The following is a 72,089-nucleotide window of genomic DNA, read 5'->3' on the forward strand; positions in this document are numbered from 1 at the left end:
ATTAAATCCCTGGATTAATTAACTAAGCATAAGATGTAATTTTATTGTTCTCAATAAAGGCGTCCAGGCCTCTTTTGAACTCTTTAAGTGAGTTGGACATCACCACTTCCTCTCCCAGAGAGTTCCAGAGTCTCACGGCTCTGACCGTAAAGAATCCCCTTCTATGCTGGTGCAGGAACCTCCTTTCCTCCAGACGCATAGTGTGCCCCCTCGTCTTTGTCACCATCCTTGGTATAAACAGGTCATGGGAGAGATCTCTGTACTGCCCCCTGATGTATTTATACATGTTTATGAGGTCTCCCCTAAGCCTTCTCTTTTCCAACGTAAATAGGCCTAATTTTGACAACCTCTCTGGGTATTCTAGTCCCTCCATTCCCTTTATTACCTTAGTCGCCCTCCTTTGTACCCTCTCTAGCTCCAATATGTCTTTCCTGAGCATCGGAGCCCAGAACTGTGCACAATATTCTAAGTGCGGCCTTACCAGCGCTTTATACAGAGGAAGAACAATGTTCTCATCATATGCCCCTATTCCTCTTCTGATGCATGCCATGACTCTATTTGCCTTCGCAGCTGCTGCCTGACACTGGGCACTCCAATTTAATTTGCTATTAACCAAGACGCCCAGGTCCTTCTCCATGTCAGATTTCCCAATGGTTTCCCATTTAATATGTATGCGTGACTGCTGTTTTTCTTTCCCATGTGCATGACCTTACATTTATCGGCATTGAACCCCATTTGCCATTTTTTGGCCCAACTCCCCAATTTATCTAAATCCTCCTGTAGCTGTGCCCTATCCTCATCTGTATTAACTACTTTACAAAGTTTAGTATCATCTGCAAATATAGCTATTTTACTATGCAACCCTTCCACTAGATCATTAATAAATATATTAAATAATATAGGGCCCAAGACAGACCCTTGAGGCACCCCGCTAGAAACCCTGACACACCCTGAGCTTACTCCATTGATAACCACCCTCTGCTTTCTATCACTCAGCCAGCTATTTACCCACTTGCACACATTATCCCCCAGACCAAGCATTCTCATTTTATATACCAAACTTTTGTGTGGCACGGTGTCAAACGCTTTGGAGAAGTCAAGGTATACAACATCCACTGACTCTCCCCGGTCCAGCTGTGAGCTGACCTCCTCGTAGAAGACGATCAGGTTTGTTGGGCAGGAGCGATCCCTCATGAATCCATGTTGATATGGAGTTAGACAGTTATTATCATTAAGATATTCTACAATAGCATCTCTAAGAAATTCTTCAAACAATTTACCCACAACAGACGTTAAGCTGACTGGTCTATAGTTCCCAGGGTCACTTTTAGACCCCTTTTTGAATATTGGTACCACATTTGCTTGGCGCCAGTCTAGTGGGACAGTCCCTGTCCATAAAGAGTGCTTGAATATAAGATACAGCGGCCTGTCTATCACATTACTTAATTCATTTAGTACCCGGGGGTGTATGTCATCTGGGCCGGGTGACTTGTCTATTTTGAAATTATTTAGGCGTTTCAGAACTTCCTCCTGGGTTAGAAGGGTGATATTTAGCGGAGGGTTTACTTTATCATTCTGCATTTCCTCCGATAAATTGTTTTCTTTTGTGAAAACAGTGGAGAAGAAGCTATTGAGTAGGTTTGCTTTACCCTCATCGCCCTCTATGATTTTACCCAGGTTATTTTTCAATGGGCCAACTTCATCAGTTTTAATCCTTTTACTGTTTGTATAGTTAAAGAACAGTTTGGGATTCGTTTTACTTTCCTTGGCAATTAGTCTCTCTGTCTCCTCTTTTGCTATTCTTATTTGTTTCTTACAGATTTTGTTTTTTTCCCTATAAGATATTAGCGCTTCCTCGCTGCCTTCTTGTTTAAGTTTACCGAAAGCCCTTTTTTTGTTTTTCATTGCCCTCTTGACTTCCTTATTTAGCCACTTTGTCTTCCTCCTATTCCTAGCCCTTTTATTCCCATAAGGTATGTACCTTCTACAGTGACTATGTAGGACTGTTTTGAAAATTTCCCATTTTCTATCCGTGCTCCTATTACTAAAGATACTATCCCAGTCTATAAGGTGAAGGGTATCTCTTAGCTGATCAAACTTTGCCCTCCTGAAGTTCAGTGTTTTTGTGGCTCCCTTGCTGGGCACCCTACTGAAGCACATGTGGAACTGTATAATGTTGTGGTCACTATTTCCCAGGTGCCCCCCGACCTACACCTCAGTTATTCTGTCTGGCCTGTTAGTTAATATTAAGTCTAAAAGGGCCGTCCCTCTAGTTGGTTCCTGCACAAGTTGTGACAAATAATTGTCTTTGATAATTGACAGAAACCTGTTTCCTTTCTGAGATCTACAGCTTTCGGTTTCCCAGTCTATATCGGGGTAGTTGAAGTCCCCCATAATAATCACCTCGTTATTTTTTGCTACTTCGTCTATTTGTCTCATTAATAGACTTTCCGTGGCTTCTGCTATATTTGGTGGTTTATAACAGACTCCTATGATAATTTTATTATTGTTTTTTGCCCCATGTATCTCCACCCATAAGGACTCGACCTCCTCATTTCCCTCCCATACATCCTCCCGTATTGTAGGCTTTAGACACGTCTTTACATATAGACAGACTCCACCCCCTTTCCGACTTCTTCGATCCCATCTAAACAGACTATAACCCTGTAAGTTAACTGCCCAGTCATAGCTTTCATCTAACCATGTCTCGGTTATTCCCACTATGTCATAGTTACCTGTAGATATTTCTGCTTCCAGTTCATCCATCTTGTTTGTCAGGCTCCTGGCATTTGCTAGCATGCAGTTTACATGATTTTGTTTTGTTCCAATCTTCTCCCTGTGGATTGTATTAGAAATTTTCTTACCTCCATTCCAAGTATCTTGTCTTGGACCTTCTTTGTCGCACTTCATATCTTTCATTAGTATGTTCTCTGGTTGCATGTTCGTGTCCTGCGTTTTTCTTCCCATCCCCTCTTCTTCTAGTTTAACGCCCTCCTGATGAGTGTTGCGAGTCTCCTGGCGAATGTGTGTTTCCCGGGTTTGTTGAGGTGTAGTCCGTCTCTGGCAAGGAGTCCGTCATAGAGGTAATTCACACCGTGGTCCAGGAATCCAAATCCTTGTTGTCTGCACCATCGTCTCAGCCAGTTGCTCACATCAAGGATCCTGTTCCATCTCCTGACGCCATGCCCGTCTACTGGAAGGATAGAAGAAAAAACTACCTGCGCATCCAGTTCTTTTACTTTCTTCCCCAATGCTTCAAAGTCCTTGCAGATTGTCGGTAGGTCCTTCTTTGCCGTGTCATTGGTGCCAACATGTATCAGAAGAAATGGGTGGACATCCTTGGAACTGATGAGCTTCGGTATCCTATCGGTAACATCCTTGATCTTCGCCCCTGGGAGGCAGCATACTTCTCTTGCGGTTATGTCCGGTCTGCAGATAGCTGCTTCTGTTCCTCTCAGTAGTGAGTCTCCCACCACCACCACTCTTCTTCCCTTCTTGGCTGTCCTTTTTCTTGCCGCTACTGGGTGTTTCAGGGTGCTCTTTTCTTTTTTGCTTGCTGGTAGTTCCTCATCCTTAGGTGTGCCATCTTCGTCCTCCACAAGTCCTTGGAATCTGTTTCTCAGTTGGTGTCTCCATGGTCTTCTTGCTTCTTTTGGTCACTTGCCTCCACTTGTCTGCCTCTGGAGGTTCTCTGACACTTCCTTCACTTTCCGTGACCAGTAGTGACGCTTCTGTTCTGTCCAGGAAGTCTTCATTTTCCTTGATGAGTTTTAATGTCGCAATTCTTTCTTCCAGTCCCCGCACCTTTTCTTCTAAAAGAGCCAGTAGTCTAAACTTCTGGCAGGTGAAGTTGGTTTCAGCTTCTGGTCGATCTGTGAACATGTAGCACATGTTGCAGCTCACCATGTAGGTTGTCACATCTGCCATGCTGCTCCTTGTCCCTGCTGACTAGATGTCTGTCTTCTTTCTTGTTATACCCTAGGATAAACAAATGAAGCGCGCTACAGTAAAATTTAAAATCTGGGGCTAAAACAAAATTTTTGTGGTAAAAATCAGGGGCGTTCCTAGACTCCATGGGGCCCCATAGCAAAAGTCTGAATTGGGACCCCCCTTCCCTCTCAGTGGAGTAGGGTGGGTAACAGTGTATAGGAACAGTCACAAAATGGAATACCTCAACTTTTAAAGATAGGGAGAGAGACATGTATTGCAGCACATACACAGTAATTTTGCGCTTTCTTAAGCCCCTTACTGTTTTCACCCACTGCAATACACTTTTTGTGGCCCCAAACAGTATAATGTCTCTAAAAATGCATCTAACACGGCATGACACCCACACCCAACAGTGAATTCCCCTGCACAGTATGAACCCAATGTCTCCAAAACAGTATGATGTCCCCACATTACATACCCCCACACAGTATGATCCCCCCACCACACAAGGAGACCCCCATATCACCGTATACAGAATAATGGGCCCACCAGTACAATTCTCCCAAACACAGTGTGAACACTCCCACAATGGTCCTCATCACCACAGAGTATTATGGCCCTATAAGTACGGACTGAGAAAATAAAGCAAAAATACCCATCACCTGGCCACATTCCACTGTTGTGCTGCTCCACTCTGTGCAGTGTGTAGACTGAGGCTCTGTGCAGCAGGCTTGATCTTGTAACGTAATTGCGCCTGCTGTGCTGAGACTTAGAGGTGCAAGCTGAATGTTGGAGAAAGGATTAGATCATTCCACCAGTGACTGATTGTCAGAGCCCACCATAGACCTACACGATAACATTGACCTGGAAGTGCAGAGCAAAGTACACATCACTTTAAAGAGGTTGTCCACTACTTTTACATTAATGGCCTACCCTTAGGAATGTCTGATCTGCCAGCGTCCGACACCCGACACCCCCGCCGATCAGTTGTTACCAGTGCCGGCTGGAAGTACTTACTTGCCGAGCTTGGCTGTATACCTGAAGTAGCTGCCGCGGGGTACTGCAAATCCGCCTCCTATTCAAATCAATAGGAGATGGATGTGCAGTACCCGCGGCAACCACTACAAGTAGACTGCCAAGCTTGACAAGTAGGTACTTCCGGCCAGCGATGGCCGTTGCCAGCACCAGTAACATCTGGGAGCAGTGCCAGACCACTGCCAATCAGACATTGATGATCTTTCCTAAGGATAAGCCATCAATGTAAAAGTAGTGGACAACTTCTTTAAGCTTCCACTTCTGATCATACAGATTGTTGTGGGTCAGGAAGTAGAAGAGACATTTGCAGCTATGAGCTCCCTCCATGATGAGAAGCTAGATAAGTTGTACATATGGTGTTCAGCTTCTGCTGCCGTATATGCTGTATACAGATCATACAGATTAGAACAAGGTAGAAGAGATTTGTGTAAATATAATCATTTCAAGAGTACTCTAGGCAGAACGCTTAGTTGGGTCTCTGCCCAATCATTAAAGAGGTGGTCCACTACAATATATATTTCACCCATTGATTTAAACCTTGTAAAGAAGTATTTTTGTAAACACCTCTTGCTGCCATATGTGCCTGTGAACGGTGCTGTTGCTGCAGCCACCGCTGACATCCATTGAGGTAAAGTCAACTTCCAGATTTCCTTGATTCACCAAAACGTGACCCAGTCACACCCCCCCCCCCCAATTGACTGGGCTGTGGGCAGGATTTCACAGCATGTCACAGCCCAGTATCCAGCTCGCACTTTCCATCTATCCTCTGCTTTCATTAGCCTCAAGTGTGTGCTGGATACTGGCTTGTGACATGCAGTGAAACACCACCCACAGCCCAGTCAACCAGGAGGGTGCGTGCGACTGGGATATGTCTGGGTGAATTAAGGAAGTCCGGAAGTTGACGTGATATCAACGGATGTCAGCGATTGCGTCGCTCACAGGCACTTATGGCAACAAGAGGTGTTTACGAGTCACAGCATGTTAATATATGTTTTGGAGGCGCCCCATAGCCAGTCATTAGATGTGATAAATTTGCATAGTTCCCTAAATACATGTGGATTTAAGTGTGTGATTAGAACGCTACATTTTGGACACAGCGAAATTACGCTGCGTCCAAAACGCTGCTATTCCTGATCGCGGGCACGTACCCTTAGGCGCACACTTTTAAACAAGATTTTTTTTCTTGATAAAAATTGTGTCTTCTAGCCCTAAAAGTACATTGTATACAAAAAAAACTATAATGGGGTTGTCCGAAATAATGAAAATGATGCACACAGGCAGTGATATATACTCACCCTTATAGTTTGCAGATCTCCAGTGCTATGTCTCCGATGCTTCTATTTACATGGGCTGCAGGTGGCACAGGCTGGATAACCTAAGTATATTCTGCAGCTTGTCAGTGGTTTACGGCTCAAAACCATGAGGCCAGTGATTGGCTGGAGACGTCATATGGAGCATCTGGGCTGTGACATCTGCTGCAGCCATTGTAAACAGTAGCATCAGGGAATGTGACACTAAAGTTGCCAGGAATTAGGAAGATGAGAATCTAAACGTTTATTAAGCGGATTGTCCAGGCGAAAGGTGCTCACTACCTGGAGGCCAGATTCTATAAAAATATCAAAATAAATCATACTCACCCCCAGTCACCCTCCTGCCCTATGGTCTGCGCCAACATTATGTCACCATTCTACCAGATTCCAGACACACGATTACTGCAGTTCAAGTTACCTGCCCACTGCATCCTATCTCAAGCTGCAGTGGTTCTGTGTCTGGTAGAACGGTGACATTATTGCTGCTGGTGCAGATCACAGATCAGTCTGCACCAGATCCAGGAGGGTGACTGCAGGTGAGTATGATTAATTGTATTTTTATTTTTTCAAAATTTAACCCCCCATGAGAAACTTTTACCAGATAATCGCTTTAATGTACATGTACTACTGGCGGTGAGCAGCACTTTCATTATTTTGGAAAATTCCTTTAAAGAGAACCTGACAGCTGATATCCATCATCCACGGACAGCAAGTATCAGGCATGGGCTGTGTGATGTCAGCCAGGTAAGAACATACATTAAAAGCCACTAGGGACCGGGCCGCACAGTAGATAAATCGGATAGACGTGACCCGTGGCTTTTCCCCACTCGCTGTCAGTGACTGACAAGTCTACAGTATTACTGCATGCGTGATAAGAGAGACCTGTCAGTCACTAGCAGCGGGTGGGAGAAGCCAACGGATCACGCCTGTCCAACTAGTTCACTGTGCGGCTCATTCCATAGCAGCTTTTAAAGTATGTTTTCATCTGAAACTCTGCCATGTTTCAGAGTAAAACATTCCTGGCTGAGATCATCCAGCTGGTGCCTATGGATCGAGCAGCCGGTGTCTGTGGATGGAGCAGCATGTATCATGTCAGGTTCACTTTAGGCAGCGCTCTATATCACAGGTGGGTACAGAACAGGAACAGATTCTCCAGAGGAAATACCACGGCCATCATTAACAACACAGACATCATTAAAGGGGTTCTCCACTTCTTGGACAATTCATTCATGAACTAATTGTTTGTCCCTGATAAAATAATAAAGCTTCTACTCACCTCCTGTGCTGGCTCTGTTAACGCAGTGTTGGCTCTCGCTCTTCACGGGGCTCCCGTGTGGTTGTTGTGAAACGTGACGATGGCACCCAATCAGCACTGGCGTCACTGTTCCTGCCTTCATAAGAATTGAACATGAAGAGGAAGTCAGAGATCAGCTGCACCCCAGGCCTCCTCTTCATGTTCGAGTTGTCCGAAGGCGGGGACAGTGGCGCCAGTGTTGATTGGGCGTCGCGGTCAAGTGTCATAATAACCGCACAGGAACCCAGCGATCGCGAGTGCTGACACCACTGGAACAATGCCAGCATGGGAGGTGAGTATAGACTTTTTTATTAATCCATTTAAATCAAGAAGGGGTTGTCCAAGTAGAGGACACAGGGGTGGATTAAGGATAGCCAGGGCCCCGGGCAGTTGAGACTGCGTGGCCCCCCCACCCCCTCATGACGGGTCGGGGGTCACCATATACCTGAAACATTATTATTGAAAAAAATAGCTGACGAGTGAAACTAACCTAAAAAACAGCCATTAATCTCAGGCATCAGAGCAAAAAGATCAGTAGAAAGGTCTTTGTACTGTCCCCTCATATACTTGTACATAGTAATTAGATCACCCCTATGCCTTCGTTTTTCCAAACTAAATAACCCCGAGTGAAATTGATAGGAATGTGTGTGTGTCGTATGCGAGTGTACTTGAGAAACACTTACTAAAAAGTGAAGTCACTGGGTCTCCGTTTTGTCTTTCTCCAACAGCTTCTTGGTCCTGACACGTGTTCCATTGATCAAAGCATGAGAGAAGTTCCTGTAGACAAACCCTGAAAAACATAGTGCGAGTCAGTTCTGACCAGATTGTCGTTACTTTTCTCAGAACGTCTACTTCTCTTAACGTGAGAAAATGGCTGTGGATTTTTAACATTTCTTTTACTTTGTTAGTCCCCTTAGGAAACTTGAAACTGAATGTTCGATCACTTGTCTATATTCAACAGTACTTTTGCATTGCTACATATAGGAAAAATCACTATTGCCTGTGAAGCCCAACCACCGAATGACAGTGGCATGTGAAGAGAACCTATTATGTCCATGTCCCCAAACACTATTAACCTGCAGTGCAGGTTAATAGTATAAAAAGGTGCCTGACCGCTGTACTGAAAGTGCAGCTCATGGGAAAAAAAATGGAATTTAAATCATTCCAAGAACCTTTACCGGGATTCAGTCATACAGGTGTGTACAAAGCGTCTACAATTGCAGCCCATAGCACTGCGAGTAGCTGCTGCAAGCACGCCCTGGCACTTTGACTGATAGCCGGCTCTACTGTGATGCACTGCATCGCGAGAGGTCAAAGTGCTATTGTGTGCTTACAGCAGCCACTCACATATTCACATGTATGACTGAAAACCGGCGGTTCTTGTGATGAAGTCTATTCCCCCGCCCCCATGAGCTGCACTTTCAGTACAGCGGTTGGGCACTTTTCTACACTTAGATTAACCCTATATCTGCATGACAAGTCCCTTTAAAGGGGTTGTTCACTACTCAGACGACCCCATCTCAATCCCTAGGTTTCCCCCTTGTAAAAAAAAAACACTTATACTCACTGCCGCAGCTGTACTAGTGGCAGCATTGGTACACAACTGGCGGGTAGTTTGAGTAGTGGAAAACCCCTTTAAAAAGGAGTTAACCGCAGCCGGCGAAGCTCAGCTCCACCCACAGCTGCAAGAGACAGATCCAGCCGACTTTAAGTTAGTGCTGGGCCCCAGTTACAGCTGCCACTCACTATGCACTGAGCAGTTACTGAAGCCTCCCAGCAGCACCTCTATGACTGAAAGCCTGAGGCTGCCGGGAGGATTATAGTCTATTTGCTCCTAGCAACTGGGCTCTAAGTGCAGTGGCTGCACGGCTTCAGAACACTATTAATTTGCAGATTAACCCCATATCTTCAGGTCAAGAGTGTTTATTTTACTAGGGCTTGTCTGGTTCCTAACAATAATCTGCAATCACTATGTGACTGCAGACCGTGAAATAGGGACAGTTGTATCAGGTTGCGTGCCCATAATCAGGAATAGCAGCATTCTGGATGAAGCTCACCTGCGCTATGTCCAAAACGCTGTGTTCCACATTACAAGCACAGTGAATAGGATATATAGAAATCCCATGCCCACTGTGCTTCTGTATAAGGGTTCTTTCACACGTCAGTATCTCCAGTATGAGTGGTGACAGTTTCCACACATACCGGAGACACTGACACACACACACATGAATGGGTGTGTGCACATGTCAGTGTGTTTTCATGGACCGTCTGTCCACACGGAGACATGTTCGTTTTTTTGCGGATGCACGGTCCGCAAAACTGTCTCACACATGGATAACATCCGTGTGTCATCAGTGTGACACGTACCGGCGCCTGGGAATCAGCGTTACTGTTAGCTCTGTTCCCAAGCCCCGGGGGCTGAACGCTGCCCTCATCATAGATCCCTGCTGGCGCTGCGATCAGGACGAGCAGGGACAATAACGAGAGTAGTAGTTTCTGTCTGCTTCCGCATGATCCACCTGCAAAATTAAGATTAAAATAATAAAATTCTTATACTCACCTCTCCTAGGTGTCCCATGCTGTAATCCATGCGACCGCTGCTGCAGAGGAGCTGGGAAGAATGAGCCGCTCCGTAGCTGTGCTCAGTGAGTGACAGGACATCACTCCTGAGCGCAGCTGTGGAGCGGCTCATTTTCCCCGGCTGCATCATTGGATTACAGCATCGGACACTTAGGAAAGGTGAGTATATGGATTTTATTATTTTAATCTTATTTTTACATAGGGACAGACACTTCTACCCTCATCATTGTCCCTGCTCTTGCTGATCACAGAGCCGGCAGGTAACCGTAATGAGGGCAGCGTTCCGCACCCGGCGCTTGGGAAAAGTGCTAACTGTACACTGATTCCCAGGCGCCGGTCTGTGTGATCCTGATGCAGCACATGGGCAGCACATCAAGTGTGACACACTCGGACACGGATATCTCCAGTACCGCAAATAGTCAGATGTGTGAAACCAGCCTAATGACATGTAATCTCACCCGTGGTGCAGGTTTACAAGATTCAGCATGGCTGCATGTGAATTTCTGTAGCAAAGACCAGTGTCTTCAGTGTATGACCAATAGCATGTCATTAGATGAGGTAACTCTGCATGTAACTAAACACAAGTGCTGTAATTACAATGCAGCAAAAATACGCTGCATCCAAAACGCTACCATTTCTGAATCCTGATCATGGGCATGTACAAGCAGAATTTGCAGTGGCGCTCTGTATCTAAGGACAAGGATCCTTTCATTGTGTAAAAAATGTGGGGGATGGGAGTGGACTGAAACTACATGGGGCAAACACCCCAGCACACTATGTACCCCTCCACCTTGGAAATTTTGCTTGTATATTTATACAAATAATGAAATACATGATGCAAGCAAAATTTCTAAGATGATGGGGGAGGTAGTACACAGTGTGAAGGGGCATTTGTCTTTATGTAGTTTCAGTCCACTCCTCTCCCATCCCCAACATTATGTACAAATTTTAAAAATGACAATGATCCTCTGCCCTTTCATACAAAGTGCTGCTGGCTGCCAGGCTGCCCACCCCGTTCGACTGCCACAGTCCACAGACACTGTCTGAGACAGACGATGATATAAGCTAATGTTTGTCTGTGGCAAGTGGCAGGAACACTAGAAGGCAGCCAGCAAGCACTCTATAAAACTGCAGGGGACCATCCATTATTCATTGATATACAAAAAACATACCTTTAAGACAGAATACACACTTTGAGACTGAAGCAGCAGGGCTCAGCAGGAGACCAGGCAGGCTGCAGACAAACTGTGGGTCACTGTGAGTGGGTGGCAGCTCCTCTTCAGCAGATGCTGCAGGGCAGAATGACACTGGTCATGTTGTCAGCAATTTAATGAACTTTTAAATAGACCCGCGCCCCTGTGTATGCTGGGCCCTGCCTGACTTCATGTGGCAGGGCGGTCCAAGCATCATTCAAACTGCCCGCCCCGGAGGATCTGCAGCTGGCCGGATGGGAGCGGCTGCGTGATGCAGCGTGTCTGTGAATGGCTGCTTTGAACTTTGGTACCGCCCTGCTTGACGTCATGTGGCAGGGCGGTCCCAAAGTTCAAAGCAGCCACTCGCAGACACACTGGCTGCATCGCGCAGCCCTGTATGTGCACTAGCCCCGGTGGGAAATATAAATGACGTTGGGACAGCCCTGCCACATGACGTCAGGCAGGGCGGTCCGAACACCAGCCAACCACTCACAGACACACTGGCTGCATCAGGCAGCTCTGTATTTGCACTAACAGCCGGCGGGAAATTTGAATGATGTTGGGACCGCCTTGCCACATGACGTCAGGCAGGGCGGTCCCAACAGCAGCCAGCCACTCACAGACACGCTGGCTGCATCAGGCAGCTCTGTAATTGCAGTCGCACTGGCGGGAAATTTAAATGATGTTGGGACCGCCCTGCCACAAGACGTCAGGCAGGGTGGTCCCAACAGCAGCCAGCCTCTCGCAGACACGCTGGCTGCCTCAGGAAGCTCTGTATTTGCACTAGTGCCGGTGGGAAATTTAAATTATGTTGTGACCTCCCTGCCTCGTGACTTCAGGCAGGGCGGTCCCAACAGCAGCCAGCCCCTCACAGACACACTGGCTGCATCAGGCAGCTCTGTATTTGCACTAGCGCTGGCGGGAAATTTAAATAATATTGGGACCGCCCTGCCACATGACGTCAGGCAGGGCGGTCCAAACAGCAGCCTGCCACTCACAGACACGCTGGCTGCATCAGACAGCTCTGTAATTGCAGTCGCACCGGCGGGAAATTTAAGTAATGTTGGGACCGCCCTGCCACATGACGTCAGGCCGGGTGGTCTCAACAGCAGCCAGCCTCTCACAGACACGCTGGCCGCCTGCATCACGCAGCCGCTCCCATGTAGCCGCAGCGGCAGTATAATCACTATCACGGGCGGACAATTTAAATGATGTTTGGACCGCCCTGCCACTTGACGTCAGGCAGGGCGGTCCCAACAGCATTTAAACTGCACGCTTGTGCTAGTGAATAGATAGCTGCGGCGGCCAGATGGGAGCATCATGTGGCATTGGCAGGGCGGAGCGACACAGCATGATTGAAATCGCCTACAGCTGCGGGCCCGCAGCGGTGATGATCATCTAACCTTTGGCCAGCGTGGCTGTGCCTGTGACCAAAAAAAATGTGCATTATAATGGGAGCAATTCATGGGGTCCCTGGGGCCTCGGGCCCCGGGCGGTAGCCCGGATTGCCCTCATTATAATCCGCCTATGAGAGGACAACCCCTTTAAATGTATTTATTCACCTATATGTGTCACTTCAGCCCCATCAAACTTGTAATGGAGTTGAAATGCCACATATGAACCCATGAGAATACATGGATGCACCCACAGATAAATACACATACATTACATGCACATATGTACACAGATACATACACATGACATATTACAAACCTCTATACAAACATATTAGACATGTATACATATACCCACACATTACACATGGACTTACCCTCCTTGCAGATGATTTCACATGATGCATTCAGCAGGTACTTCTCTCTGTAGCCTGTAATTCTTTCTTCTCTGTTGTGTAGCCTCCCCTCCTCATGGGGCTCGACTGCTGAGCTCTCTTGATGTAATTGCAGGAGGGGGAGAACAGAGCTCTAATACAGAGAGCAGAGAGGCAGGAAGAGCAGTGACCATATTATAAAGCAGCCACTCTGCTCTGCTGAAGGCCGCAGCTGGTGGGAAGAGCCTCCTGTCCTGCTCTAACAGAGCAGACAGTGAGTAATCCTCTACATGCCGGACACACAACTTTTGCATAAGTGGATCCTTCTGCCTCCTGTCTCCCAGATCCCCCTGTCTCAGGGGCCCCATAGCAGCAGCGTGGTGTGCCACTATGGACTGTACGCCCCTGGTAAAAATGTAATTCATTTTTCTTCACTGCGCAATGGTATGAAATTCTGTGACACATTTGCCTTGTCAATATGATCATTGCTCCCTTAGATGAATACATTGACAGATGTAGTTTATAAAATGAGGTCACATATGGGGAATTCTGCTGTTTTGGGACCTCAGAGGCTCTGCCAATGTGACATGGCACCCACACACCATTCCAGCAAAATTTAAACTCTTCTAAGCTTTGCACTGTGCATCAAAAGTAGTTTTTGACAGTTGAATGGTGCTCCTTCCCTTCCAAGCCCTGCTGTGTGCCCATACAGTAGTTTTGCACCACGTATGGGTTATCGGTGTACTCAGGACAATTGCACAGCAAATTGTTTGGTAGATTTTTTATCCTGTTGCTCTTTTGAAAATACAAAATTGGGGTTAAAGCAATATTTTTATGGGAAAAAAGTATGCAAATTGCTCTTCAGAGAGGAAGAGGACTTGAACTCTAAAGTGTCACTTGTTGGAAGCAGCAATCCTACAAGTTACAATTGACCCTTTAATGAGTCTTGCAAAATGACTTGGGAATAAAGCCAAATCAGAATAAAGTAAAATGTTCATTTTTTCCTTCGATATTGCTGTAATTCCAGTGAAGCCCCTGAGGGGTTAATAAACTTATTGAAAGCACAATAAGGCATATTGTTGTTAAAATTGTGTCACTTTTAGGTATTTTCTGTCACATAGGCCCCTGAAAATCACTTGATAAACTTTTAACCCTTCTAACTTCCTAACCAAAAAAATGTTTCAAAAATTATGCTGATGTGCAGTAGACATGTGGTAAATGTTATTTATTAACTATTTTGTGTGATATAACTGTCTGGTTAAATCATTTCAATCAAAATTTACCACTATCATGAAGTACAACATGTCACGAAAAAGCATTCTCAGGGTATGTGCACACGATGCAGAAATGAAGCAGAAAATTTCTGCATCATTTCTGCAGCTCCCTGGCAGAAAAAACGCATGCAGATTGTGCATGCGTTTTTCCTGCGGAATACATGCGGATTCACATGCGTTTCCGCATGTGGATTGACAAGCGCTTTCCAGGCGATTTTAGCATCACCTGGAAAGTGCTTGACAACTAGGTCACACTATATAAATCCATGCAAACAGCCATCTAATGGCCAAAACACCAATAACATCTCTTGTGTTTATACATGTAATACGTGTCTACTAAAACAGCTTTAGAGGGGAGTGGAGTGGTAATCTTCAACCATCCCCTCACAAGAGGACAGGGCACCAGGGCAAGCAGGAAGAGGCAAGGCTAAGCACCAGAATTGGCGCATCTAATGTATGCCCATTTCTGGGGTGGCAGAGGGCTGGTGTTTGTAGTCTGGGAGGGGGCTAATATCCATGGCCCCTTCCCAGCCTATTAATATCAGCCCATAGTTGTCTGTATAACCTTTGCTGGTTATTAAGAATGGGTCAATAAACCATTGAGATTTTGATTTCTGGAGTGAACCCTTCATCTTTTTTGGATATGGATTGAGGTTTGGTTTTGCTTGGCAGGTTTTGCACCCACTTATATTCTTTTTGCCTTGCTGGTGCTGCACCTACATTTTTAGAATTATCTATCTTTCTACAGTACAGACCAAAAGTTTGGACACACCTTCTCATTTAAAGATTTTTCTGTATTTTCATGACGATGAAAATTGAACATTCACACTGAAGGCATCAAAACTATGAATTAACACATGTGGAATTATACAGTGGTGGCCAAAAGTATTGCCACCCCTGCAATTCTGTCAGATAATACTCAGTTTCTTCTTGAAAATGATTGCAATCACAAATTCTTTGGTATTATTATCTTCATTTAGTTTGTCTTCAATAAAAAAACACAAAAAGAATTGTCCTAAAGCCAAATTGGATATAATTCCACACCAAACCTAAAAAAGGGGGTGGACAAAAGTATTGGCACTGTTTGAAAAATCATGTGATGCTTCTCTATTTCGTGTAATTAACAGCACCTGTAACTTACCGGTGGCACCTAACAGGTGTTGGCAATAACTAAATCACACTTGCAGCCAGTTAACATAGATTAAAGTTGACTCAACCTCTGTCCTGTGTCCTTGTGTGTACCACATTGAGCAATGAGAAAAGAAAGAAGACCAAAGAATTGTCTGAGGACTTGAGAAACCAAATTGTGAAGAAGCATGAGCAATCTCAAGGCTACAAGTCCATCTCCAAAGACCTGAATGTTCCTGTGTCTTCCGTGTGCAGTGTCATCAAGAAGTTTAAAGCCCATGGCACTGTGGCTAACCTCCCTAGATGTGGACAGAAAAGAAAAATTGACAAGAGGTTTCAACGCAAGATTGTGCGGATGGTGGATAAAGAACCTCGACTAACATCCAAACAAGTTCAAGCTGCCCTGCAGTCTGAGAGTACAACAGTGTCAACCCGTACTATCCGTCGGCGTCTGAATGAAAAGGGACTGTATGGTAGGATACCCTGGAAGACCCCACTTCTTACCCCGAGACATAAAAAAGCCTGGCTGGAGTTTGCCAAAACTTACCTGAGAAAACCTAAAACGTTTTGGAAGAATGAGACAAAAGTAGAACTTTTTGGAAAAAAGCATCAACATAGAGTGTGCAGGAAAAAAAATGAGGCATTCAAAGAAAAGAACACAGTCCCTACAGTCAAACATTGCGGAGGTTCCCTGATGTTTTGCGGTTACTTTGCTGCCTCTGGCACTGGACTGCTTGACCGTGTGCATGGCATTATGAAGTCTGAAGACTACCAACAAATTTTGCAGCATAATGTAGGGCCCAGTGTGTGAAAGCTGGGTCTCCCTCAGAGATCATGGGTCTTCCAGCAGGGCAATGACCCAAAACACACTTCCAAAAGCACTATAAAATGGTTTGAGAGAAAGCACTGGAGACTTCGAAGGTGGCCAGCAATGAGCCCAGAACCGAATCCCATAGAACACCTGTGGAGAGATCTCAAAATGGCAGTTTGGAGAAGGCACCCTTCAAACATCAGGGACCTGGAGCAGTTTGCCAAAGAAGAATGGTCTACAATTCCAGCAGAGCATTGTAAGAAACTCATTGATGGTTACCGGAAGCGGTTGTTCGCAGTTATTTTGGCTAAAGGTTGTGCAACCAAGTATTAGGCTGAGGGTGCCAATACTTTTGTCTGGCCCATTTTTGGAGTTTTGTGTGATATGATCAATGATTTGATTTTTGCTTCATTCTCTTTTGTGTTTTTTCCTTGCAAGCAAATTAAATGAAGATAATAATACCAAAGAATTTGTGATTGCAATCATTTTCAGGAAGAAACTGAGTATACTTTTGGCCACCACTGTATACTTAACAAAAAAGTGTGAAACAACTGAAAATATGTCTTATATTCTAGGTTCTTCAAAGTAGACACCTTTTGCTTTGATGACTGCTTTGCACACTCTTGGCATTCTCTTGATGAGCTTCAAGAGGTAGTCATCGGAAATGGTCTTCCAACAATCTTGAAGGAGTTCCCAGAGATGCTTAGCAATTGTTGGCCCTTTTGCGTTCACTCTGCGGTCCATTTCACCCCAAACCATATCGATTGAGTTCAGGTCTGGTGACTGTGGAGGCCAGGTCATCTGGCATAGCACCCCATCACTCTCCTTCTTGGTCAAATAGCCCTTACACAGCCTGGAGGTGTGTTTGGGGTCATTGTCCTGTAGAAAAATAAATGATAAATCTGAAACTGTGCGATGAGACCGTGAACCAAGTGTTGTCCAGGCCTTTTTAAGCAACAGTGAAGCAATACTGGGCAAGCCTGTGAGGGACACTGTGGGACCATATTATAAAGAGTGAGAGGAGGAATGTGGGGCCCAAACGTTCTATACTGTGAAGCGGAATTACAATTGTTAAGAAATGTGCTGTCACTTGCAATCATCTCATTGATACCTCTGTTGTAAATAGAAGTTGTAAACACCAAGAATTGTGCCTGCTTTTCACTGTATTCATTGTTATCTGAATCTTCCAGGAACGAAAGTTTTATTTTTGAAGACTAGACTCTCTTGTCATTCTGGAAATAAGGTTCCCATCCTTTAGAAGTAAATGACGACCTGCTGAAAAATCTCAAGCAGAAGACATGGTACACACATTCTGGACTTTTGCTTTCACTGATGTTTTGAGGCACAGTTCCTTGGTTCCAGGTACCTTGGTCCTTGCAATAATTACATATACTATATTGGAGTCGGTAAGTCAGCTAAAAGCTGTAGGCCAGTTTTGATGGACCAGCTCTTTCATCTGGAGCCTGTTACATGATACAGTCAAAAAACTATTTAGTTTTGAAGTTGCCAAATACGACAGGAACAATAATGTTAAGAACAGACAAATTTAAAGAATATTTTGGATTGTGGTAGCAAGATTGATCTGTTGATAAACGTATCTACCATTTGGATTTATTGTTGTCATTACAAGGTGTACTTTGCTAAAATGTTTAGGTTGGTTGTACATGTCATGCAGGATATTTTCAAAAGCAGCAAACTGTCCCCTCAAGCTTGGCTTCTTCATATAATGCATCTTAGTGCCATTTGGTCTCCAGGTAAGTTACACACATGGCTAGTCATCCACATGATGTTAAAAGAAAATGTGATTTCTTAGACATAGCCACCTTCTTCTATCATAATCAAGGTGCAAATGGGGTTAAAGAGGTAGCACCCTGCTTCTGTTAACTGTCTAAGTATTGCAGTCACTTTTGACAGCAGCGGCATCTAGGAGATTAAACAGCCATAATTGGTGCCGCTAATACCAATCGATACTGATGCAGCAGGGTGACAGCTATAGCATACTGCTTAACCCCTTAAGCCTCGAGGGTGGTTTGCACGTTAATGACCAGGCCAATTCTGACCACTGTCACTTTATGAGGTAATTACTCTGGAACGCTTCAACAGATGCCCCTGATTCTGAGATGGTTTTTTCGTGACATATTGTACTTCATGATTGTGGTAAAATTTCTTCGATATCACTTGCGTTTATTTGTGAAAAAAACGGAAATTTGTCAAAAATGTTGAAAATTTAGCAATTTTCAAAATTTGAATTTTTATGCCCTTAAATCAGAGAGATATGTCACACAAAACAGTTAATAAATAACATTTCCCACATGTCTACTTTATATCAGCACAATTTTGGAACCAAAATTTTTTTTTGTTAGGGATATATAAGGGTTAAAAGTTGACAAGCGATTTCTCATTTTTCCAACAAAATTTACAAAACCATTTTTTTAGGGACCACATCAAATTTGAAGTCACTTTGAGAGGTCTTTATGACAGAAAATACCCAAAAGTGACACCATTCTAAAAACTGCACCCCTCAAGGTGCTCAAAACCACATTCAAGAACTTTATTAACCCTACAGGTGCTTCACAGGAATTTATTGAATGCAGAAGAAAAAAATGAACATTTAACTTTTTTCACAAAAATGCTACTTTAAACCCAATTTTTTTTATTTTCACAGGAGTAACAAGAAAAAATGGACCCCAAAATTTGTTGTGCAATTTCCCCTGGGCACGAAGATACCCAATATTTGGGGAAAAACCACTGTTTGGGCGCACGGCAGGGCTCGGAAGGGAAGGAGCGCCATTTGACTTTTTGATTGTAAAATTTGCTTGAATAATTAGCAGACGCCATGTTGCATTTGAAGAGTCCCTGTGTGCCCAAACATTGGAGCTCCCCCACAAGTGACCCCATTTTGGAAACTAGACCCCCCAAGGCACCTATATAGATGCATAGTGAGCACTTGGAATCCCCAGGTGCTTCACAAATTGATTCGTAAAAATGAAAAAGTGAAAAAAAAAAACACTTTTTCATTTTTATGAATCAATTTGTGAAGCACCTGGGGTTCCAAGTGCTCACTATGCATCCAGATAGGTGCCTTGGGGGGTCTAGTTTCCAAAATGGGGTCATTTGTGGCGGAGCTCCAATGTTTGGGCACACAGGGACTCTTCAAATGCAACATGGTGTCCGCTAACAAATTGTCGGCTCAAATTGTTAGCGGACACCATGTTGCGTTTGGAGAGCCCCTGTGTGCCCAAACATTGGAGCTCCCCCACAAGTGACCCCATTTTGGAAACTAGACCCCCCAAGGCACCTATCTAGATGCATAGTGAGCACTTGGAACCCCCAGGTGCTTCACAAATTGATTCATAAAAATGAAAAAGTGAAAAAAAAAACACTTTTTCATTTTTATGAATCAATTTGTGAAGCACCTGGGGGTTCCAAGTGCTCACTATGCATCTAGATACTTGCCTTGGGGGGTCTAGTTTCCAAAATGGGGTCACTTGTGGCGGAGCTCCAATGTTTGGGCACGGAGGGGCTCTCCAAATGCAACATGGCGTCCACTAACAATTTGAGACGATTTTCCATTCAATTTGTTAGCGGACACCATGTCGCGTTTGGAGAGCCCGTGATGTGCCTCAACAGTGGAGCTCCTCCACAAGTGACCCCATTTTGGAAACTATACCCCCCAAGGATTTTATTAAGGTGTATTGTGAACATTTTGAACCCAGAGGTACGACACAGAATTTGTTTACATTAGGTCATCATATTGAAAAAGTTGTCATTAGTCTTGAGCGCAATTGCTCGCTACTTAAGTTTGCATCGGGTACTCAGGTATGCACCATGTACAGCGTGTGCTCGAGTGACATGCTCGAGTCCCTGCTCTGCATGTTTCTCAGTTATTAGACACCCAAAAAAAAACATGCGGGGATCGCTCGGGCATGGCAGGTGTAACGGGTCTGGGAGGCGGAACCTCTGGGCTACTATACAAGGGAGCGGTCCTTGTAAGGGAGTGGGTGGCGACCAGGCAGGCAGTCACAGCAGGTGACCGGGACAGTCTCTGGGTGTACGGGCAGAAGGTCACGGCAAGTGATCAGGGCAGTCTCTGGAAGAACGGGCTGGAGGTCACGGCAAGTGACTGGGGCAGTCTCCGGAAGAACGGGCTGGAGGTCACGGCAAGTGACCGGGGCAGTCTCTAGGTAAAGGGTAGGTACGACCTGTGATGGCTGAACCTCCAGGTAGGCTAGCAAGGCAGATGGAGGATGTGTGCTCCCAGGTGAGCAAGCGAGAGTCTCTGGAATAGCAGGTGGTCACAGCACGTGACGGAGGAGCCTCCAGGTAGGCAAGCAGGCAGGTAGCGGAGAAGTGCTCCCAGGTGAGCGGGCAAGAGTCTCTGGAATAGCTGGTGGTCACAGCACGTGACAGCGGAGCCTCCGGGCAGGCAAGCAGGCAGGTAGCGGAGAAGCGCTCCCAGGTGAGCGGGCAAGAGTCTGGAATAGCTGGTGGTCACAGCACGTGACAGCGGAGCCTCCGGGCAGGCAAGCAGGCAGGTAGCGGAGAAGCGCTCCCAGGTGAGCGGGCAAGCTGGTCCATAGACAGACTGACCGGAGTTGTAAGGCAGACCGTCGGACCTCAGGCAAGCAGGCAGGTAGCTGATGTGCGCTCCCAGGTGAGCTGGCAAGTTGGTCCTTAGACAGACTGACCGGAGTTGTAAGGCAGACCGTCGGACCTCAGGCAGGCAGGCAGGTAACAGGAAATCAGGCAGGATTAGGACAGCAAGCTGGCAGGAATCTGGCAGGTAACTGGCAGGTAACTGGCAACGGGACCTGAGGGCTGAAGCAGAGTAGAACGGTGCAACAACATTGCTCGGGCACCTCCATTTTGGAGGAGGTGCCTTATATATGGTAAAGTCCTCCGGCCATTGGCCGGGGACTCCTTAGGACAGTGCGCGCGGCCTCTTTAAGAGGGAGGGAGGGCGCGCGCGCGCGCCCTAAGCACGGTGGCCGGGAAGGAGCGCGCGCTGCCAGCAGAGCGGGAGAGGGACGCCGGGCACGGAGCAGAGCGGTGAGGGGAACAGCGTCCCTGCCTAGCAGAGGGCAGGGACGCCGGCACTACAGTACCCCCCCTTTAGGCCCCCCCTTTTTTAGGCCAGATAGAAATGTAGCTAGGATGAGAGGGGCATGGATGTTCTCCCGGGGCTCCCACGTTCTCTCCTCAGGACCAAACCCCTTCCAATCTACCAGAAAAAAGGTCTTTCCTCTTACCCTTTTGGTGGCAAGAATGTTCTCTACCTCAAACTCGTCCTCAGCAGAAACCGGAGCAGGAGGCGTACCTGTAGACTTGGAAAAAGAGTTAAGCACCACGGGTTTGAGGAGAGATACATGGAAGGAGTTAGGGATCCGTAAGTTGGCCGGGAGTTTCAATTTATAGGCCACCGGGTTGATCTGACTGATGACCTCCAGAGGACCGATGAACCGAGGCCCTAACTTGTAAGAAGGTATCTTGAGTCGAACATATTTAGATGAGAGCCAGACTTTATCTCCTGGACGAAATTGTGGAGGATCCAGGCGTTTTTTGTCAGCGTGTCTTTTCATACGCTCGGATGACAGAAGGAGTGCGGACCGGGTACTCTCCCATATGGAGGAAAATTTGCTAACGAGAGATTCCGCAGCCGGGTTGTCCACAGAGGTGGAGACAGGAAAAGGAATCCGAGGATGCTGACCAAAGACTACAAAAAACGGGGATTTGGAGGAGGATTCGCTCTCGTGATTATTATAAGAGAACTCGGCCCATGGTAGGAGATCCACCCAGTCAGAATGGTGGGCATTAACGAAGTGCCGGAGGTAACTGGTCAGGTTCTGATTGATCCGCTCCACTTGACCATTGGACTGTGGGTGGTAAGCGGAAGAGAAGTCCAGGGTGACGTCTAGTATTTTACAAGTGGCTCTCCAGAAACGTGAGGTGAACTGTACCCCACGATCCGACACGATGTGGAGGGGCAGGCCATGAAGACGGAAGATGTGGCGGATAAAGTCTTTAGCCAGCTCGGGTGCAGACGGAAGGCCTGGCAGGGGAATAAAGTGAGCCATCTTGGAAAAGCGGTCAGCGACCACCCAAATGACCGTACAACCGGCAGAGACGGGGAGATCAGTTATAAAGTCCATTGCTATATGCTGCCAGGGGGCAGCAGGTACAGGAAGCGGAAGAAGGCGTCCGGCTGGCAGATGTCTCGGGACTTTGTTGCGGGCGCAGGACACACAGGCAGAAACAAAGTCTATTATGTCCTTGTGCAGGGTAGGCCACCAATAGTGCCGGGCAATAAGCTGGAGGGTCTTTTTCTGACCGGCGTGGCCAGCTAGTTTAGACGCATGGCCCCAGTGTAGGATCTTCTCCCGATCAGGTACTGAAACAAACGTCTTACCGGGAGGGAGACGATTTAGACTCACGGGAGCCACCTGCATTACTCTGGCGGGATCGATGATATGTTTAGGTTCATCCTCGAGATCGGACACCAGAAAGGATCGGGACAAGGCGTCTGCTTTGACGTTTTTGTCAGCCGGGCGAAAATGAAGAACAAAATCAAAGCGAGCAAAAAACAAGGACCACCGGGCTTGGCGCGGGTTAAGTCTCTGGGCATGCTGGAGGTAAGCCAAGTTCTTGTGGTCAGTGTAAATTATTACCGGATGAAGAGCCCCCTCGAGTAGGTAACGCCACTCCTCCAACGCCAGCTTGATGGCCAATAACTCTCGGTCTCCTATGGAATAGTTGCGCTCAGAAGAGGAGAAGAGTTTGGAGAAGAAGCCACAAGTTACCATTCTCCCGGAAGATGATTTTTGAGTAAGTACCGCTCCGGCTCCAGAGGAGGAGGCGTCAACTTACAGGAAGAACTGCTTGTTGCCGTCCGGGCGATGCAGCACCGGGGCGGAAGAGAAGGCCTGTTTTAGGGAAAGAAAGGCCTCCTCTGCTTCGGGCGGCCACTCTTTGGGATTAGTACCCTTACGGGTGAGCGCGGAAATTGGGGCAGTCCGGGAAGAGAAGTGCGGGATGAAGAGTCGGTAATAGTTGGCGAAGCCCAGGAACCGTTGAATAGCCTTCAACCCCTCTGGTCAGGGCCATTTCTCGATGGCAGACAGTTTCTCAGGATCCATTTGTAGGCCGGTCTGAGAGATAATGTAGCCCAGAAACGGAAGCGAGGTCTGCTCAAAGAGGCACTTCTCATATTTAGCGTAGAGATGGTTCTGCCTGAGCCTGAGCAGGACCTGACGAACATCCCTCCGGTGAGTCTGGAGATCCGGAGAGAAGACCAAGATGTCGTCCAGGTACACCACTACGCAGGAGTAGAGAAGGTCCCGGAAGATGTCATTGACCAACTCTTGAAAGACGGCAGGAGCGTTACAGAGGCCAAAGGGCATTACCAGATATTCATAGTGGCCGTCCCGGGTGTTGAATGCCGTCTTCCATTCATCCCCCTGACGGATACGAACCAGGTTGTACGCCCCACGAAGGTCCAGTTTGGTGAAGATTCTAGCCCCCCTCAGACGATCAAATAACTCCGGAATGAGCGGAAGGGGGTACTTATTCTTCACCGTGATCTGGTTAAGGCCTCTATAGTCTATACAGGGACGGAGAGAGCCGTCCTTCTTTTTGACGAAAAAGAAGCCTGCTCCCGCCGGGGAGGTAGATTTCCGGATGAATCCCCTGGCCAGATTCTCCTCAATATATTCGGACATCGACCGGGTCTCAGCAGCGGATAATGGATAAATACGCCCACGGGGAGGAGAAGTACCAGGTAACAGGTCGATAGGGCAGTCGTATGGTCTATGAGGGGGTAGTGTCTCTGCCTCCTTTTTATTAAAGACATCAGCATAAGACCAATAAGGAATCGGAAGTCCAGGTAGATAAGCTGGGGTAGGAGAAGGACGGACGGGATGAACGGGAACCAGACAGGTCTTACGGCAGCCCTGTCCCCAGCGAAGGACTTCTCCGGTCTGCCAGTCAAGAACGGGTGCATGTTTCTGGAGCCAAGGTAGGCCTAGCAAGAGGGCGTGAGAGAGTCCAGGCAGAACATGGAAGGAGATACTTTCAGAATGCAGCATTCCCACCTGCAGAGTAATGGATTCGGTGATGAGTTGGATGGGGCGTGGTAAGAGCCCCCCATCCACGGCAGCAACAGACAAGGGTACAGCCAGAGGTTTGGTGGGGATGCGGTATTTCTCTACCAGGGACTGTGAAATAAGATTCCCGGCTGCTCCAGAGTCCAGTTGGGCTAGTTCGAAATAATGGTTCTCCCCGTAGACGATTGAAACTGACAACAGCAGGGATGGAGAGGATTTATTCTTGTCTAGGTGGACCTCTCTGAGCGAACCTAGACACAGGCGTTTCCCGACCTCTCCGGGCAGGCACGGATCCGGTGCTCCTTACTGCCACAGTAGAAGCAGGTCCCCTCGGCACGGCGTAAGTCCTGACGGGTCTTGACCATCTTGGTCTGGTCGACCTGCATAGGCTCAGGAGGGTGTACCTGGTTAGAGACAGAAGGAGTGACGGGTTTCTGAAAAGTAGGAGCTAGACGTGGTAACCTCCTCTCACGGGTGACCTCTCTGGCACGCTCCTGGAACCGTAGGTCAATCCGGGTGGCAAGAGTTATTAAGTCATCGAGAGTGGTAGGAATGTCCCGACCGGCAAGTTCATCTTTAATACGGCCGGACAGACCCTCCCAGAAGGCGGAAACCAGAGCGTCGTTTTCCCAGGCCAGCTCCGAGGCAAGGGTACGGAACCGTATGGCATATTGGCCCACGGTGAGACTTTCCTGACGGAGGCGTAGCAACGATGATGCGGATGAGGTCTTCCGTCCGGGTTCGTCGAAGACTTTCCGGAAAGCCGTGAGAAAAGCAGGCAAGTTGGACACCAGGGGGTCTCCTCTCTCCCATAGAGGATTTAGCCAGGCCAGGGCCTCCCCGGTGAGATGGGACATGATGAATGCAATTTTGGCTCGGTCGGAGTTAAACTGGTGGGACAATAGTTCAAAGTGCAGGGTGCACTGATTTATGAAGCCCCGAGCCTGGGCTGAGTCGCCTCCGAAGCGAGGAGGTGCAGAAAGCCGAGGTCCGGGGTAGGATACCATGGTGTTAGTAGACAGCGGAGCTGCCGGATTGCGAGACATGGCACTGGCGGAGGTTGTTGGTGGAGCAGTCAGAGTGTCCAGGCGAGTATTGACATTCCGCAGGTGACCCAGGATGGACTCCTGTTGGGACCTTTGACGGGACAGTTCATGACACAGGTCCGAGAGCGAGGGAGCTTGGGTGCCACCGGGTTCCATGGCCCGAGCAAACTGTAACGGGTCTGGGAGGCGGAACCTCTGGGCTACTATACAAGGGAGCGGTCCTTGTAAGGGAGCGGGTGGCGACCAGGCAGGCAGTCACAGCAGGTGACCGGGACAGTCTCTGGGTGTACGGGCAGAAGGTCACGGCAAGTGATCAGGGCAGTCTCTGGAAGAACGGGCTGGAGGTCACGGCAAGTGACCGGGGCAGTCTCCGGAAGAACGGGCTGGAGGTCACGGCAAGTGACCGGGGCAGTCTCTAGGTAAAGGGTAGGTACGACCTGTGATGGCTGAACCTCCAGGTAGGCTAGCAAGGCAGATGGAGGATGTGTGCTCCCAGGTGAGCAAGCGAGAGTCTCTGGAATAGCAGGTGGTCACAGCACGTGACGGAGGAGCCTCCAGGTAGGCAAGCAGGCAGGTAGCGGAGAAGCGCTCCCAGGTGAGCGGGCAAGAGTCTCTGGAATAGCTGGTGGTCACAGCACGTGACAGCGGAGCCTCCGGGCAGGCAAGCAGGCAGGTAGCGGAGAAGCGCTCCCAGGTGAGCGGGCAAGAGTCTGGAATAGCTGGTGGTCACAGCACGTGACAGCGGAGCCTCCGGGCAGGCAAGCAGGCAGGTAGCGGAGAAGCGCTCCCAGGTGAGCGGGCAAGCTGGTCCATAGACAGACTGACCGGAGTTGTAAGGCAGACCGTCGGACCTCAGGCAAGCAGGCAGGTAGCTGATGTGCGCTCCCAGGTGAGCGGGCAAGTTGGTCCTTAGACAGACTGACCGGAGTTGTAAGGCAGACCGTCGGACCTCAGGCAGGCAGGCAGGTAACAGGAAATCAGGCAGGATTAGGACAGCAAGCTGGCAGGAATCTGGCAGGTAACTGGCAGGTAACTGGCAACGGGACCTGAGGGCTGAAGCAGAGTAGAACGGTGCAACAACATTGCTCGGGCACCTCCATTTTGGAGGAGGTGCCTTATATATGGTAAAGTCCTCCGGCCATTGGCCGGGGACTCCTTAGGACGGCGCGCGCGGCCCCTCTAAGAGGGAGGGAGGGCGCGCGCGCGCGCCCTAAGCACAGTGGCCGGGAAGGAGCGCGCGCTGCCAGCAGAGCGGGAGAGGGACGCCGGGCACGGAGCAGAGCGGTGAGGGGAACAGCGTCCCTGCCTAGCAGAGGGCAGGGACGCCGGCCCTACAGCAGGCAATCCCCGTAAAGTTTTTTTGGCCGCGAAGCATATGGGGCAGAGACTCGAGCATGTCACTCAAATACCCACGATACTCAATGCATACCACAGCACCCAATGCAAACTCAAGTAGCGAGCACTTGCGCTCAACACTAGTAGCCATATCGTCATCTTTTTTTCTTACTTTTGAAAAAAATCCCAACCCCATCACAACCCTAACCCCAACCCTAACCCCAACCCCAGCCCTAACCCTAGCACAACCCTAACCGTAGCACAACCCTAACCCTAGCACAACCCTAGCCCTAGCACAACCCTAGCCCCAAACCCAGCCCTAACCCTAGCCCAATCCTAACCCAAGAGTTTATTTTTGACGCCGTTCCTTGTGCGGTATAAGTGATTAGACGACTTTATTCTTCGGGTTGGTGTGATTACAGCAATACCAGACTCATATGGGGTTTTTATGACTGACAGCTGTCACACACTAAAAGAGGCATTGTTTGTAAAATCTAGTTTTTGCATCGCCATATTTTGAGAGCTATAATTTTTCCAGATTTTGGCAGACAGTCATGTGACGGCTTGTTTTTTGCGGGATGACTTGACGTTGTTATTGGTGCCATTTTCAGGCATGTGACATTTTTTGATCGCTTATTATTCCGATTTTTGGGAGGCAGAATAAACAAAAACCAAAAATTCAGGAATTGTTTTTTTTGTTTTTTTTATTCTGTTCCGCGTGTGGTAAAATTGATAAGGCAGCTTTATTCTTCGGGTCAGTACGTTTACAGCGGTACCACATTTATATCGTTTTTCTATGTTTTGCACTTTTACATAATAAAAGCAATTTTATAGAAAAAAATATTTTTTAGCATCGCTTTATTCTGAGAGCTATAACTTTTTTATTTTTCGGATGATGGAGTTGTATGGCAGCTTGTTTTTTGCGGGACGAGATGACGTTTTCAGCGGTACCATTTTTATTTATATTTGTCTTTTTGATCGCGTGTTATTCCATTTTTTGTTTGGCGGTATGGTGATAAAGCATTGTTTTTTGCTTCGTTTTTTTTTTTTTTTTTTTACCGTGTTCACTGAAGGGGTTAACTAGTGGGACAGTTTTATAGGTCAGGTTGTTCTGGACGCGACGATACCAAATATGTGTCCTTTTATTGTTTTTTTTGTTTTTTTTTTATAATACTATTTATTGATGGGTACATTATATTTTTATTTTTGGTGGATTATTTTTTTTATTTTTTTTTTATATTTTTGCAATTTTTTTTTTTATTTTTTTTTTCACTGTCTGGAAGCTTATATAGTTTATTACTTTGTCCCACTCTGGGACTTTCACTTTTTTTCACTGATCGCCTGCATGTCACAGGAATGCAGCACCATCCCTGTGCCATGCAGGCTGTCAGCGCCGGACAGGGAGAAGATTCTTTGGAGATGCACTGCACATGTCCAAACAATCTTCCTGCTGTCTGGTGACCCGGATGTTGTCATGACGACATCGGGTCGTCATGGCAACACCCAGGAAGCCTTTGCAGACAGCGCTGGAAGCCGGAAGAGGAGGTGAGTATCTGCGATCACCTCCCCTTGCCCCGCAATGCTGAGATCGACTTCGATCGAATTCGATCGCAGCATCGCGGGGGTTAATGTGCTGGGAGCGGTGCAGGTCCGCTCCCTGCACATAGTATCGGGTGTCAGCTGTGACAATCAGCTGACACCCAGTGGTCATCGCGCCCGCACAGCCTGTGTGCGCGCGCGATCGCCATGACGTACTAATACGGGTCTGGCTCTTAAGTCCCAGGGCACAGACGCGTATTAGTACGTCAGATGTTGTTAAGGGGTTAAAAACATTGCATTTTCGCTCATCAGGTGCACTTTACACTTAATGCTTGTCACCATAAAAAGGCGGCACTAATAAATAAATCTTTAATGACTACTTTAAATTGCATATTGGAATTCATTAAAGGGCTAATTCATATTCATATTCATAGGAATCATAGTAAAATTCCCAAAAAGACATTTTAGTGCCAATTTTTTACAAAGACATTTTTGATAATTGTTATTTGAAACTGTGGATTGTCCATCACACACATCACATATAAGTGCGTTGAAAATTCTGCCATTTCTGACCTCCATTGAAATTTTGTTGCAGTGTGTCAGTGAAGTTATTGACATAAGGTCGCTGTTAAAAATAATTACCTATAGGCCAGCTATTTAAAACTGTGGTTTGTCCATCACACGGATCACATATAAGTGCACTGAAAATTCTGCTATCACTGACCTCCATTGAAATTTTGTTGCAGTGTGTCAGTGAAGTTATTAACACGAGGTCGCTGTTAAAAATAATTACCTATAGGCCAGCTATTTAAAACTGTGGTTTGTCCAGCACACGGATCACATATAAGTGCACTGAAAATTCTGCTATCACTGACCTCCATTGAAATTTTGCTGCAGTGTGTCAGTGAAGTTATTGACACGAGGTCGCTGTTAAAAATAGTTACTTACAGGTCAGCTACTTAAAACTGTGTTTTGTCTGTCACACGGATCACATATAAGTGCGCTGAAAATTTTGCCATTTCTGGTGTCCATTAAAATTTTGCTGCAGTGTGTTAGTAAAGTTATTGATACCAGTTCGCTGTTAAAAATAGTCACCTACAGGCCAGCTATTTAAAACTGTGGTTTGTCCGTCACACACATCACATATAAGTGTGCTGAAAATTCTGCCATTTTTGACCTCCATTGAAATTTTGTTGCAGTGTGTTAGCGAAGTTATTGACATGAGGTCGCTGTTAAAAATAATTACCTATAAGCCAGCTATTTAAAACTGTGGTTTGTCCGTCACACGGATCACATATAAATGCGCTGAAAATTCTGCCATTTCTGGCCGCCATTGAAATTTTGTTGCAGTGTGTCAGTGAAGTTATTGACACGAGGTCGCTGATAAAAATAGTTACCTACAGGCCAGCTATTTAAAACTGTGGTTTGTCCGTCACATGTATCACATATCACTGCGGTTCAAATCCAGCCATTTGTAGTGAACGTGGAAAATATTGTCCTCCATTTAAAATGGGCAAGGCGCGTGTCAAGAAAGGGGGAAGTGGACATGATGGTGATGATGGTGCATGCACAGGACGACACTGAGGCCATGGGCTAGCTGAAATTGTGCCACAACAAACACCCACATTTTCTCGCTCGTAATTCCAGTCCCAATTAATAGGGGACCGCAGAACACCACTATTGAACACAGAGCAGTGTGAAAAGGTTATTTGTTGGATAGCAGATAATGCTTCCAGTCACTTAGCCACCACCACCACACTGTCTCCCACACAGTCAAGTCTCAGTAGCCGTGAGTCTTGAATGCATATTCCTCACCCTGATCCTCTTTCCTCCCACCATGCCGAGTGCCCAGAGACAACTTATCCCACACTTGGACACTCCGAAGAGCTGTTCGCTTTTCCATTTATAGAGTTGGGCCTCTCTCCCGGTCCACTTGAAGCGGGGCAAGAGGAGATCACATGTAGCGATGCCCAAATATTTGAGCAGCCACGGTCACACGAAGGCAACAGTGGGAAAGTGTCACAAAAGGTGGACGATGATGAGACACAATTGCCAGAAAGTCAGGAGTTGGACCAACCTGGCAGGAGGACATACAGAGCGAGGACAGCAGCACACAGGGGGAGGGAGGTCTAGCACCACAACATACAGGAAGAAGTAGTGTGGTGGCTGCAGACAGAAGGTGGGCAATTGTTCCTCGTAACATCAACGTGACGGAAGTTGCCAGTACAACTGTTAGGTCTTTCCGAGTCTGGTTGTTTTTTAAAGACTTTGCCGATAACCCCAAAAAGGCCATTTGCACCACCTGCAAGGCCAGCATCAGCAAGGGTGGCAAAACTACAAGCCTGACCAACACCAGCATGATCAGGCACATGGCAGCAAAGCACCCAACTAAGTAGGCCAAACCCCAGGGTCCAGGAACAATGTCTACAGGTGGCACCACTGCTTCTTCTGCTGTTGTGCATGCAAGCCAATCTTCTCTCCATGGCACATGCGAAGATGCCTCCTGCCCTGCAACTCTCATTGCACACTCTAAATTAGCACCATCAGCAAGCATGTCCACATCATTGTCCTAGCGCAGCATTCAGTTGTCCCTACCCCAGTCCATGGAACGCAAGCGCAAATACGCAGTCAACACCCCACAAGCCACACTACTAAATTCACACATTTTTCGGCTGCGTGCACTCAAAATGTTGCCTTTTAGGCTCATGGAGTTGGAAGCTCTCCGCAACCTGATGGCGGAGGCCTTCCCTCGGTACTTGGTCCCCAGCCGCCACTATTTCTCGCGGTGTGCCTTCCATGCATTACTGCATTACACAAGCAAGTGTCTTACAACATTAGCCATGCCCTGAACAACACAGTTACTGGGAAAGACCACCTAACCACGGACACGTGGACAAGTGCTTATGGGCAGGCATGGTACATCTCGCTGACGGCACACTGGGTTAGCATAGTGTAAGCCGGGAAGCAGTCGCACCTTGGAACAGAACACATCCTCCCGACACCAAGTATTGTGGACCCTGGGTCAATCAGGGTTGACCCCACATTCTACAGCTCCTGCACCTCCTCCTCCTCTTCAGAATCCATCTCTGAAATGACCACATCAGTCGCAAGCTGGAAGCACTGCAGCACTGCCTTGGCCAAGCGGCAACAGGCTGTGCTGAAGCTAATATGCTTAGGTGACAAACAACACAAGAGTTGTGGACAGCTCTGAAAGAGCAGGTAGATCTGTGGCTGAAACCGCTGAACCTACAGCCAGGAATGGTCGTGTTTGACAAAGGACGGAACTTGGTGGCGGCTCTGAGGCAAGGTGAGCTCACACACGTACCATGCCTGGCCCATGTGCTTAACCTCGTGGTTCTGCGGTTTCTCAAAACCTACCGGGAGCTGCTGGATCTGCTTGTTAAAGTAGGCCACCTGTGTGTGAATTTTAGAAAGTTACCTACAGCTTCCGCTGCCCTTGACGTGTTTCAGCAGCGTTTTCAGCTTCCGGTATTAACAGTATACTACTACCAGTATTAACAAGGCCGTCAATATTCAGTTCAGACTCCACACGTAAGACCTCAGGAGTGGACATGGATGTCAGACATACAGTACAGACCAAAAGTTTGGACACACCTTCTCATTTAAAGATATTTCTATATTTTCATGACTATGAAAATTGTACATTCACACTGAATGCATCAAAACGATGAATTAACACATGTGGAATTATATACTTAACAAAAAAGTGTGAAACAACTGAAAATATGTCTTATATTCTAGGTTCTTCAAAGTAGCCACCTTTTGCTTTGATGACTGCTTTGCACACTCTCGGCATTCTCTTGATGAGCTTCAAGAGGTACTCACCGGAAATGGTTTTCACTTCACAGGTGTGCCCTGTCAGGTTTAATAAGTGGGATTTCTTGCCTTATATATGGGGTTGGGACCATCAGTTGTGTTGTGCAGAAGTCTGGTGGATACACAGCTGATAGTCCTACTGAATAGACTGTTAGAATTTGTATTATGGCAAGAAAAAAGCAGCTAAGTAAAAAAAAATGAGTGGCCATCATTACTTTAAGAAATGAAGGTCAGTCTGTCCGAAAAATTGGGCAAACTTTGAAAGTGTCCCCAAGTGCAGTTGCACAAACCATCGAGTGCTACAAAGAAACTGGCTCACATGAGGACCGCCCCAGGAAAGGAAGACCAAGAGTCACCTCTGCTTCTGAGGATAAGTTTATCCGTGTCACCAGCCTCAAAAATCACAGGTTAACAGCAGCTCAGATTAGAGACCAGGTCAATGCCACACAGAGTTCTAGCAGCAGACACATCTCTTCAACAACTGTTAAGAGGAGACTTTGTGCAGCAGGCCTTCATGGTAAAATAGCTGCTAAGAAACCACTGCTAAGGACAGGCAACAAGCAGAAGAGACTTGTTTGGGCTAAAGAACACAAGGAACGAACATTAGACCAGTGGAAATCTGTGCTTTGGTCTGATGAGTCCAAATTTGAGATCTTTGGTTCCAACCACTGTGTCTTTGTGCGACGCAGAAAAGGTGAACGGATGGACTCTACATGCCTGGTTCCCAACGTGAAGCATGGAGGAGGAGGTGTGATGGTGTGGGGGTGCTTTGCTGGTGACACTGTTGGGGATTTATTCAAAATTGAAGGCATACTGAGCTAGCATGGCTACCACAGCATCTTGCTATTCCATCCGGTTTGCGTTTAGTTGGACCATCATTTATTTTTCAACAGGACAATGACCCCAAACGCACCTCCAGGCTGTGTAAGGGCTATTTGACCAAGAAGGAGAGTGATGGGGTGCTACGCCAGATGACCTGGCCTCCACAGTCATCAGACCTGAACCTAATCGAGATGGTTTGGGGTGAGCTGGACTGCAGAGTGAAGGCAAAAGGGCCAACAAGTGCTAAGCATCTCTGGGAGCTCCTTCAAGATTGTTGGAAGACCATTTCCGGTGATTACCTCTTGAAGCTCATCAAGAGAATGCCAAGAGTGTGCAAAGCAGTCATCAAAGCAAAAGGTGGCTACTTTGAAGAACCTAGAATATAAGACATATTTTCAGTTGTTTCACGCTTTTTTGTTAAGTATATAATTCCACATGTGTTAATTCATAGTTTTGATGCCTTCAGTGTGAATGTACAATTTTCATAGTCAAGAAAATACAGAAATATCTTTAAATTAGAAGGTGTGTCCAAACTTTTGGTCTGTACTGTATGTACCATCCTCCAAAACTTTGAGGACTCCACCAAGATGGTGAGCTATGATGACGCTATAATTAGCGTCACCATTCCGCTACTCTGTCTTCTGAAATGCTCTCTGCTCACAATCAAAGAGTATGCATTGCAGGCAGAGAACAATGAGAAGGAGCAAGGAACCATACACGGTGATTACACACAGCCCAGCCTCATCTCATCTCAACGTGGTTTGTGTGACAATGAGGAAGAGGAGGAGGAGGAGCTAGTTTCATGTGCAATAGACGGTACGACCCGCACAACTGTCATACCATCTGTTCAGCGTGGATGGCCTGAGGACAAAGAGGAGGAAGTGAAGAGCATGGTCATTCGTTCTCTTGGTGAGGACATGGAAGTCTTGCCTGTTAGCAATCTGGCACGCAAGGCTGAGTTTATGTTATGCTTCCTTTACCGTGACCCTCGCATTCTCAAAATTTTGAGTGACAATCATTACTGGTTGCTGACACTTCTAGACCCATGCTACAAGATGAACTTTCTACCTCTTATTCCTGAGGTGGACAGATATACTAAAATGGGGCAGTGCCAGAAGGCCCTTGTTGCGGAATTATTTAAAAAATTCCCATCTGAAAACACTGGCGGCAGAGGTCACAGTTCGTTGGACAACCAAGGAGTAAAAGCGATAGAGACCCAACTCCAATCCAGCAGAGGCAGGGGAACTCTGTCAAAGTTCTGGGACAGTTTTCTCAGACCCTCCCATCTTACAGACCCTGTGGCGTGAGTACTCTCAAGGAGTGCAAAGTTTGGGAAGATGGTGAGGGAGTACCTTGCTGACCTTACCAACGTTCTCCATGATTCCTCTGTGCCTTATAATTATTGGGTATCCAAGCTGGACGCGGGGCATGAACTGTCTCTCTACGCCTTAGTGGTCCTGGCCTGCCCTGTCACTAGCGTTTTGTCAGAGCGGGTTTTTAGTGCCGCTGGTGGAATTATAACTGATAAGTGCATCTGCCTGTCAACTGAAAATGCTGACAGACTGACTCTTATAAAAATGAACAATGGCTGAATTGGGCCAGACTTCTCAACACTACCGAATGAAAGCAGCGTAACATAATTTCAAATCCAGTGTCTTTTTTTGGGAAGTCTATTCCCATGCACCTTTTCACACCTACACATGGGTATACGCTACCTGATTTTGTCTATTTGCTCTTGTCCTCCTCCTTCTCCTCATCCTCCATCACCATATCATTCACCACCTTATCTACCATATCACCTCCCCTATGTGTCTTGCAAGGGGCATTGGAGTTCCTATAAATTTTGGGCAGCTTTTGCATTCACTGCATAGGCAAACACTATGGGAGACCCACTTCCTAATAATGGCAACATTGTTTTTAGGAGGCTCTCCGACCTCTACGTCTCTTGCAAGGGGCATTGGAGTTCCTCCAAATTTTTGGCAGCCGTTGCTTCACTGCATAGGCAAACACTATGGGAGACCCACTTCCTAATAATGGGAACATTGTTTTAAGAGGTTCTCCGACCTCTACATCTCTTGCAAGGGGCACTGGAGTGCCTCCATATGTTTGGCAGCTTTTGCATTCACTGCATAGGCAAACACTATGGGAGACCAACTTCCTAATAATGGAAAAGAAAAATTCAGGAGGCCTTCTACGTCTCTTCCAAGGGGAATTTGAGTGCCTCTAAATTTTTGGCAGCCGTTGCTTCACTGCATAGACAAACACTATGGAAGACCCACTTCCTAATAATGGGAACATTGTTTAAAGAAGCTCTCCAATCTCTACGTCTCTTCTAAGGGGCATTGGAGTTCCTCCAAATTTTTGGCAGCTTTTGCATTCACTGCATAGGCAAACACTATGTGAGAACCACTTCCTAATAATGGGAACATTGTTTTTAGGAGGCTCTCCGACCTCTACATATTTTCCAAGGGGCATTGGAGTGCCTCCAAATTTTTGCCAGCTTTTGCATTCACTGCATAGGCAAATACTATGGGAGACCCACTTCCAAATAATTGGAACATTGTTTTTAGGTGGCTCTCCAGCCTCTATGTCTCTTGCAAGGGGCATTGGAGTTCCTCCAAATTATTTCCAGCTTTTGAATTTACTGCATAGGAAAACACTATGGGAGACCCACTTCCTAATTATGGGAACATTGTTTTTAGGAGGCTCTCTGACCTCTATGTTTCTTCCAAGGGGCATTGAAGTGCCTCCAAATTTTTGGCAGCTTTTGCATTCACTGCATAGGTAAACACTATGGGAGACCCACTTCCAAATAATGGGAACATTTTTTTCAGGAGGCCCTCTATGTCTCTTCCAAAGGGCATTGGAGTGCCTCCAAATTTTTGGCAGCCCTTGCTTTACTGCATAAGCAAACACTATGGGAGACACATTTCCTATTAATGAGAACATAGTTTTTAGTAGGCTCTCCGACCTCTACATCTCTTGCAAGGGGCATTGGAGTGCCTCCAAATTTTTGGCAGCCCTTGCAGTCACTGCATATGGAATAACAGTATAGGAGACCCACTAGTTAATAAAGGGAACAACAAAGCATAGCCGTCTGATGGCTCTCTAACAATAGCAAGGGCCAACTGCTGGCCCTTTAAGAATAGTAAGGACCACCTGATGGCCCTATAAAAATAGGCTTTGTGACTTTCAAAGTCATTCCATCATAAATAAAACAGGATGTGTCTGATGATGTGTCACACACCACATGGCCAGATAAGGTTATAAAATGTTATAATGACATTTACCTGTGAATGCATTTGTCTTGGTTGAAAGCAATGCAAAAGTGCAAAAATGCATCAAAAACACTACTTGTGAACATAGCCCAAGGTGTGGAGGAGCATTTTTGTTTTTGTATATTCATTTTGCCTTATATACAAGTCATTACCCTGGAAAGGATGTTCCTTAACATATTTCCCAGGAAAATCCATTTTGGTTTTGTATGTTTTATTGTGAGTCCGTAAAAGTGGCGTTAGGCTTAGTGCCCACGATGCAGAAATGAAGCAGAAATTTTCCTGAGCATTTCTGCATCTCCTTGGCAGAAAAGCACATGCGTTTTTTACATGCGTATTTGACGCGTATTTGCATGCGTATTTGCCATGCGTTTTTCCAATGCATTGTATAGGCAAATACGCATGCAGAAACGCACAAGAATTGGTCATGTCCGTATTTTTTCTGCGAGTAAAATCTGCGCAGAAAAAATACGGACCATGTGCACAGAACTTGCAGAATGTCATAGGAAGTCATGGGATAAGGTATGCAATGCGTTTCTGGAGCGTTTACACGCTGCAAATACGCATCAAAATATGCACCAAAAACGCATCGTGGGCACATAGCCTAATACCTCTGACAACGTTGTTGACAGCAGTGACCTGGGAGTCATAAACGCTTCCAGGGATCTTCCCCATGCTGTTCCCATGTCATTTGAGCACTGTTCCCATCAATTTGGGCAATTTTTAGGTCCTTTGCAGACCACCGAGGGGAGCCGCCTGAAAAATGCTTTAATTTCCCATAGACTTACATTGGGCTCGCTGCTCGGGTCGAGCACCCGAGCATTCCAATTTGCTCGACCAGAGCATTGAGCCCCCGAGCACTTTAGTGCTCACACATCACTAATTATTATCATTATTATTTATTAATATAGCACCATTTATTCCATGGTGCTTATCATGTGAAAGGGGTTTACATAATAAAAAACAAGTACAATAATCATGAACAATACATGTCACCCACTGGTACAAAAGAGAGGACCCTGCCCCGCGAGGGCTCACTGTCTACAAGGGATGGATGAGGATACAGTAGGTGAGGGCAGAGCTGGTCGTGCAGTGGTGTAGTGGAATGAGGGTTACTGCAGGTTGTACTATTGTCAGAAGAGGTACTGTTGATCTTCAGGTTACTTTTGAAGGTTTCCACAGTAGGTGAGAGTCTGATATGTTCGGGTAGAGAGTGCCAGAATAGGGTGGATGCACAGGAGAAATATTGTATGTGATTGTGGGAGGAGGAGATAAGAGGGGAGTAGAGAAAGAGATCTTGTGAGAATCGGAGGTTGCGTGCAGGTAAATATCGGGAGACTAGGTCACAGATGTATGGTGGAGACAGCTTGCAAATGGCTTTGTATGTCATGGTTAGTTGGTTGGTTTTGAACTGGAGTCTCTGAGCAATGGGGAGCCAGTGAAGAGATTGGCAGAGAGGAGTGGCCGGGGAATAGCGAGGAGATAGGTGGATTAGTCAGACAGCAGAGTTTAGGATAGATTGGAGGAATGCAAGAGTGTTAGTGTATCATCCCACTTAAGTGTCTGATGTCACAATGTTCCTTTGGCTGCATGGACACAAATTACCACATACACACTCCAAAACACTGTGGAAAACAGTAGAAGCTATTATATCCACAAAAGTATGCCCAACTCCAAATTAACCCATATGGTTTTGGAATTAGATATCCCATGAGCTCATAAAGATGTGATGGTCAGGTGTCCACATACTTTTTGCCATATAGTTTATGTTTTGCTAAAGATGGAACTAATCACAGAAAAATCCATTATTCTAATAATTTGAGGCTAGGTTCACACATGCATCTGAGTTTCCGATCTGTCTTTTTTGCCAAAACAATGCACATTGCGCTATTTTAAAGTGATAGTTACTCCAGTGAAAACCAGACAGGTGCTATTATAGTCACTTGGGTCCATTTGGTGCCACTTGTATCCACAACAGAGGAGATCTGTTTCTTGCAGGAGCTCTGTTTTTGTGTTCCTATGATGGAATAGAGAAACTGATCTCCAATTACAAATGTGAACCTAGTCTTACTTTAAAAAAAATAATGTTCAGGCACACTTTTCTGTTTCCTATTCAAAGATGAAAAAATTGATAATTTATACAGTCAGAAACATTTTCATTCTACCTTGTTTCAATTAGTATTTGCAAGAGAGCATCTATTTTATAATGAATCAATAATTCAGATATTCTTACAAATTATAGTAATATTTGACTACTTATAATTTTGTATTACAGATAAGCGATCAAAGGCATGGAGACAAGCTATTATATTTTATTGCCATCTAGTGGAATATTACAATAATTGATGTATGCCTCAGTGAATTTTAGATGTGTGTATGTGAACATAGGAAAAAAAGATCTTAAAATATTTTTCAAACTAAACAATGGTATTAAAAACTAGACCACTTTATAAGAAATAAGAAGCATCAGTTAAATAACTTTCAAAGCTAGTTAAGATAAACTGCTGGCTTTCCAATATGATCTGCTTCTTATCTAGGAGGTGATAGTGTCTTGAAAAGTAATTCATCTTGGATAGCAAGAATACCCTTTGTCTACTGCTAGCAGTTACGTCCTCTCTGATCAGAGCAATGAAGATTAGTATTAGGTTAAAATCACATGAGTGAAAAAAATTATTTGATTTTTATTCAGGGAAACGGACGATTTTCATCCGTATGGTGGTCCATATGCTGTCCATATGCAATCTGTATATCATCCATTTTTTTGTCACATTTGCCCTTGACCCTGCCGGTTGTGTCATTTTGCTCTTGGTAGTCTTGAGGAGATTGATGAGCAGTACAGAAAAAGGCATACAAAATAATTGGGTTCATCCCATTGTGAGTCACTGCTACTTTAAAGATCACCTCCACAGCCCGAATGCAGAGTTACGCCAGTACAATTTTTTTTTCTTTTGCCGCATGAGAATTGTGAAATTTGATCCTCTTCTTGAGGGGTTGTGTCCTGCACTTAGCATTCAAAACACCAATATGTGTATTTCACCTCAGGAATGACTGCAGTCACCCTGAAGTGATTATTTTTAAAACAAAGCTATGTGAAATTTCATCTTTAAGCATGTTCTTTAAATTTTTTAATCTTTTTTGTAGCGTCGGCATCTCTGCCTCCTGCCGGGCAGAGACACCGTTCCCCTCACCTCCCCAGACCCGGTCCAGCATCCTCCTGCTCTCCTGCTGCGTGCACCGTGCACAGCTTCCCGGGCACTGTGCTTAGGGCACGTCCGCGCTCCCTCCCTCTTAAAGGGGCCGCGTGCGCCATGCTAAAGAGTCCCCGGCCAATGGCCGGAGAACCACTCATATTTAAAGCATCTCCTCCAATATGGAGGTGCCTGTGCAAGGTTGTTGTTTGTGTGCTAACACTCTCCTTAGCCCTCAGGTTCCAGTGCCCGCCAGTCTGTCTATCAGCCGTGCCCGCCTGTCTTTCAGCTGTGCCTGCCAGCCTGTCTATCATTCGTGCTCGCCTGCCTATCTATCAGCCATGCCTGCCAGCCTGTCTACCTGCCGTGCCCGCCGGCTTGCCTACCCAGACCACCTGTAAGGTCACCTGCTGTGCCCGCCTGCTTGCCTACCCAGATCACCTGTCTGGCTACCTGCTGTGCCTGCCTGTTTGCCTACCCGGATAACCTGTCTGGCTACCTGTCGTGCCCGCCTGCTTGCCTACTCGGATCACCCATCAGGCTACCTGGCATGCTCATCTGCTGTCCTTGTCAGCTTCAGCCATCTGACCCGTGGGAGTCACCTGCCCTCACACAAGGTCTGTCTCAGAGTGGCACCTGGTCCACCTGCCCGGTCCCTCCCTGGTTCACGGAGTCAACTAAGCCGCCGTGTGGCCAAGGTCAGTCCGAGTTGGCACTTAGTTACGCCCCTCTTGTCCCTCCTTGCATCTCAGCACAGAGGTTCCACCACCCAGTTCCGTAACATTTTTCATGACTGCTGACATTAATGCAGTCAATAATATTGTTTTTTTCTGCTGCACCGTATCTTAGTTGTGCTGCAGAATAAGATCACACTCCAAACAACAAGGAAAGCATTGCTGCTCTTGAAGGAACACTATGATATGGGTTCCTCCATGTCATCACTAAGCTAAGCCTATCACTATATTCACAGTCCATGTGAAAGTAAGAATCTCGTCTGAGTTCTCCCTCGCAAAAAAAATAAAATTAAAGCAATGATATAATTTTATCATTGTTTTACTAAAACAAAACTACGGTTATAATCAGGACTTGGGTTATTTTTATGTTTTAGTGTAGGGTTTTGTCTAAAACCAAGTTTGTCAAACTGTGCAAACCTGTACACATGTTGTCCGCTATGGCATTATCTGTGGCACCCATCTATCTGGTCACAGAAATGCTTGCCTACGTGTTTTTGTTTGTATGTATTTCCAAAAACAAACCAAAGGGTCATCTCAGGATCACCACCAAATTTAATGAGAATGATTTCACTTGACGCCTCTATTTTCTTTCCCGAAATATGTATTTGGTTGATCAGAAATGTCTTAAATGGTAATACCTATAAAAAAATTTATTTCAGCCATTGTAAGTGATACAATATTACAATGTGGTCCTTAGACCACGAAAGGTTGTGCACCCACCAGTAGTCTAAGTCATGTTTAGAAGCAATTTTTTATATTTTTGTCTCATTTTGTTTTACCCCATATTTCTGGCTATAGGAAATTATTTTGCCCCTTTACACTTGAATTTTTTTGTTGGGGAACTTTAATATACAGTATATGTGATTGAGGCTGGAAAAATCTCTAATGCCAACACCCTAACATTAGCTGCAAATTGCTAGTTGGATTTTCTTGCAATTTTAAGTTTCTGAACTGTATTGGTGCCCTGGATAGCAAACACATCTGTGTTAAGAAGCTGCCACACTCAGGATCCTGAAACTACAATTATTAAAAGTACCTTTCTGTAGCGGTAGCTGACAGTAACTATAAGTTTATAATGGTTTATAATTGTAGATACTGGGAGCTATGGAACTACTGTAGATACTAAATACCAGAATTTTTACTTTTTCCAGAATGGGTTACTGGCTTCTCAGAATTAAATTTTTTGCTCCCTAACCATGGAATCTGCCTGGCTTATCTGGTGACTGCTACCATTTGTGATTATAGTAGATGAAGCCTTTGGATTGACCACAAATGTTCTATGCCCACATCTGTGAAGATGCCTGGATAAAAGAAGTCAAAATTTCAATTATCATCTATCCAATACATTTAAGTTGGTTGAATGCACATACTGTGTGCAAAATGGAGGGTATTCATGATTGCTATTAAAATGAGTGAGCAAAATGTGAACTATGTAATAAAAGCTTGTGCAGTCTTCAACAACATCATGCAGCTATATAAAACACCAGTGGGTGTGGATGGTGGCAAAGATGTGATATAAACGCCAGTCACTCTCTGCAAATTAGACATAGCTCTCATGGAATTATGGTTCGTATTTGTTTGTGGATTACTTAATGCCCCCTGAAGAACCTGCTCCATGGCAACATCGTCCTGTTAGTGTTTGCAATTTTTTGTTGTTCTGATCACATTATAGAAACTGTTGTTTTAAGGAATGTGCACGCATTAAGTATTTGGTGTAGTAATTTCTGCACAATTTCTGTATCTTTTGACCCTTTTGCCACATTTTTGCTGAGTTTTTTTACTTACGTTTTTGTTGATGATTTTTCCCATTCATTAGTATGGGTGAAATCTGCAGCAAAAACATTGAAAGAATTGACATGCTGAAGATATACAGTAGATCTCCACCAAATCTGCAAGTCACAAATAAGCAACGTGTGCATCAGACTTCAGGATTCTCATTCACTTTGCTGGAATCAGTGACAAATTTGCATTGAAAAAAACGCAGCAAAAACAGAGAAAAAAATGCAACATGTGCACACATCCTAAATGTATATTTTTAATTATTGAATACATTCACTGGTCTACAATGATGTATAACACATTGTTGGATATAGTAATCTACTTTTTATTATATGATGTATAACTCAGTACACATTTTTTACACAAATACATTTGTATAATTATTTTTAGGAAAAAATAGCAGTGTAAAAATGTTTCAACATTCCCAAAAATAGATAATACAATAACAATCTAAAAAAATGGGCAACAATGTTTTTAAAGCAAAAACTATACGTTAAAGATAATAAAAGGAGATTTTGGAGTAGTAGGAACTTTGCTGGGGATTCAGACCTTTCTGAGGTCTGACGTGATGGACGCAGGTTGGATGAAGAAGCTGGCATTGTTTGGTATGAAGGTTTATAAGTTGAGGCAGGGTGCAGAATAGTATTGATGAATATATGTTGCTTTCAGACATGAAATGTTACAACAAATTTAGGACAGTGCCCAAATACAAATATCATACATATCAAATATGCCACTTACAAGTACATGTCAAAAATGAATGAGAAGAAACTAAGCTTTTCACAAATGCCTCTTTTTAACTGTTTTTTAACTCTTTTTTGGCATTCTACGTCATCACTCACCGGTACTGATCTCAGCAGCTTCTCCACAGTTTTGTAACATCATCCACTGTAAAGCAATCAGTGTATACATTTCTTTAATTAAAATAATAAATAAGGCAATTAAACAGATTCACTATAGCCAAAAGTTTAGAATTTTTCACTATTAAACATAATTGTCAGAAGTTTTTATTTGCCATGCTGATATAAAGGTGACATTCATAACATTTTGCCTTAAATATAATGTTTCTTTGTTAACCCATAAAACACTTAGACTGAATATACTCTAGTTCTACGGCAGTTAAACATATATTAAAAATAATGCTGTCCTGGGCGGCAAAGTTGCTCGTCAAATGAATAGATGTCAGTAGGGCTGAGTGTTGGCCATGGCCACACAAACAGTTGCATGGGCCTGTTAAAATAAAATATTGACAGTAACATTTAATGGTTTAGCCAGCAGCCCATTCTCTACCGCTTAGAAGTCCATGGGACCTTGTGAAATTGCAGGGCCTGGTATACACCCCAGGAGACCAGTCTAGACAGTGGACCACAGCAGCACAAAAAGAATTGCTGCTTTCTAACTTATATTGAAAATTACATACAGATGCTTTTCAAAAAACAAGAATATAATCAAAAAGTTAATTTATTTCAGTTATTCAATTCAAAAAGTGAAATTGATATATTATATAGAGTCATTACTAGTGATGAGCGAGCACTAAAATGCTCGGGTGCTCGAAGCTTGGGTCGAGCACATTGGAATACTCGAGTGCTCGACCCGAGCAACGAGTCAAATGTAAGTCTGTGGGAAACTAGAGCATTTTTCAGGCGGCTCCCCCCGGCAGTCTGCAGAAGGTCAAAAATTGCCCAAATCGATGGGAACAGTACTCAATTAAATGTCAGGCAGGCAGAATGTATAGGCAGACAGGCAGGCAGGGTATATAGGAGGGTACATGAAAAACATAGCAGGGCACTTGGAACACACTAGTGCCCTCCGATTTTCATGCACGCGTCTCTTTAAAAAAGATGGCCGGCAATTCATCAGCGGCATACACCGGTACCCGACAATTTAGAACAGAAAGAATAGAGCATCACACATAGATTAGATAGATAGAAACATGTCAGTCACATATATAATAAGTACAGTGACAGTGTTGGTCACTGTACTTGTTATTTAGGGTTAAAATAAAGGATTTATTTTAAAAAAATAATAGTGGTTTTGTCTCTTTAAAAAAGACGGCCAGCAATTCATCAGCGGCATACATCTGTACCTGACAATTTAGAACAGAAAGAATAGAGCATCACACATAGGTTAGATAAATAAAACATGTCAGTCACATGTATAATAAGTACAGTGACAGTGTTGGTTACTGTACTTGTTATTTAGGGTTAAAATAAAGGATTTATTTAAAAAAAATAATAGTGTTTTTGTCTCTTTAAAAAAGCCAGCCAGCAATTCATCAGCGGCATACATCTGTACCTGACAATTTAGAACAGAAAGAATAGAGCATCACACAAATATTAGATAGAAAGAAACATGTCAGTCACATATATAATAAGTACAGTGACAGTGTTGGTTACTGTACTTGTCATTTAGTGTTAAAATAAAGGATTTATTTAAAAAAAAATTGGCGTGGGGTTCCCCGTAATTTTATTCGCTAGCGGAGGTTAAGCAGATGGCTGGGGCAGATGTTTGAAGCCTGGGAAGGGGGTAATACCCATGGAGCTTCCCAGGCTACTAATATCAGCCCCCAGCTGAATACCTAGTCTTTACTAGCTATTAAAATGGGGGACCCCAAAAAAAAATGGCGTGGGGTCCCCCCCTGTTTTAATAGGTAGCAAAGGCTAGGCAGACAGCTGGGGGCTGATATTTATTGCCTAGGAAGGGTGCTATGAATATTGGCCCCCTTCCAGGCTAGAAACACCAGCCGTCAACCACCCCAGAAATGGCTCATCCATAGGATGCGCCAATTCTGGCACTTAGCCTCGCTCTTCCCACTGCCCTGTAGCGGTGGCAGTGGGGTAATAGGGTTGGGGTTGATGTCAGCTTATAATGCCAGCTGACATCAAGCCCAGGTTAGTATTGGAGAGGCGTCTATAAGACACCCCCATTACTAACCCCATAGTGAAAGTTAAAAAAAAAAAAAACACCCAGAATAAAGTCCTTTAATTGAAATAAAGACACAATTCTTTATTGTTATAAATTAAACTCTACTTACCGTATCGCCCATTCCAGCTGAAGCCAATGATCACCTGCAATAAAAGTAAAATAATAAACCAACCTCATCCTTACCTTTCCATTGTTCCCAGGATGGCTTCAGCTCTGCTACATTGACATGACAGGCTGGAACGCAGCAGAACGCTGCCATCCAACTTGCAATGCCACAGACATTGAGAAGCTCCTCAGTGAAGCTCCTCATTGTCTGGCTTTGACGGCATCCAGATGAGCCGAGTTCATGTCCAATGAACTCAGCTCACCTCATGTACGTCACTGACAGCGTGGGAGAATTCTCCTGTGCATGCTTGCACTCCTCAGTGTCTCTGAAGGATGGCATGCTGGATGGCAACGTTCTGCTACCATCCATCCTGCCATCCCGATGCCGTCCCAGCGTGGAAGAATTCTCCTGCTCAAGCGGTGACGTCAATTTTGCATTTCATTTGGAAATCAAGGTCCCAGAGTCTGGAGGAGGAGTGGAGAGGCACACAATCCAAGCTGCTTGAGGTCAAGTGTGAAGTTTCCACAATCAGTGATGGTTTTGTGAGCCATGTCATCTGCTGGTGTAGGTCCACTGTGTTTTATCAAGACCAAAGTCAGCGCAGCCCTCTACCGAGAAATTTTAGAGCACTTCATGCTTCTCTCTGTCGACAAGCTGTTTGGAGATGGAAATTTCATTCTCCAGCAGGGCTTGGCACCTGTCCACACTGCCAAAATTACCAATACCTGATTTTAAAACAACAGTATCGCTGTGATGGATTGGCCAGCAAAATCGCCTGACCTTAATCCCATAGAGAATCTATGGGGTATTGTCAATAGGAAAATGAGAGACACCAGACCCAACAATGCAGACGATCTGAAGGCTGCTATCAAAGCAACCGGGGCTTCCATAATACCTCAGCAGTGCCACAGGCTGATCACCTCCAGGCCACACAGCATTGATGTAGTAACTGATGCAAAAGGAGCCCCAACCAAGTATTGCGAGCATTTACTGAACATTCATTTCAGTAGGCCAACATTTCAGATTTTAAAAACATTTTTCAAGCTATTGTTCTAAAGTATTCTAATTTACTGAGATAATGACTTTTGTGTTTTCATTGGCTGTAAGCCGTAATCATCAACATTAATAGAAATAGACACTTGAAATAGATCACTCTGTAATGACTATATAATATATGAGTTTCTCTTTTTTCACTTTTTGTATTGAAGAACTGAAATAAATTAACTTTTTGATGATATTCTAATTTTGTGAGAAGCATGTGTATTATATATATACATACATACATATATATATATATATATATATATATATATATATACACTGCTCAAAAAAATAAAGGGAACACTTAAACAGCAGAATATAACTCCAAGTAAATCAAACTTCTGAGAAATCAAACTGTTCACTTAGGAAGCAACACTGATTGACAATCAATTTCACATGCTGTTGTGCAACTGGAATAGACAATAGATGGAGATTATTGGCACTTATCAAGACTCCCTCAATAAAGGAGTGGTTCTGCAGGTGGGGACCACAGACCACATCTCAGTACCAATGCTTTCTGTCTGATGTTTTGGTCACTTTTGAATGTTGGTTGTGCTTTCACACTCGTGGTAGCATGAGACGGACTCTACAACCCACAGAAGTTTCTCAGGTAGTGCAGCTAATCCAGGATGGCACATCAATACGCGCTGTGGCAAGAAAGTTTGCTGTGTCTGTCAGCGTAGTGTCCAGAGGCAGGAGGCGCTACCAGGAGACAGGCCAGTACACCAGGAGACGTGAAGGGGGCCATAGGAGGGCAACAACCCAGCAGCAGGACCGCTATCTCCGCCTTTGTGCAAGGAGGAACAGGAGTAGCACTGCCAAAGCCCTGCAAAATGACTTCCAGCAGGCCACAAATGTGCATGTGTCTGCACAAACGGTTAGAAACCGACTCCATGAGGGTGGTATGAGGGCCCGACATCCACAGATGGGGGTTGTGCTCACATCCCAACACCGTGCAGGACACTTGGCATTTGCCACAGAACACCAGGATTGGCAAAGTCGCCAGTGGCGCCCTGTGCTCTTCACAGATGAAATCAGGTTCACACTGAGCACAAGTGACAGACGTGACAGAGTCTGGAGACGCCGTAGAGAGCCATCTGCTGCCTGCTACATCCTTCAGCATAACTGGTTTGGCAGTGGATTTGTAATGGTGTGGGGTGGTATTTCTTTGGAGGGCCTCACAGCCCTCCATGTGTTCGCCAGAGGTAGCCTGACTGCCATTAAGTACCGAGGTGAGATCCTCAGACCCCATGTGAGACCATATGCTGGTGTGGTCGGCCCTGGGTTCCTCCTAATGCAGGACAATGCCAGACCTCATGTGGCTGGAATGTGTCAGCAGTTCCTGCAAGATGAAGGCATTGAAGCTATGGACTGGCCCGCCTGTTCCCCAGACCTGAATCCGATTGAGCACATCTGGGACATCATGTCTCGCTCTATCCACCAACGTCACGTTGCACCAAAGACTGTTCAGGAGTTGGCGGATGCTTTGGATGCTTTAGTCCAGGTCTGGGAGGAGATCCCACAGGAGACCATCTGCAACCTCATCAGGAGCATGCCCAGGCGTTGTATGGAGGTCATACAGGCACGTGGAGGCCACACACAATACTGAGCCTCATTTTGACTTGTTTTAAGGACATTACATCAAAGTTGGATCAGCCTGTAGTGTGTTTTTCCACTTTAATTTTTGGGGTGGCTTCAAATCCAGGCCTCCATTGGTTAATATATTTGATTTACATTGATGATTTTTGTATGGTTTTGTTGTCAGCACATTCAAGTTTGTACAGAACAAAGTATTCAATGAGAATATTTCATTCATTCAGATCTAGGATGTGTTATTTGAGTGTTCCCTTTATTTTTTTGAGCAGTGTATATAAAGAGAGAGAGAGAGGGAGAGAGAGAGCACATGGAAACATGAAATATAGTGGACATTCATAGCACAAACTACAATAATTTTAGGCTTACAAAATATTGTACTGACTGATTGACAGTTGCTGTGGAACCAATTGCTTGCAAAATAATTCCCAAGAAGCCATTTTTTGTGGTGGTCAGTATACTTGGGATCCCTGCCGTCTCCAAGCTTTGGAATCTCCTGGACAGGTACAACTAGAATGTCAATATTCATTGACCAAGGCATGTTCCATTTAGGCATGTTGTCTCCCCCAGTATTTGGTGTAAAACTTTTTCACAGTAGCTGAACTTCCTGTGTTGAGAAGTTCAAGTTCCTGGGTCATTCTGCAATTAATCTATAAAAATTCGATACTATATGGTTGATCCTTATGGAATTTATTTGTGCATACATAGCCTTAAATATGTGAGCCTTATGTGACATATGGAAGATACTAGTGCATGCTGACAAATTTTTCAAGTGGAGATTCAATTCTTGAAAAAAAACAGTCATCTAAATAGCTCAATTGAATAACATTGGTTGTAATGATGTCCGTTTTTTCATGGACAGTACTAGAACTGTAAAACACTGTCGTGTGAGCTTAGTCTTAGAATGGTAGCCATAAAGTGCTGCTACATGATCTTTCAGCAAGGCATCAGCATGGTTAATTGATTGCTTGCCATTAGTGCAGTAAAGCTATGAAAAACAGTGATAAATACTGCATAGCCACTCTCGGCTATCCTTATAAGACACAGGTCACATATAAACTGTATGCGAGTGAGGAAGCTTGTCCAACCCTGGGATCTGAATTTATTTAGAAGTCTTGTCTGGGTTTTGAATGATTATTTTTGCTTGTTTGTTGTCTAAATTTTATTTGGGGGTCTGAATTAATTTGGTGACTGTGGTCTGAATTTATTTTGGGGTCTAGTTTGGGGCCTAAATTAATTTAGGAACCTATAGACTGCATTTATATGGGTCTGGTTTAGAGCCTGAATTCTTTAAGAGGTCTGATCTAAGACCTGTAATAATTTAGGAGTTCTGTTATGAGGTCTGTATTTTATTTGGGGGCATTATCTCTCAAAGAAAATTTCTTCTTTGAACTTTATAATTGCATGATTCATTTTTAATGCCTTCATCCCCCAAATTTTGGTTATGGAACCAGCCATATGGCAAAGTCACTATCATTGGTGCCCAAAGTGGATCAGATACATCAAAATTAGATTCTACTAATATTTCTGCATATCATAAAATTAACTAAGTAACTGCTTAAAACTCAGTAGTTCATACCTAAAGTAGGCCACAGACATTTTTTAAACCATCCATGTGATGAATGACCATTTATTCTGCCAACTACTTTTTTGTTTATGACTTTAATAACATGTCCGACATTGTGCAGATTATAATTGAATCCTCATGAAGAACTTTGCAGAAAGAAATTCAACTCCAGGTTTTAATCAAAGTCCACCTGTCACTGGGCTAATGCTCAATATATAAAAGCAATTAGATGGTAACTGATAAGCTGTCTGGCATGAGCCTTTATAAAAATGCACTTGAGAGGCCATGAAAATAGCTTGGTAAGTTTCCTAATGTTTCTGACTAGATGGCAATGATAATTTACATAAAATTAAAAAAAACAAATGTAAAATGTTATCACTACTCTTATTGATTTGACTGCAATGCCTGATTAAATAAAATCATTTTGAGACCTTTTCTATCTATTCCATGATTCTAGAAAGATTGGATAATAAATGTAAGTTAAAGTTGCCTTGTAAAAGTCAATAACGAGAATGATCTGATTGTGGGGAACCTGAGTTACACAGAAGCCATAGACTAGACAGAACTATGCGCTTTGTGGTTTAAAACATGATGGGAATAAGGTTTTCCAGGAGTGAATCTGTTCTCAGTGAAGAAAATAGTAAGTATCTGTGTGTCCTCTTGTTGCAAACCTTAAAGCACATTTTATTTTGACTTTCTACAAAATCTGACACTGTAGTCTCCAGAAACGTCAAACACCACCAGTAACCCTCCTTTATCTGTCTTAGTACAAAATAAACTGTGTTTTATTGCATGCCAGATACTCTTATCACTTTTTAATGTGTTGCTTTGCTTTTGAACATTTGTAATCTGCCAGAAAGCTGGTTCTCTTCAGTGAATCCTTTTTATTACTTTTCAGCATTGCCCAACGTTGGAGACTGCCAGTATAAATACTATAAATCACTATTGATATGATTGCTTAGCTTGAGAAAATACTTTAGGAACAAAACATGTCCTTGTTTAAATTTAGTATTCCTAAAAAGACATAACATTTCATTTTGTAGAATGATTACAAATCTAGGTATATGAATATATAAATATAGTGATAAAAATAACATTACAATACCAAAAAAAACTGCAATGACGATATAGCGCCAACCTTGGCTAATTCAAAACCGCACCAGGGATCCTGGAAGTTAAAGGAAACCTGTCATGCAAAATAACGCAAATTACATGCAGATATGGGGTTAATCTGCAGGTTAATAGTGTTCTGACTAGAGATGAGCGAACTTGTTCAGAGAACGTTCACCATTCTCCGAATCGGCACGAACATTGCGCAATTGGATTCGTGTTCGGACCCCCAAGTGTTTTTACTCAAAATTGGCAAAATTTTGTAAATGATCGGGTTTCCACTAATGTTTTTTTAGGACTTTGACTAGGATAGTGGTGATGTATGATGAGCGGGAGGAATGTGTTTGATAAGAGGAGGAGGTGTGGAGAGGCCAGGGGAACAGTGGACTGTTATTCTTAATTCGTACTTTTTTTCTTTACTTAATGTGTGGAGATTCCGAGAGCCAATCCGGGTGCAGAAACCATCCACAATGTCCAGACACAAGGGTTTGTCTCATTGGCTGCCGAAGTCATATGTCTCTCTCCATATAAAGAACGAACATGTTGTTTTGGCACGATTTTGTCAGTGTAACAGCACAGAGAGGCTGCTCCTGCTTCTGCTACTGGATAGTGAGATAGTTAGCTAGGCGGTTGATTGACAGTCAGCTAGTTCAGATAGATAGGATCCTGTATGGCTGTGAAATCGACCTTCCAGCAGATCAATCCTTTTTTATAATTGTTTGGTCCAGAGACACCAAGTCACATTTCAGCATAGAACTCTTTTGTGCTGCTACTATTGTACTCCAGGCAGGAGTCCACATTTGAAAATCTAAATTCTTTGTGCAAATAGTGTGATCCTGAAACAAGGCCACATTTGTGCATAGAAATATTTTGTGGAAAAATAGAGCATGGACCACACCTCATAAAAATCATACATTGATCTAATGCCTCTCGGCAAAAATATATTTAACTGAACATGAGGTTCTTAGTTTAAAGTTCTGATCAGACTGTATGAAGCCCACTGCCATGTCACAGCAAACTTCTTAGTGGGTATCTAAATTTTACTGCCTTAAAGGAGCGGCTTTGTGCGCTAACCACTGCCGCAGTGCCAGTGCGGCCTAGTGCCTCACAGCACCCATGCTGCAAGACTAAGTCCCCATGACTCCAGACTGCACCGCCCCACCAGCACAAAGTAATAGAAACAATGGCCGCCACACTGCACCAACACCAAATGGAAGGAACAAAAAAACACTCACCTTCCTCAAGCTCTCATGTGAGAGCAAAAAAGGCTGGACCCCCTTTGCAGTCTCCTGCTAATTTAAAATCACCTGTGCCAAATGGAAGGAGTGCTGGTTCAAGAAAGGGGCAAGAATATGCAATGCAAAAAAAGAGCATAGACCGCACCTCCAAAAAATCATTGGCAAAAATATATATAACTGAACATGAGGTTCTTAGTTTAACATTCTGATTAGACTGTATGAAGCCCACTGCCACGTCACGGCAAACCTCTTAGTTACTTTTACTACCTTAAAGGAGCGGCGTCATGCGCTAACCACCGCCAATGCACCAGCAGGTCGGGCGGCTGGGTGCCTCACAGCATCCATGCTGCAAGACTGAGTCCCCATGACTCCTGACTGCACTGCCCCATCTGCACAAAGTCTCAGCTACAATGGCCACCACACAGCACCAACACCAAATGGAAGGAGCCCAAAAACACTCTCCTTCCTCAAGCTCTCATGTGAGAGCAAAAAAGACTTGGCCCACTTTGCAGTCAACTGCTAATTTAAAATCACCTGTGCCAAATGGGAGGTTTGCCATGACGTGGCAGTGGGCTTCATACAGTCTGATCAGAATGTTAAACTAAGAACTAGTCATGAGCGAGCACTAAAATGCTCAGGTGCTCGATGCTCAGGTCGAGCACATTGGAATACCCGGGTGCTTGACCCGAGCAACGAGCACAATGTAAGTCTATGAGAAACTCAAGCATTTTTCAGGCGGCTCCCCTCGGCGGTCTGCAGAGGGCCTAAAAATTGCCCAAATCGATGGGAACAGTGCTCAAATGACATGGGGACAGCATCGGGAAACCCCTGGAAGCATTTCTGACTCCCAGGTCACTTCTGTCAACAACGTTGTCAGAGGTATTACACCACTTTTACGGACTCACAATAAAACATACCAAAACAAAACCAAAATGGATTTTCCTTGGAAATATGTTAAGGAACATCCTTTCCAGGGTAATGACTTGTATATAAAGCAAAATAAATAACCAAAAACAAAAATGCTCCTCAACACCTTGGGCTATGTTCACACATAGCGTTTTTGATGCGTTTTTTCACTTTTGCATTGCTTTCAACTGTGACAAATGCATTCACCAGGAAATATCATTTTAACATTTTACAACCTTATCTGGCCATGTGGTGTGTGAGATATCATCAGACACGTGTTTCATTTATGAAGGAAGGACTCTGAAAGTCACAAAGCCTATTTTTATAGGGCCATCAGGCGGCCTTTACTATTCATAAAGGGCCAGCAGTCAGCCCTCTGTATTCTTAGAGAGAAATCAGCCGGCTATGTTTTATTGTTCCCATTACTAAAGAGTGGGTCTCCTATACTGTTATTCGTATGCAGTGAGTGGCAGGGCTGCCCAAAATTTGGATGCACCCCAATACCACTTTGAAAATTTGGATGCACTCCAAAACCCTTTTGAAGACACTCAGAGGAGGGCCTCATGAAAACAATGTTCCCATTATTGGGAAGTGGGTGTCCCATAGTGTTGACCTATGCAGTGAATGCAAGGGTTGCCAAAAATTTGGAGGCACTCCATTGCAACTTGGAAGAGACGTGGAGGTCAGAGGGCCTTCTCAAAACAATGTTCCCATTATTAGAAAGTTGGTCTCCCATTGTGTTGGCCTATGCAGTGAATGCAAGGGATGCCAAAAATTTGGACGCACTCCAATCCCCCATGGAAGAGACATGGAGGAGGGCCTCATAAAAAAATGTTCCCATTATTAGGAAGTGGGTCTCCCATTGTGTTGGCCTATGCAGTGAATGCAAGGGTTGCCAAAAATTTGGTGGCACTCCAATGCCCCTTGGTAGAGACATAGAGGGCCTCAAGAAAAAATGTTTCCATTAGAAAGGAGCGGGTCTCCTATACTTGTAATGCCCATGCACTAAATGCATGGGCTGACAAACATTTACCCCTGGGGGGTATAGATGAATATACATTATAATTTATTTTTTTTATGAGTATCATAAACACCCTTTTAAAAATTTATGTGGGTGTTGCATCACGGACCACGGTCACCCTGGTGATATGGTGGTGGAGGATGAGGAGAAGAAGGAGGACAAGAGCAAATAGTCAAAATCAGGAAGCGTATACCCATGTTTGGGTGTGAAAAGGTGCATGGGAAAACACCTCCCAAGAAAAGACAATGGATTTGAGTTTATGTTATGCTGCTATCATTTGGTGGTGTTGACAAGTCTGGCCCAATCCAGACCTTGTTCGTTTTTATAAGAGTCAGCCTGTCAGCATTTTCAGTTGACAGGCGGATGCGCTTATCAGTTATAATTTCACCAGCGGCACTAAAAACCCGGTCTGATAAAACGCTGGCGGCAGAGCAGGCCAGGACCTCCAAGGTATAGAGAGCCAGTTCATTCCACGTATCCAGCTTAGATACCCAATAATTATAAGGCAAAGAGGAATCACGGAGGACGTTGGTAAGGTCGGCAAGGTACTCCTTCAGCATGTACCCAAACTTTGCACTCCTTGTGAGAGTAGCCCGCGCCTCAGGGCTTGTGCGATGAGAGGGGCTGAGAAAATTCTCCAAGAACTTTGACAGTGTTCCCCTGCCTCTGCTGGATTGAAGTTGTGTCTCTCTCGCCTGTACTCCTTGGTTGTCCAATGAAGTGTGACCTCTGCCGCCAGCGTTTTCAGATGGGAATTATTTTAATAGTTCCGCAACAAGGGCCTTCTGGTACAGCCCCATTTTTGTAGATCTGTCTGCCTCAGGAATAAGAGATATAAAGTTCTCTTTGTAGCGTGGGTCTAGAAGTGTCACCAACCAGTAATGAGTGTCACCCAAAATTTTGAGAACGCGAGGGTCATGGGTAAGGCAGCATAACATAAACTCAGCCATGCGTGCCAAACTACTAACAGGCAAAACTTCTGTGTACTCACCAAGACGATGACTGACCATGCTCTCCTCCTCCTCCTCTTCTCTGTCCTCTGGCCATCCACGCTGAACAGACAGTATAACAGCTGTGCAGGTAATACCGTCTATAGCGCATGAAACTAGCTCCTGTTCTTCCTCCTCCTCTTCCTCATTCTCCCCCAATCCACGTTGGGATGAGATGAGGCTGGGCTGTGTGTAATCACCCTGTATGGTTGCTTGCTCCATCTAATCGTGCTCCGCCTGCAATGCATCCTCTTTGATTGTGAGCAGAGAGCGTTTCAGAAGACAGAGAAGCGGGATTGTGATGCTAATTATGGCATCATCGCCGCTCACCATCTTGGTGGAGTCCTCAAAGGTTTGGAGGATGGTACATATGTCTGACATCCATGTCCACTCCTGAGGTCTTATGTGTGGAGTCTAAACTGAATACCGACGGCCTTGTTGATGCTGGTACTCAACAACTGCCCTCTTCTGCTCACAAATCCTTCCCAACATCTGCAGTGTAGAGTTCCAATGCGTGGGGACATCACACACCAGTCTGTGAGCCGGAAGCTGCAAACGCTGCTGAAACACGGCAAGGGCAGCGGAAGCTGTAGCTGACTTTCTAAAATGAGCACACAGGCGGCGTACTTTAACAAGCAGATCTGGCAGCTCTGGGTAGGATTTGAGAAACCGCTGAACCACAAGTTTAAGCACATGGGCCAGGCATGGTTCGTGTGTGAGCTCGCCTCACCTCAGAGCCGCCACCTGGTTCCGGCAATTGTCACACACGACCATTCCTGGCTGTAGGTTCAGCGGTGTGAGCCACAGATCTGCCTGCTCTTTCAGCACTGTCCACAACTCTTCAGAATTGTGTGGTTTGTCACCTAAGCATATTAGTTTCAGCACAGCCTGTTGCTGCTTGGCTGAGGCAGTGCTGCAGTGCTTCCAGCTTGTGACTGATGTAGTCATTTCGGAGATGGAGGCTGAAGATGAGGAGGAGGCTGAAAAGGAGGAAGTGCAGGAGCTGTAGACCATGGGGGCAACCCTGATTGACCCAGGGCCCGCAATCCTTGGTGACATGAGGACGTGTTCCATCCCAAGGTCCGACTGGGTCCCGGCTTCCACTATGTTAACCCAGTGTGCCGTCAGCGAGATGTACCGTCCCTGCCCACAAGCGCTTGTCCACGTGTCCGTGGTTAGGTGGACTTTCCCGGTAACTGCGTTGTTGAGGGCACGGCTAATGTTTTCGGACACGTGCTTGTGTAATGCGGGAAGGGCACACCAGAAGAAATAGTGGCGGCTGGGGACCGAGTACCGATGGATGGCTGCCACCATCAGGCTGCGGAATGCTTCCATCTCCACGAGCCTAAAAGGCAACATTTCGAGCACAAGCAGTCGTGAAATGTGAGAATTTAGTAGTGTGGCCTGTTGGGCGTTGGCTGCATATTTGCAATTTGTGTTCCAAGGACCGGGGTATGGACAACTGGATGCTGCGCTGGGACATGGACATGGACGTGTTTCCTGATGCTGCTACTTGAGAGTGTGCAACGACAGGTGCAGGGCAGGAGGCATCTTCGCATCCACCCTGGACAGGGGATTGGCTTGCATGTACAACAGCGGAACAAGCAACGGTGCCACCAGCAGACACTGTTCCTGGACCCTGGGGGTTGACCCACAAAGTCTTGTGCTTTGCTACCATGTGCCTGATCATGCTGATTTTGCCACCTCTGCTGATGATGGCCTGGCAGGTGGTGCAAATGACCTTTTTGGGGTTATCAGCAGAGTCTTTAAAAAACAACCAGACTCGGGAAGACCTAACAGTTGTACTGGCAACTTCCTTCGTGTTGGTGTTACGGGGAACGGTTGCCTGCCTTCTTCCTGCGGCCACCACACTGCTTCTTCCTGCCTGTTGGGGTGCTCTGCCTCCCTCCCCCTGTGTGCTGCTGTCCTCGCTCTGCATGTCCTCCTGCCAGGTTGGGTCAGTTATTATGTCATCCAACACCTCGTCTTCCACTTCCGCACCCTGGTCCTGCTCCTGACTTTCTGGCAATTGTGTCTCATCATCGTCCACCTCTTATGACACTTTCCCACTGTCGCCTTCATGTGACCGTGGCTGTTCAAATATTCGGGCATCGCTACATGCGATCTCCCCTTGCCCCGCTTCAAGTGGACTGGGCGAGAGGCCCGAATCTATAAATGAAAAAGTGAATAGCTCTTCAGAGTGTCCAAGTGTGGGATCAGTTGTCTCCAGACATTCGGCATGGTGGGAGGAAGGAGAATCAGGGTGAGGAATATGCGGTCCAGACTCACCACTACGGAGACTTGACCATGTGGAAGACAGGGTGGTGGTGGTGGCTAAGTGACTGGAAGAATTTTCCGCTATCCAACCAACAACCTTTTGACACTGCTCTGGGTTCAGTAGTGGTGTGCTGCAGTCCCCTAGGAATTGGGACAGGAAGGTCGGGCGAGAAGATGTGGCTGTTTGCTGTGTTTCAGCTTGCCCACGGCCTTGTCCTCGGCGTCTGCATGCACCATCACCATCACGTCCAGTTCCCCATCCCTTTCCACATGCCTTGCCCATTTTAAATGGAGGACAATATCTTCCAAGCTCACTACAAATGACTGAATTTGGAGCAAACTTTTTTGTGATCTGTGTGACGGAGAAACCCCAGTTTAAAATACCTGGCCTGTAAGTAACTATTTTGAACAGCAAACTGGTGTCAATTGCTTCACTGACACACTGAAACAAATTTTTAATGGAGGTTAGAAATGGAAGTATTTTCTGAAAACGTATATGTGATCTGAGCGACAGAGAAAATACTGTTTCAAATACCTGGCCTGTAGGTAACTATTTTGAACAGCAATCTGGTGTCAATTGCTTCACTGATACACTGAAACAAATTTTTAATGGAGGTCAAAAAAGGCAGTATTTTCTGAAAACGTATATGTGATCCGTGTAATGGAGAAAATACAGTTTTAAATACCTGGCCTGTAGGTAACTATTTTGAACAGCAAACTGGGGTCAATTGCTTCACTGACACACTGAAACAAATTTTTAATGGAGGTCTGAAATGGCAGTATTTTCTGAAAACATATATGTGATCCGTGTGACAGAGAAAACACAGTTTTAAATACCTGTCATGTAGGTAACTATTTTGAACAGCAATTTGGTGTGAATTGCTTCACTGACACACTGAAGAATTTTTTAATTTAGGTTAGAAATGGCAGTATTTTCTGAAAACGTATATGTGATCCATGTGACGGAGAAAACAGAGTTTTAAATACCTGGCCTGTAGGTAACTATTTTGAACAGCAAACTGGTGTCAATTGCTTCACTGACACACTGAAACAAATTTTTAATGGAGGTCTGAAATGGCAGTATTTTCTGAAAACATATATGTGATCCGTGTGACGGAGGAAACACAGTTTTAAATACCAGGCCTATAGGTAACTATTTTGAACAGCAAACCGGTGTCCAAAAATTTCGCTGACACAGTGAAAAATGGCAGTATTTTCTGAAAACATATATGTGATCTGTGTGACGAAGAAAACACAATTTTAAATAGCTGGATTTTTAGCGCTTTAATATGGAAAGGACCTGGCTGTATTCCGCAGTGCCAACAAGCAAATGGCGCAGAAAAACAGTTTTCTCTGGATTGCTTTTTAACCAAATAATGAGGATTAAGATCCAAAAATAAGTATTCCTGGCCCCTGAGACCTGGGCCTTTGTCTAGAAATATCTAACAGCAGCAGAAGGCAGAACTGGAATGGAGCCTCTGGTGCTATATGCACTGCAGTCTGCTATATACACTGCCTGCCTATATACACTGCCTGCCTGATATCTCTGCAGATGAATTAGTCCTCAGAAGGACTGTTTGTTAAGATGGATATGTTTAATGTATGGATTTTCTCCCTACATTATCTAATACACAACCAAATATCTCCCTAGCTCAACAGCACCTCTCCCTACTCTTCATGATTCCGGAGTGTCTGTAACGAGCACAGCGGCGCCAGGTCTGATAAAGACCTGATGACGCTCTGCTGCCAGCCAATCACTGTAATGCCACAACCAACATGGCTGCGGCATTACAATGAGTGTCAGGCAATCCCTGCATGTTGATTGGTGCTCTAAAGATCGCCAAACATGCAGGGAAGGGACCAGAGCATCCACCCGAGCATCTCGCAAGTGCTCGGCGAGCTCCGAGCATCTCGAGTACTGAGATGTTTGGGCGAGTATGCTCGCTCATCACTACTAAGAACCTCATGTTCATTTTTATATATTTTTGCCGAGGGGCATTAGATCAATGTATGTTTTTAGAGGTGCGGTCCATGCTGTTTTTTTAACATATTGCATGATCTGTCCTTTTTTTTCGGATGTGCCCTCCTCCCATTTGACACAGGTGATTTTAATTAGCAGGAGATTGCAAAGAGGGTCTAGCCTATTTTTGCTCTCATTTGTGAGCTTGAAGAAGGTGATTTATAATGCTCTTTTCATTTGGTGTTGGTGCAGTGTGTCGGTCATAGTTTCTGTGGTTTTGTTCTTGTGGAGCGGCACTGTCTGGAGTCACAGGGACTCAGTCTTGCACCGTGGGTGCTGTGAGGCACCAGGCCACCCACCCTGCCGGTGCAATGTTGCTGCAACGATGGTTAGTGCACGACGCTGCTCCTTTAAGGCAAAAAACCTTAGGGACCCACCAAGTGGTTTGCCGTGACATGGCAGAGGGCTTCATACAGTCTGATCAGAATGTTAAACTAAGAACCTCATGTTCAGTTATATATATTTTTGCCGAGGGGCTTTAGATCAATTTATGTTTTTTGAGGTGCAGTCCACTCTCTTTTTTCAGAAATATTTTGTGCTGTTGACAGGCAAAAGTCCACATTTGAAAATATAAATTCTTTGTGCTACTAGAATGCTACAGAAAGCAGGCAACATTCCTGCATACAAATATATTGCGCTACAAGTTTTGCTTCAGCCAGAAGTCCACATTTCAAAATCTAAATTCTTTGTGCTACTAGTGGCCAGGAAAAAGCAGGCCACATTCCTGCATATAAACATTTTGTGCTACAATTTTTGCTTCAGCCAGGAGTCCACATTTCAAAATCTAAATTATTTGTGCCACTAGTGTGCTACAGACACACTATCTCAGCAAATAAATACTGATTGGTATTTTAGTGACAGGTGACTGACAGGTCTGTGCCTAGGGTTGCGAAACAACTGGTTAAAGGAGGGGAAAGGTACATCCAACATGAGTGGGAAGAAGTTAAATTGTGGTGGAATGGAGAATAGGCTTGGTGTTCAAGGTGCATTTGGGGAGGTAGTAATGTGAGTGAAAGCTCTACCAACAAACACTACCATGTCCTTTCCAAAGACAAGTGACAACTTCAGTTACTGGATTGACTACTCCACTCCCTTTCTTTGGCCGCCACACAGTGGTAGATCTTGTAGATGAGGGCCAGAAAGAGCACATGCTCCAGTGGATGGCAAGAGCTGCATCAAGTGGCCTCTCCTCCTTTTCCTCCACCTTATTATCACACACTGTACAGTTCTCAGAAGTGGCACCCCAATTACCCTTGTTTCTCCCACATCACAACTCTACAACCGCCAAACTGACTGTGGGGAACCACAGATGGGCAAGTCTGTAGAGCTGTTCACACATTCTATTCCAGAAGTCTGCTCCAAAGATTCACAGACTCAAGAGGAGGAAAGCATCTGCACTGATGCTCAATTTTTTTTTCTGTTGGATCCGAAACTGGATGAAGTAGAGTCCGAGCATAATTCAGATGCTTGTCACCAGACCAGGTGATTCTGATGAGACTCAGATACCTGAGGTGCACATGGACTGTACCGTGCTGTTAGGACAGGAAGAGGAGGAGGGTGACTCTCCGGGCGAGGAGTGAGAGGACAGAGATAATGATGATGAGGTTGTAAATCCCACTTAGTGTGAAACCAGAGACATGCAGCTGAGCAGCTCAGCAGACAAGGTGGAGGAGGAAGGCAAGGAGGTTACGTTGCGGCCTCCTGCACAGACATGGAGTGATACAACCACGACAAGCACTGCATCCTCAGCCACAACTCTGGCTGTTGCCAGCAGTGGTCGCGGGTCTGCAGTTCGCAGGGACTGCAAGGGTTGCCTAGCCCTGGGCCTTTTTTGAGACCGCAAAGGATGACCCAACTCACATTATCTGCCAACTTTGTAAAAAACTACTCGATAGAGGCAAAAATCCAATAGTTTGATTACTACATGCATGAACCAGCACATGCGCGATCAACATGCGTTAGTCTGGGAATCTCACTGCATTAAAATGCAGAGTAGCAGGTCTCACCAACTACTGGCCACCCCATCAACCGCATCTGCTGCTTCTTCCTCCTCTATCACCGAGGCAATAGTTCTCACACAGGTCTTCGGATGCAGAACCTCCACTTGTTTACCTGCTACAATCGGTGTGAATGAGAGCCCAAAATCCATTATGGAAGTGGACATAGCTGCTGTTTTTGTTTTAACAAGCACACCACATCTTTCTCAACCCACCATAAAATCTCTGCCTGCACCTCACTCACAGTCCAACAGTTTGTAATGTTCACTCTACTCCACCCTCTTTCAGCACAGCAACCAACAATCGATTCCGCAGTTGTGGTCACGCAAAAGATTGTTTCCTCCTACACATGCCAAAGCTAAGAGCTTGAACTCCATCATCTCCTATCTGTTGGTCATGGAAATGCCACCTTTCCGCCTGGTGGATACAAACTATTTCCGAAAGTTGATGGCCATCACAGTCCCCCAGTGCCAGTTGCCCAGTCACCATTACATTTCTAAGAAATTTGTGCCTACTTTACACCAGCATGTCACAGACAACGTCACCCGTTCCGTGAAAAAAGCTATGTTTGCAGGGTGCATTTCCCCTCAGACACCTGGACAAGCAAGCATGGCCAGGGACGTTACATCTCGCTGACTGAGCACTGACTTATTCTGGTGGCTGTGGGGGCAGGCAGGGAAGGGGTTGCTCCACAAGTCTTGTAATCCCCAAGGCTTATGGGACAAACCTCTGTATCGAACACTTCCTCCACTATTTCTGCCTCCTCCACCACCTCTAGGGCCTTCACTCGTGCCCTTAACCTAATGAGACACGCATTCCAACAGTGCAGAGAAAATCTCCCCTACCTCCATACTGTGCAGCCAAGGCTCACCACAATCAGGCAGTGTTAAAATTAATATGTCTTGGAGATCGCAGTCACACAGCTCAAGAATTGTGGACAGCTATCCAGGCTGAGTTCGACCAATGGCTGTCTCCACTGAACCTGGAGCCAGGTAAGGCCATGTGCGAGAACGGTGCAAGCCTGGTGGTGGCCCTACGCCAGTGAAACCTCAAACACATGTATTGCATGGCTCGCATCCTCAACCTGGTGGTACCGCAATTTCTACACCACTATCTCGGCCTGGATGCGCTGCTGCAGAAAGCACCGTCGCTGTGTGCTCACTTCCGCCATTTGCACTTACGTAGCTACAGAGGTCTTTGACCCTACCCGTTAACCGGTTGATATGCGATGTGCCAACATGGTGGAAATCCACTCTGCACATGTTGCAGCAACTGTGGCAGCAGCGACAAGCCTTGGCATAGTATCTCATTTTGCATAGCCTGGGCCAATCCAGTACGGACGTGTTGCAAATCATGTTTATGGAATGGGCACAGATTAAGGTCCTCTGTACCCTTCTGCAATGTTTCAAAATGGCTACTAAGATGGTTAGTGCTAACAATGCTATCATCAGCATCACTATTCCGGTCATCTACATGCTGTAGCACACTTTGATTAGTCTGCAGGAGGAGGTGATAGTTCCAGAGGAAGAGGAAAAAGCAGAGGGTAGATACGGAAGGGATAACAATATCTCTAAGATCCAGACTGTCATCGCACAGGTGGGTGCCAAGGGAAGGTGGATTACTGCGATCAACGTGGGGCTCATGGTACCAGACAAGCTGTTAGTGAAGGTGCAGGAGCCGAGGAACAAATGGAGGCGGACGAGGAGGAAGAGGTGATGGGAGCGCAACAGTCAGACGATGAAAGGATAGTGATCCCCTCTCTGTTGTCCGTGGTTGGTGGGAGGGATCGGCGGAAGCAAGCTTGAGTGTTACCCTGCCACCAACACACCATGGACATGGAATAGCATGACACATTAGTGCCTTCTTGCTGCACTGTCTGCAACATTATGCTCATATTGTTAGGATTCAAAATAGTGCTTACTACTGGGTTGCCACTGTATCGTTAGATCCACGATACAAGAATAAATTTTGCCAGATGCTTTCCGCACTGGAAAGTGACGTGCGCATGCTGGAGTATCAAAAAATGCTTTCACACCTTAAGAGTGGTTTTCCCCAAAGTGCATCACAGTTGTAGACTTCCAAACCCAGGAACGTCAAGTTGTCAATGCAAAAGCATTAGCAGTAGCAGCAGTGTAAGGGCAGAAGCTATTTGTAGGTTTTGTCATGCCCGGCAGCCATTGTTCTCTCAGAATGTGTCTTCAGCACTGGTGGTGGTGTTCTGATGGATAAGATCATCCAGTGTTTGGATCTCCAATGACTTTTGCACCCCAATCGCAGACTGTGCAGACAAAGCAATGGTGTAGTTTAGTGTGCTGCATTGATCTCACATTATTGCAGTCTGTGACATCTTTGTAGTGTTTTCTGTGCCTGCTGTTGCTACTGCTGCTGATATTTTCAATAATTTTTTTTAAATGTGGAGACTCTTATTTGGGTCTCTATCTGGTGGATGGCCTGTAGTGGAAGGGGTGTCATTGCCCTATTATACTATTTTTACTGTGGTGAAATTGATGCCACTTTAGTGGTGTGTGGCAATAATTTTTTGAAATGTGGAGACTCCTAGTTGGGTATCCATCTGGTGTGTTACCTGTAGTGGAAAGGGTGTCATTGCCCAATTACACTATTTCTACTGTGGTGAAATTGATGCCACTTTAGTGGTGTATGGCAATAATTTTTTGAAATGTGGAGACTCCTAGTTGGTAGTGTTGAGCGAGCATGCTCGACACTGCTCGGTACTCGCCCGCGCATCACGCTACTCGGGATGTTCGGCGAGCACCGAGCATTTCCGGGTCACTCGGGCGGGAGCTCAGGTTTCCGATCTGCTCGTTTGGCGCTCTTTACAGAGCCAATGAACATGCAGGGATTGCCAGCCAGTCACTGTAATGCCGCAGCCTTGTTGTTTGAGGGCATTACAGTGATTGGCTGGCCACACAGAATCAGCTCGAGTATTTAAAACCGGGCGCCGCCATCTTGGACATAGTTACTCCGGATCAGCCAGTGTAGGGTCAGTGCTGCTGAGTTAGGGAGAGATATATAGTCCGAAATAGGTAGTGTAGGGTCTCTAAAGGCTGCCAAATCAAACAAACAGTCCTTTTCAGGACTAATATCCATCCCAGATATCAGGCAGGCAGGCTGTATAGGAGACGCAGTGGTTATACCAGCAAACGCTGCATTACAGTCCTGTGTGCTCCTGTTGGTCAAATTGCTAGACTTATCACCCCGGTCTCAGGGGCCAGGAAATTTTTTTTTTTTTCTTCTAAATCCTGTTTGTTTTTCCTCAGTCAGACTGTACAAATACCCATCTTATTAACCTTTTGGTATTTTTTCCCCCTCCCAAAAAAATTTAGTGTGTCTGTGACAGTTCAGACACCAATATATCTGTTTAAAAGAGTCTGGTGAAGGCCAGAAAAATAGAACTGTGGTTTTGCAGTTCCACGGGTCAAATCTCTGTATTATCCTGTTTTTGGCATTTTTTGCCATAAAAAAAACCTGTAATAGTGTCCCCCTGACTGGTCAGACACCAATTTATCTGTTTAAAAGAGTCTGGTGTAGGCCAGAAAAATAGAACTGAGGTTTTGCAGTTCCATGGGTCAAATCTCTGTATTATCCTGTTTTTGGCATTTTTTGCCGTAAAAAAACCTGTAATATTGTCTCCCTGACTGGTCAGACACCAATTTATCTGTTTAAAAGAGTCTGGTGTAGGCCAGAAAAATAGAACTGAGGTTTTGCAGTTCCATGGGTCAAATCTCTGTATTATCCTGTTTTTGGCATTTTTTGACGTAAAAAAACCTGTAATATTGTCTCCCTGACTGGTCAGACACCAATATATCTGTTTAAAAGAGTCTGGTGTACGCCACATAACTATAACTGTGGTTTTGCAGTTCCACGGGTCAAATCTCTGTTTTATCCTGTTTTTGGCATTTTTTGCCTTAAAAAAAACCTGTAATAGTGCCTCCCTGACTGGTCAGACACCAATATATCTGTTTAAAAGAGTCTGGTGTAGGCCAGAGAAATAGAACTGTGGTTTTCCTCTTCCACGGTTCTAATCTCCTTTTTATTACCCTTTTTCCATTGATAGTGCGAGTGTAAGCTATTTTACTTCATTTACAATGGGCAACGCACGTGGCAAGGGACTTGGAACTGGACATTCTGGTGATGGTGCGTGTAGAGGATGGGGCCGTGACCAAGGTGAAAATGTGCCACAACCAACAGCCACATCTTATCGCTCACACTTCTTGACCAAATTACTAGGGAAGCACAGAACAACACCAGTATTGCGAACTGAACAGTGTGAACAGGTTATTAATTGGATAGCAGATAATACTTCCAGTTACCTGGGCACCACCACCTCCGGTCTGTCTTCCACATGGTCACGTTTTAGTTGCCGTAAGTCTCGACCGCATACTCCTCCTCACCCTGATGCTCCTTCCTCCCACCATGCCGAGTGTCGTCAGACAGCAACTGATCCCACACTTGGACACTCTGAAGAGCTGTTCGCTGGTCCATTTCCATATTTGTGCCGCTCACTTGAAATGGTGGAAGAGGAGATCCCATGTAGCGATGCCCAAGTATTTGAACAGCCACGGCCAGAGGAAGACGACGCTGGCAATTTGTCACAAGAGGTGGACGATGACGTGAAACAATTGTCACGAAGTGAGGAGGAGGATCGTGGTGCGCAAGAGGAAGAGGAGGAGGTGGTGGATGATCTAGTAACTGACCCAACATGGCAGGAGGATACGTAGAGCGAGGCCAGCAGCACACAGGGGGAGGGAGGCAGAGTACCTTTATAGGCAGGAAGAAGCAGTGTGGTGGCTGCACACAGAAGGCGGGCAACAGTTCCCGTAACACCAACACGAGGGACGTTGCCAGTACCACCGGTAGGTCTTCCAGAGTCTGGAATTTTTTTAAAGACTCTGCTGATAACCCCATAAAAGCCATTTGTACCACCTGCCATGCCAGCATCAGCAGGGGTGATAAAACTACCAGCCTGACCACCACCAGCATGATCAGGCACATGGCAGCAAAGCACCTGACTTTGTGGGGCGAACCCCAGGGTCCACGACCAGTGTCAGCGGATGTGACCACTGCTTCTTCCACTGTTGTGCATGTAATAGAACCCCCTGTTGTGCGTGCAAGGCTATCCTCTGTCCAAACTTCATACAAAGATGACCCCTCTTCTCAGTCTTCTCAAGAAACAGCATCAAAGTCCACGTCCCGCCGCAGCGTTCAATTGTCCATATCCCAGAGCTTTGAACAAAAGCGCAAATTCGCAGCCAATGCCCCACAGGCCACAGTCCTAAATTCGCACATTTCATGACTGCTTGCATTGGAAATGCTGCCTTTTAGGCTGGTGGAGACAGAATCCTTCCGCAATCTTATGGCGGTGGCCGCCCTCGATACTCGGTCCCCAGCCGACACTATTTTGCCCAGTGTGCCATCCCCGCACTACACAAGCACGTGTCCCAAAACATCGGCCGTGCCCTCAACAACGCAGTTACTGGGAGAGCTCACCTGACAATGGACACGTGGACAAGTGCTTGTGGCCAGGGACGGTACATCTCCCTGATGACACACTGGGTAAACATAGTGGAAGCCAGGACCCAGTCAGACCTTGGGACGGAACACATCCTCCCCACACCGAGGATTGCGGGCCCTATGTCAGTCAGAGTTGCCTCCACAGTGTACAGCTCCTGCGCATCATCATCCTCCTCATCCTCATGTTCAGCCTCCATTTCAGATATCACCACATCAGTTACAAGCTGGAAGCACTGCTGTACTGCCTCAGCCAAGTGGCAACAGGCTGTGCTGAAACTCATAAGCTTAGGTGATAAACCTCACACTGCTTGTGAGTTGTGGACAGCTGTGAAAGAGCAGGCAGATCTGTGGCTGAGACCGCTGAACCTACATCCATGGTCGTGTGTGACAATGGCTGTAACCTGGTGGTGGCCCTGAGGCGAGGCGAGATCACACACGTACCATGACTGACTCATTTGCTTAACCTCGTGGTTCAGCGGTTTCTTAAATCGTACCCCGAGTTGCCAGTTCTGCTCGTCAAAGTACGCCACCTGTCAGCTCATTTTCGCAAGTCGGCTACAGCTTGCACTGCCCCTGCTGTGCTGCAGCAGCGTTTGCAGCTTCCGGCACACCGGCTGGTGTGTGATGTCCCCACACTTTGGAACTCTACCCTCCACATGTTGCAAAGGATTTGTGAGCAGAAGAGAGCAGTTGTGGAGTACCTGCTGCAACAAGGCCGTCGATATTCAGGTTAGACTCCACACATAAGACCTCAGAAGTAGAATGGATGTCTGACATATGTACTATCCTGACAAACTTTGAGGAGTCCACCAAGATGGTGAGTGGCGATGACGCCATCATTAGCGTTAGCATCCCACTTGCCTGTCTTTTGCAACGCTCTCTGCAGAGAATTAAAGAGGAGGCATTGCAGCCAGAGTATGATGAGATGGATCAAGAACCCGTAATGGGCGATTACACACAGCCCAGCCTTATCTCATCCCAACGTTCATTGGGGGACAATGAGGGAGAGGAGGAGGAGGAGGACGAACAGGAGCTGGTATCATGCGCTGTAGACGGTAGTACCTGTACAACTGTCATACGGTCGGTTCAGCGTGGATGGCCTGAGGACAGGGGGGAGGAGGAGGAGGAGGAGGAGAGCGTGGTCAGTTGTCATCTTGGTGAGGACACGGAAGTCTTGCCCGTTAAGAGTCTGGCACGCATGGCTGACTTTATGTTACGCTGCCTTAACCGTGACCCTCATGTTGAAAAAATGTTGGGTGACAGTCATTACTGGTTGGTGACACTTTTAGACCCTCGCTACAAGTAGAACTTTCACTCTCTTATTCCTGAGGTGGAGAGGTCTACAAAAATGGGGCAGTACCAGAAGGCCCTTGCTGCAGAACTGTTAAAAAAATTCCCATCTGAACACGCTAGCGGCAGAGGTCACAGTTCGTGGACCAACCAAGGAGTACAGACAAGAGAGACACAACTCCAATCCAGCAGAGGCAGGGGAACACTGTCAACATTCTCGGACAGTTTTCTGAGATCCGCCAAGCTCACAGGCACTGAGGCGCGTGGTACTCTCACATTGAGTGGAAAGTTTCAAAAGATGGTGAGGGAGTACCTTTCCGACCGTACCAGTGTCCTCCATAATTCCTCTGTGCCTTTTAATTATTGGGTCTCCAAGCTGGACACTTGGAATGAACTCGCTCTGTACGCCTTGGAGGTCCTGGCCTGCCCTGCCGCTAGCAAGTTATCGGAGCGTGTTTTTAGTGCCGCTGGGGGAATTATAACAGATAAGCGCACTCGCCTGTCAACTGACAATGCTGACAAGCTGACCCTTATCAAAATAAACAAGGGCTGGATTGGGCCAGACTTCTCATCACCACCAAATGACAGCAGAGTAACATAAAGTCAAATCCACTGTGTTATTTCGGGAGGTGTATTCCCATGCACCGCTTCACACCCACACATGGGTATACGCATCCTCAATTCAGCTTTTTTTTGCTCTTCTCCTTATCCTCAGCCTCCACCACCACTATGCCACCAGGGTGACCGTGGTCCGTGTTGCCAGCATTACAAGTTCCTCCGTCGTATTTTTTTGCAGCTTTTGCTTGGAAGGCATAGGCAAATACCATAGAAGACCCACTCCCCAAAAATGGGAATAATGTTTTTAATATGCTGTACTGCATGGCTCTTGTAAGGGGCATTAAAACCATCTTATTTAACCACTCTGACCTCCACGTCTCTTCCAAGGGGCATTTAAACCGTCTTGTTAAGCTACTGCAACCTCCACGTCTCTTCCAAGGGGCATTAAAACCGTCTTGTTAAGCTAATGCGACCTCCACCACTTGTCCAAGGGGCATTAAAACTGTCTTATTAAGCTACTGCGACCTCCACCTCTCTTCCAAGGGGCATTTAAACCATCTTATTAAGCTACTGCAATCTCCACGTCTCTTCCAAGGGGCATTAAAACCATCTTGTTAAGATATTGCGACCTCCACCACTTTTCCAAGGGGCATTAAAACCGTCTTGTTAAGCTACTGCGACCTCCACCACTTTTCCAAGGGGCATTAAAGCTGTCTTGTTAAGCTACTGTAACCTCCACCACTCTTCCAAGGGGCATTTAAACCGTTTTGTTAAGCTACTGTGACCTACACGTCTCTTCCAAGGGGCATTTAAACTGTCTTGTTAAGCTACTGCAACCTCCACGTCTCTTCCAAGGGGCATTAAAACCGTCTTGTTAAGCTAATGCGACCTCCACCACTTTTCCAAGGGGCATTAAAACTGTCTTATTAAGCTACTGCGACCTCCACCTCTCTTCCAAGGGGCATTTAAACCATCTTATTAAGCTACTGCAATCTCCACGTCTCTTCCAAGGGGCATTAAAACCATCTTGTTAAGATATTGCGACCTCCACCACTTTTCCAAGGGGCATTAAAACCGTCTTGTTAAGCTACTGCGACCTCCACCACTTTTCCAAGGGGCATTAAAGCTGTCTTGTTAAGCTACTGTAACCTCCACCACTCTTCCAAGGGGCATTTAAACCGTTTTGTTAAGCTACTGCAACCTCCACGTCTCTTCCAAGGGGCATTAAATCTGTCTTGTTAAGCTAATGTGACCTCCACCACTTTTCCAAGGGGCATTAAAACCGTCTTGTTAAGCTAATGCAACCTCCACCACTCTTCCAAGGGGCATTTAAACCGTCTTGTTAAGCTACTGCAACCTCCACGTCTCTTTCAAGGGGCATTAAAACCGTCTTGTTAAGCTAATGCGACCTCCACCACTTTTCCAAGGGGCATTAAAACCGTCTTGTTAAGCTAATGCGACCTCCACCACTTTTCCAAGGGGCATTAAAACCGTCTTGTTAAGCTAATGCGACCTCCACCACTTTTCCAAGGGGCATTGATATTGTCTTTTTATTCCACTGCGAACTCCACCATTCTTCCAATGGGCATTGCATTTCCTCCTAATTTTAGTCAGCTTTTGCTTTTCATTGCATAGGCGAACACTAAGGGATACTCACTCACCAATAATGGGTAGAAGGATTTTAGTATGCTGTAATCCACGTCTGTTTCAAGGGGCATTGCAGTTCCTCATAATTTTTGGAAAGCCTTCCATTCACTGCTTAGGCCAACAGGAGACAAAGTTGCTATAAATGGAAAAAATGGATTAGTTAAGGCCCTCTGACCTCCATGTCCCTACCAAGGGGCATTGGAGTACCTCTAAATTTTTGGTAGGCATTGCACTCACTGCATGCCCTATAACTGTGTAGCCGAACCTCTCCTTTTGGTACAGAAACATATTCTACTAGACGTGTGGTTGACTGGCCTGATATTGATGGGAATGGTCCCTATTCCTCCTGCTTTTTCTCCTTTGCCACCACCTCATCCATCATTCATCACCTGAAGCTTTGTTTTAACGGGAGTCATAGAACTGGGATAGTAGCAGGAAAACATCCACCAATCCTCGGAGGAGGTAGGATATGCGCCAAAACGCTGACCACCCCAGGCCTTGCCGCTACTACATTCATGCGTTTGCATTCCAAGAAAACAAAGCAGATGCTAACTTCTATCATCATCATCATGCTCCTCACCTTGGCACTCTGAACTCCCCTGATGGAGTAGTCAGGGCCCACCGGAGGAGTCTGGTTCTCTGGTGGGCTCGTCCAATGCTGCCCTAAAGCAGGCCGAGCAAACAAAAGTGTGGGGGGATGTTCCAAGGAGAAATAGGGGTGGCTGGGGACCGTTTATGGACACCTGGCCGCCCCCAGGCGGCTGGGGATCGTGTGTCGACACCCGGCCATGGGGCGGCTGTTGGGTCCGAGTATGGACACCCGGCTGCCCCATGGCGGCTGGGGACCATGTGTGGACACCCGGACGCGGGGCGGCTGGGGACTGAGTATGGATACCAGTCCGCCGATGAAGCCATGACATGGCGGCCGGCGTCTGCCTCCACATACCTAAAAGGCCCAATTTCAAGTGCAAGCAAGCTAGCAGTATGGTATTGCAGCCTGGGGATGAGTGGGTGGCAGGTTGCACACTTACTCTTGCATTCCAAAAAAACAAAGCAGATGCTAACTACTATCATCAACATCATGCTCCTCACCTTGGCACTTTCAACTCCCCTGATGGAGAAGCGAGGGCCCACCGGAGGAGTCTGGTTCTCTGGTGGGCTCGTCCAATGCTGCCCTAAAGCAGGCCGGGCTAAGAAAATTGTGGGGAGATGTTCCAAGGAGAAATAGGGGTGGCTGGGGACCGTTTATGGACACTCGGCTGCCCCCAGGTGGCTGGGGACCGTGTGTGGACTCTCGGTTGCGGGGCGGCTGGGGACCGGGTATGGACACCCGGCCACCCCCTGGCTGCTGGGGACTGAGCGTGGACACCCGGCTGCTGGGCAGCGGGGAACTGAGTATGGATACCAGGCCGCCGAAGCAGCCATGACATGGTGGCCTGTGTCTGCCTCTACATGCCTAAAGGTCCAATTCCAAGAGCTAGCAAGCTAGCAGTATGGTATTGCAGCCTGGGTGTGGGTGGGTGGAAGGTTGCACGCATATGGTTGCATTCCAAGAAAACAAAGAAGATGCTAACTTCTGTCATCATCATCATGCTCCTCAAATTGGCGCTCTCAACTCCCCTGATGGAGAAGCCAGGGCCCACCTGAGGAGTCTGGTTCTCTGGTGGGCTCGTCCAATGCTGCCATAAAGCAGGCCATGCTAAGAAAAGTGTGTAGGGGGATGTTCCAAGGAGAAATAGGGGTGACTGGGGACCCTTTATGTACACCCGGCCGCCCCCAGGCGGCTTGGGACCGTGTGTGGACACCAGGCGGCGGGGCAGCTTGGGACAGAGTATGGATACCTCGCTACCGAAGCAGCCATGAGGTAGTGGCCAGATTCGGCCTCCTCCAAACTGAAAGGCCCCATTTCAAGTGCAAGCAAGCTAGCAGTATGCTATTGCAGCCTGGGGGTGGGTGGGTGGCAGGCTGCATACTTGCGCTTGCGTTGCAAGGAATGGGGGAGGTACAATTGAACACTGCCCTGGGACAAGGACTTGCACGGGGATAGTTGCAAGTCTGCATCTTCTGATGCAGAAAGGATCACTTCTGATGGGCACACTTTTAGGCAGTGACCTGGGTGTCAGAGATGCTTCCAGGGGTCTTCCCCATGCTGTTCCCATGTCTTTTTAGCACTGTATGCATGTGTCACATGGCACATGGCCAGATAAGATTGTAAAATGTTAAAATGACATTTCCCGGTGAATGCATTTGTCACGGTTGAAAGAAATACAAAAGTGCAAAAACACATAAAAATGC

Source organism: Phyllobates terribilis, unplaced genomic scaffold (genome assembly GCF_046119375.1).
Source record: "Phyllobates terribilis strain yellow unplaced genomic scaffold, ASM4611937v1 Scaffold_1__5_contigs__length_1240528914, whole genome shotgun sequence".
NCBI lineage: Eukaryota > Metazoa > Chordata > Amphibia > Anura > Dendrobatidae > Phyllobates > Phyllobates terribilis.